This window comes from Sorghum bicolor, chromosome 5 (assembly GCF_000003195.3).
Source record: "Sorghum bicolor cultivar BTx623 chromosome 5, Sorghum_bicolor_NCBIv3, whole genome shotgun sequence".
Taxonomy (NCBI): Eukaryota; Viridiplantae; Streptophyta; class Magnoliopsida; order Poales; family Poaceae; genus Sorghum; species Sorghum bicolor.
In genome coordinates, this window is record NC_012874.2 from 61,580,787 (window position 1) to 61,652,875 (window position 72,089).

Sequence of the window (72,089 nt, forward strand, 5' to 3'; positions counted from 1 at the left end):
AATTTCATTTTATTTGTATGTTTATCTATCTATCTAGAGACAAGGAACAATCTATCTATAGCCGATGCACTCTTAGCACTTGTGCTTGAGCCACATCATTAAAAATTCTATGCAACAAACCATCATGTAAACATAGACCACTACAAGATTTATGATACACAACACTCAGAGTCTATCACAGTATCCCTAAATTCTATCATAAAAGGCCATCTTTGGTGGAATTGCAAAGTAGCATGTATCAAGCGTTATATGTCAACTTCAAGCTATCCATGACAAATTATGACCATCATGGAATCCCTAGATGTCCACTTAGCCCAAGCTAGGCCCTATGGTCTATGACATGTAGGATGCCATGTTGGATGTTTGTCAATGACATATTTGAGTTGCCATTTAAGCGCCATGTGTTCCTCAGCACGGATGTTGTCGTGTTGTCAACGTGAATGCAGTCCAAATATACTTCATTCCAATTATGTCTTCCTAGAACTTTCGGCCATTTTTTAGGCAAAACTGAACCTACAGCACATGCAGCCTGGTAATGTGGATTGCTCAATTTAGCCTGTTATTAGATTTGAGCTCAACTCAAAATTACTGATAGATTCAAAAAAATATTTCCATTGTACCTTTTCATCCAAGTTCTATCATATCATCATTTCATCAACACAAGTTCTGATCATCAGCACATAATATTTAGGGGATACACACTCAACACCGCTGATTGTGACTAGATCTTTAGGAAACACAAACATGAGTTAGAAAGAAGCTCACACCTCATACAACATAATTAAAACTTGTCCAAAAGCACATCACAGTACCCAGCAGCTACCATGGCACTTTGGCCACTCTAGCATCAATGTTTGCCACACAACAAAAGAAGCTCAATAACTCAGTAGCAGCACCACCAGAAATGGCACTTTGCCCAAACATCAAAGTTTACCACACAACCAAAGGGGCTCAATAGCTCAGTGCAACAGCAGAAATGATGCAACAAAAAGGCAACAATGCTGCCATGAGACCCAGCGCATCTTACCTAGTATGCTAAGTGTCGCAGGGTCAAAACTGCGGTAAGCATTGTTTGTTGGATGTCACTGAGTTTGGGTCTGTGGTGTCTCGGTTGGACTCAAGAACACAAAAAATACATAAAGGACACAAACTTTAATCCTAGTTCAGGCTCTCGGGGCCCTACAACCAGTAGTTTGATGATCCTTATCCAAGAGCACCCAAATCTAGGGGTTACAACAGAAGTAGTTTGATGACCGTTGTATCCAAGAGCACCCAAATCTAGGGGTTACAACAGAGTGTAAGAGAGATTTGGCAAGGGATCGCTCGATGATTATCCTGGGCTCATCGGGGGTGAGGTTCCTTCCTTGCCATAGAGGAACTAGAAAATGGAACCAGAGGATCTCTTGGTACTCCCCTCAGGGTGGCCTTGCTCTTGATGCAAAGCTCGAGATTGTCTTAAGGACTCTGGTTTGCTTTTGTTCGGCTTGGATCATCCTCTATCTCTCTCTCTGTAGGATCTGACCTTCTCTTATATATTGAGGTAGGTCAGGTACATGGCGGTTTTGAGGAGCTTAGTCTATGGTCTACATGCGTCGGAGTCCATGAGCGCTCATCTATGGTCTAGATAGACCTCGACGTTGTTGTGGACTTAGAGATGCCCCGGGCCTCATCCAACTGCTATGCTTTGACACTCTAACCATTAGGTTTAGTTGAGTTGAACTAGCCTCCACTAGTTGCACCTTCTAGAGGCTTCCTTGGTGGCGAAGGCGCCTGGCCATAGGGTTTCACGAGCAGGCCCATAAGCCTATAAGCCCCTAGAGCCAACGGAGGGAGTTTTCCCTTTGTGTTAGGTGATAGGTTGGTGCCCGTTGTGTGGTCTCAAGGAGCCCCTAATCCCTGAGTGCTTGAGATGCATGGTTCTACCCCAACACTTGACTCAGATTAGTTGGGATTGAGGATCAATATCAGACTACCATAGATCAAGAGCTCGATGCTTGAGTGGGCACCTAAGTCTAGAGAAGAGGCCTAGGGCATGCTCAGGTTTTGCTCAATCCTTTGGTAGATGGCGTGCATGTGTGGACCCGATGGATGTAGCCCCCAAGCGATCATATAGGGTTTGGTCAAGGGGTCCTTTGATTAGAAACCTCTTACCCTAATACTTCACATACCCCTATGTTTGAGTCTTGTTAGGAGCCCTAGAGCCCATCATGACCTTGCTGGTGTAGTCCACGATGGTGACAAGGGGTCCTTCAGAGATTTGACTAGCCATGATGAGGTTGGCTTCCACTAGCAAGAGTTGGGTCCCCCTTGAGGGGTTTCCATGCATGATCACAGTTGGTATAAATTAAATGCAAATAAGAAAATATAGATATCTACAAACACATAGATATTATACTATGTAGCACTTCATCGAGAATAACCCAGTTTTAATATTGAACCTAGATGAACAATAGGTGAGAATACTAAGTTTCTAACATAACCCAGGTCACAGAATAGGGGAGGTATACAAGAGACTACTAAGCCCTGTCTAGTTCCAATCTCGATAAACCTTGCCTTCTATTGTTATATTGTAGGAGATATCTTATAAGGAACAAAATCAAAGTTTCTTCCCAACACGCGATCAAGTACTTGCCAATCCTATCAATGGGAGTTGTCAATCCTATCAATGGTAGGTGGACTACAAAGGATTTAATGAAGCTATAAGAGTCACCTTCACGAGCTACCACTGATATGAAAAATAGGGGACATTCACAAGTAACCCTAGTCTAAGCACCATGCTTACACTAAGAATACTACTTCAATCAAAGAGCTATCAACACCAAAGCACTCAAAGAGAGTTGTAAACTTGAAGAACAATATGAACAAACTACTTACTTGAATCAAAAGTACTTGAACTCGTAGAGTACAAGCCATAGAGGTAGCATCGATAGGCCAAAACTCCTCCAAAACTCTTCTCTCTCACTCTATCTCTCTATCTCTACTACAAGACTAGATCCTATAGAGGACTAATCTTCTCTCGATTGCTGGCCTAGATCCTAGTGGAAATATGAATTAGGGTTTCTGGGTCTTTAGCTCTAAAGATTTAACTTGGCTCCCGAGGAGGTGCAGGCATGTATATATAGCCCTAGGGGTTGAATGTGAATCCTCAGATCAAACCTACTTTAAGGGATGGTATAGATGCAATCCTAGGAGGCGGTGGACGAACATTCTACAAGATGACCAACATCAGGGCCCATAGGAGGTCGAGCTACCTAGGGTGGGGCCAGTCAGCCCCACCTAGCAGGGACTAAGGGTCCCCCTCTGTGGGGTACGTCCTGGAATCTTCTAGAGTCTTCTTACGCATGTGCCATGAAATTATCCTATGATATCTTTTGATAGTTAAGTCCTTCTTGCCGGTTTTCTGATTAAATCCTGTTGAAAACAAAAATGCACCAAACCGCATGAAAATTGTCAGTTTAAACCTCCTATTGTATGATATTGATCCATTTGAATTATTTATGCAAGGAAGATTGATGATTCTTGATGTATGTTAACTACCATCAACAATCATTGCGCTCAACTATTAGGACCAAGCACTGGTGGTGTGCCATGCTACATAAGTCTAGGGCCTAAGTGAGGTCCCATGCGGGCTTTTCTGGTAGCCACTAGACTTTGGCCTTAGGGTGCCCTCCTTTCTGACTTTGGCCTATCATGGATTTAGCTTAGGGACATCTGATCGCTTGGTGTGCCACACCCTTTTGGGGCTTGGTAATAGGCCTCAGTGGCTTGGGCCAACTTTAGCAACGTTGGTCGGGGTGGGGAGCATGCACTCAGCATTGATGGGTCCTTCATTGGGCATGCTGTTTAGTGGCCCCTGCCCCAACTCTAGGAAAATGTTTGGGGTGTGCCAACAGGCCCATCGGTTGAGAGCCCAAGATTTCTATCTGAAGTGTTGGCATAGCCCCCCTCCACCACAAGTTTGGGGTTTTTTGTGGTCTAAAGGAGGACGATGGGAAGATGAAATGACAATGATGGTGGTTCTAAGACGACAATGTCTACCATTGTATCCTTTTGTCTAGCAATAACAAAGTGGCCCTTGATAGACTATATGTTGAACCACATAATCGATTTAGTATCCTTAATGGGACCAAGTGATTGGATTGCTTAATCTAGCCCAATCATCACATGTAGTGACAAGTATCCTAAAACTATGATACACATGTGTCTAGAAAAAGGCCATGGTACCTGAGAAAGCTTCTAATTGATCCTGTCAACATGCCAAGAACCTGAAAAGCGATCGATCAATTTAGACTAATATGTTGTTTGATAATTGACTTTAGGTTGATGGTGAGCCCTAGCTGGGACTCTTGAGCTAGATACTCGATGTTGAGTATCCAAGCGCCAATCGTTCATTAGGTCCATAAATTGACCAGTAGTAGGCATCGCTACATGTTTCACAAAATTCCTATTGCTCAACTGATGGTGCCTCTAAGGATACCATCCGACCCATATTGATATGAGGTATAGCCTAAATCGATAAAGATCTTAAGGCCCATTTGTAAGATAATTGTATTGATGAGCCCTAACCCTACTCTAGAAGGTACTCGATGCACCTGACAAAAAGGTATCCTCGATGTGTGTTACTTGGACAAAGTTATACTCGATGGATGGCAGTTTGACTATGCCACTCTGTGACTGATCTGCAACCCAGGTGATGGTATTGACTAACTGTGCTTTTACTTGAGCTACTATAGAGGAAAGTACTTGATCTACTCAAAGAAAATACTTGACTAATTGAAGGAAACATTAGAGCCATTCAGATAAAGGTCCACCAAGTAGAAGTTCAATTATTTGAGATAAATTATTATGCTCGATGTACAATAACAAAGACTTTGGATGGGTCACAAGGTGTACAAGAACAAAGACCTTCCATGTATAGGGATGCCTAACAATCGGTTTCATTCCAAACATGTGTTCCACCTACACCTATGGCGGTCAAGGCTTGAGGGGCTGGTCAATCCTGGGAATATGGGGTAGAATTTTCCTATATGCAAGCACACCTAGATCACCACTAGGTCATTGACAAGGGGCGCTTCCGGTTCTGTGCGTGCTTCAAACAATTTTGTCTTCTCCATATTACCATATCTCTAGAGTCAATAATTTTCTATGAGGAACTACTGAACTCAATCACTTGCTGCCGTTACTCAACAGTTTTCTGTTGAGGTCTATCCCGTAGAGGTAGTCAAATTGGACCATGACCGGCAAGAAAGAACAATGGGTCATGCACGACATGCATGGTTGTCACACCCCAATTTTTTTTGATTTTGGGTTGTGCATAGAAAACACTAATTAAAATAAATTTTTTTGATATTTGGATAAAACTTCTAATGTGAGTTTAAAATAGCATCAATTAGTTATAGGAAATATATCATTCTTTAAAATTTTCTAAATTAATTTGATGGGCTTTTGTTGATGTGCTGTGATGCTTGCTTGCTGCTTGGCTTTGTGTTTGGCTAAAATTTAGACTGCGTTAGTAAGTCGTTGTTTTTTTATCCGACATGTCTCTGTCCTTTTCTAGAATCAAGTTTCCTCTTTCTTGATCTTAACCTTTTTATTTAGAGTTTTTCATATCCCTTTATTCTTCTCTAAATCAATCTTTTGGGTATATCTTCCATCAATCAATCTATTAAAATTTCTTGGGAGTTTTCCAGCTTTTTCTGAAATTCTTTTCCACTTTTCTATGAGCATAATCTAATTTTTAGATTCTCCAAATTATCTTATCATGAGCTCCAAATACTTTATTTAGACTCCTCATATTCTAAAGTGTCTCTAAAAATTTTTCCCAAACTTTTGGAGCCTTCGAAGTATTTTTCAGACCCTAAATATCAATTCTGGACTTGCTGGGCACACATATAGTTAGCCTGGTTTTGTTCTTTAAAACCGGGTGTGACAATGGTGGATGCTCGATATATCTATTCAACACATGAACTTTAAGGAGGAAGAGTATTTTTCAGACCCTAAATATCAATTCTGGACTTCCTGGGCACACATATAGTTAGCCCTGGTTTTGTTCTTTAAAACCAGATGTGACAATGGTGGATGCTCGATATATCTATTCAACACATGAACTTTAAGGAGGAAGATGGATTTGTGTGTTCAGCGAAGAACTCCAGCTCGTTTGATTTTATAGGTGAACCATGAAGATCAACTAGGTGCACGACATGTTGATCCACACATCCTGCCATCTTAGCAGAACTAATGGTGATGAACCCATGGCTCCTCAAGTCAATTTTTCAGCTTCAACTGATTTATCACCACGATGATTTACCTCGTAAGAATATGAAACATCTTTTTTTTTATAAAAGTTTGGCGCATTTTCATCTGATGTGCGGCAGAACCTGAAGAAGGAATCGGATTTACTTTGCACCACTATTATATCTACTAAACTACTTTTTTATGGAATCAATCTACTCAAGAAGCATGAAAGGAAACTAAATATAATTCAGTTTGGTTCCATGCCTGCCATGGAGATAATGTGAAGATGCATCACGTGCTTTTACATAGGGGCCACATTATTTAATTATTTTCTATTACAAGAGTAACAGTCATGTCAGGTTAGCTAGTTAATAATTATTGATTTTGGTTGAGGCCTTGTTTAGTTCCAAAAAATTTTGCAAAATTTTTCAGATTCCTCGTCACATCAAAATCTTGCAGCACATACATGAAGCATTAAAAATATAGGTAAAAAGTTAACTAATTACACAGTTTGTATGTAATTTGCGAGACAAATCTTTTGAGCCTACTTAGCTTATGATTGGACAATATTTGTCAAATACAAACGAAAGTGCTACTGTTCACATTTTACAAATTTTTTTGCAAGATGTTGGTCTAGTTTAGGTGGGTCCAGTCATCCAGTGCCTGCATGCGTGTAAAGGGCCTAACTGATCGTGTAGGAGATTAGATTAGATTTTATTTGGAGAGTGTTTCGTCTAGGGTTCTCCCTAAGAACAGGAGTGGGTGTCTCCTCACATCTACCCGACCAATTCGTCCTGATTGAGAATTGAGTGCGATCAAGTTTCGTCTTGGGCACGGATTTCAGTGCAATCCCCATCTTCTAATCGTGGCTCATCGTGACTGCTGGTGGAAGAACATTGCTAGAGTTTGGATTATAATTATTTGTAAGCCAAGCTCTTATTTGTCTTAGTTCAACACATGTTGAATTATCTACTGCTCTTTGGTCTTGACTACGGTTAACACTGGGACAATTCTCGGGCATCGTAGGCATGTCCAAACCAGATGGACCCATTCATCACCCCCGCCCACGAGCCGAATGCCTTCATCAATAAGGAAGCCTTAAGAAGGCTCACCTAGTGGAGGCTGGTCCATAGAGACAGCCCCTGGCGATCAGATGCGAAGACTCCATGACAAGATGAGGTCCATCCACGCCGTAGCATTACATCCCTAGACCCTGGTGCACCAAGGCTATGGATTGTAGCTTACAAGCCACCTTGTACCTGTCCTTCGTCGGAATAAAAGAGCAAAATATGCTCCCATCGATGTAGGATTCGTTTGCAAACAGGCTCAGCGAGTGAGAGCTCGGCTGAGAGCTCAGCAACCGAGAGTGTTCCACCACCGGCAACCCAGTGAGAGTAAGGAGCATTTCTCTTACTTGCCACGAAACTCGACCTCACCGTCCATGAGCCATAGGATAACACCAAGCGATCTCCTGCCAAACTCTATATGTCTCTTTAGTTGTAACCCCCCGATTTGGATGCTCTAGAATACAGAGAACAACCCACACCTCGTCGTAGGGGCTCGATAGCCCAAAGCAACATACGTCATTGTATTCTTGTTCGTGTTTCCGAGTACCCAAGCTATTGGATGCCCACACTCAGTGACACCCACAAACGACGACCAGTACGAGAAATGTGTGGTTTTTTCACGTATTTAGTATGACAATAGGTCATAATATGCCATTCTATTTTAGGCACTTCAACTTCGTGACAATAAATGTTGTATGTCATAAAAATCATCTTGCAACTAGTCCAACTCCATGCAGCTATGATATTTTGTACGTCACAGTGGCATTTTTATGTCGCAAAGGCTAATTTACAAATGCATCAACCTATAATAGTGTAACATTTCTGTACTTCTGTGTAATACACTACTACAGAATGAGGCATTGGTCGATGCCCAAAATGGCCAAAAACCTCGGCCTTTTTGCGGCCCGGGGTTAAAGACCCCTTTAACACCGGTTCGTAACACGAACCGGTGCTAAAGGGTCCTGCCCAACGGCTACTGACAAGTGCTGTCGGGGCAGAGACCCTTTAGCACCGGTTCGTGTTACCAACCGGTGCTAAAGGGTCCCCTTTAGCACCGGCCAGCGCCACGGGCCGAGGCAAAGCCTTTAGCACCGGTTTTGTCCCTGAACCGGTTCTAAAGATCCGATTTATAGGCTTATAGGCCGGATCACTCCTCCTCTCTGCCCATTTGAAACCGAGAGCACCATTCACCATTGTTGTTCTTGGAGCTTCTTCTTCCTCATTTGTTCTTCATCTCCGACGCCCATTGTTGATCTTCTTCGTCTCTGTCATCGTTTCTTCGTGTTTGGAGGTGACTAACTTTTGTCTTTCTTGTCTTTTTCATGTTGTTTTTGGCTTGTGATGTTCCCATTATTTTTAGCTCAAATCCACGTTGTTATTTTGAATCATTCACATGAATTAGTATCCATATATATATATATCATATTTCATGGTTGACCTAGTATTAATGTAGTTTGCAAGAATGAATTATAGTATCTTTTTATGATCTTAGAAAGTAGGATAGTTCAAATTAATTGGTTTGTTAATATCACTTGATTTATTTTTATTACTACATAATGTCCATTGTATAATTTAGAAGATTTGTTGAAGTAACTAGACAAATAAAGGATATTATTAGGTTCTTCTTTAATCATACATGTTTACTAGTAAATGTGGAATTTATAATTGTTTAAAAATTGAGTATGGATAGTAGATGGCAACCGTGACCGGGTCTTCGGTCTCTCAACGGGTTCAAAAGCGATACCGTCCGGAACTCCCTCTCATTACTTGTGGCAAGTGTGGGCAGAAGATTTTGATGGAGTACAAAGTGTCGAAAGAGAGAGTAAACAAGGGTCGTATATTCTACAAGTGTCCGGATCGTAATGTGAGTTATTTCCAGACATTTGCTTATATATGTGCATATTTTTTTTAAATGATATTAATTAAATTTTTTATTCTCTCTTTTAATTTCAGTGGGACGGTACCGGCGGATGTACAGGTTGGTACTGGAAGGAAGAATACATTGAACACATTAAGAAATCTTTTGCACAGATGGTTGAGGCTGAAGGTGGTGAGGCAGTGAGCCGACGAAAGGAGTTCAATGATGTTGATCAAGCGAATGATCTATCTATTATAGTTGGGATCGGACGCGAACTAATTATGTTGCTTAAGTGCATTTTAGTTTTGGTTTTTTTAGTTCTAGTTGCGATTGTATTTGTTGTAGCCAAGCTTTCCTAAATTAATCAACTATGTATCTTAGACATGTTGTGCAATAAGATGAGAAACTATATGTGTGCATGGTTTTCATAATATATATGTTATATTTAATGCAGATAGTAACACGTAATTGGATGTATAATGCCGATCGGCGCTCCGAAGAGTTCATTAATGGTGTGCACTATTTCTTAAGTGTGGCCGAGACAAATAAGAGGGACGGTTTCATGTGCTGTCCATGTGCCGTGTGCAAGAATTTGACGGAATATTCTAACTTAAGAACTCTTCATTCACACTTATTAAAGTCTGGTTTCGTACCAAACTATATTTGTTGGACCAAACATGGAGAAAGCAGGATTATAATGGATGAAGGTGAAGAAGAAGAAGAAGAAGAAGAATTGGACCATGCCAATATTATTGCTCAGTACGGTGGCTTCAATGATGTTGCAATGGGGGGAGATAATGAAGAAGAGGTAGCGGCAGAAGATGATCGGGGCGATGATGCTTTTGGTGATGCCATCCGTGATGCACAAAGAGAATGTGAAAGTGATAAAGAGAAAGCCAAGTTCGAGCGCATGCTAGAGGACCACAGGAAATCGCTATATCCCACCGCTGAAGAGGGGCAAAAAAAGCTGGGTACGACACTAGAATTGCTGCAATGGAAGGCAAAGAATGGTACATCTGACAAGGCATTTGGGCAGTTATTGAAGATTATAAAAAAGATGCTTCCGAAAGGCAACGAATTGCCCACCACTACGTATGAAGCAAAACAGGTTGTCTGCCCTTTGGGATTAGAAATCCAGAAGATACACGCATGTCCTAATGACTGCATCCTCTACCGTGGGGAGGAATACGAGAATTTGGATGCATATCCAGTATGTAAGGCATCACGGTATAAGATTAGACGAGATGATCCTAGCGATGTTGAGGGTGAAGAATGTCATAGAAAGAAAATTCCTGCCAAGGTTATGTGGTATGCTCCTATAATACCACGATTAAAACGTCTGTTCAGAAATAAGGACAATGCAAAGTTGTTGCGGTGGCATAAAGAAGACCGTAAGATAGACAATATGCTGAGACACCCTGCCGATGGATCCCAGTGGAGAGCGATAGACAGAGAATTCCCAGATTTTGCAGATGATGCTAGAAACTTGCGGTTCGCCTTAAGTACAGATGGTATGAATCCTTTCGGTGAGCAGAGCAGTAGTCACAGCACTTGGCCAGTTACTCTATGTATCTACAACCTTCCTCCATGGCTATGCATGAAGCGGAAGTTTATTATGATGCCGGTGCTTATCCAAGGACCGAAGCAACCTGGCAATGACATAGATGTCTACCTAAGGCCATTAGTTGAGGAACTTCAACTTTTATGGAGCAAACCAGGAGTTCGCGTGTGGGATGAGTACAAACAAGAGCACTTTGACCTGCGAGCATTGCTGTTTGTAACAATCAATGATTGGCCAGCTCTGAGTAATCTTTTAGGCCAGTCAAACAAGGGATATAATGCATGCACACATTGTTATGAAGACCTTGACTGTGTATTTTTGAAAAAATGTCGAAAGGTCGTGTACCTTGGCCACCGTCGGTTTCTTCCTGTGAACCACCCCGTACGAAAGAAAGGCAAGAATTTTAAAGGCAAGGCAGACCACCGGACCAAACCTCTCAATCGAACCGAGGATGATGTACTCGAAATGGTCAAGGATATAAAAGTGGTATTTGGAAAGGGACGAGGCAGCGAACCTATTCCCAAGGATGCTAAGGGATACGTACCCATGTGGATGAAGAAATCAATATTTTGGGAGCTACCTTACTGGAATGTCCTAGAGGTCCGCAACGCGATCGACGTGATGCACCTGACAAAGAATCTTTGTGTGAACTTGCTCGGATTCATGGGTGTCTACGGGAAGTCTAAGGATTCACTTGAAGCACGACAAGACTTGCAGCGCATGAAAGAACGAGACAACCTGCATCCAGAAAAGACAGATGATGGACGTCATTACTTAAGCCCTGCTAGCTACACTCTGAGCAAAGAAGAGAAGGAAAGCATGTTTGAATGTCTTAGCAGCATGAAGGTCCCATCTGGATTCTCCTCCAATATCAAGGGAATAATTAATGTGCGAGAGAAGAAATTCCTGAACTTGAAGTCCCATGACTGTCACGTTCTAATGACGCAATTGCTGCCGGTCGTTTTAAGAGGAATTTTACCTCCACACGTACGTCTAGCCACCGTAAATCTATGTGCATTCCTCAATGCAATTTCTCAGAAGGCAATCAATCCAAAGCAACTAGCTACTCTGCAGAATGATGTCGTTCAATGTCTCATCAGCTTTGAGTTGGTGTTCCCTCCATCCTTCTTCGATATCATGACACACCTCCTAGTTCATCTCGTCAAAGAGATTCGTATTTTCGGTCCTGTGTTCCTACACAACATGTTCCCCTTCGAGAGATTCATGGGTGTCCAAAAGAAATATGTCCATAGTCGTTCCCGGCCAGAAGGAAGCATTGCCAAGGGCTACGGAACAGAGGAGGTCATAGAGTTCTGTGTTGACTTTATTCCAGACCTTGACCCAATTGGCATTCCTGAATCTCGACACGAGGGCAGACTCAGCGAAAAGGGAACACTTGGGAAGAAAACATACATTGGTACGAGAGACGATTACTTCAATAAAGCACACTACACAGTTCTCCAGAACTCCTCATTAGTGGAACTATATGTTGAGGTACACAAAGATTTCCTACGGTCCCAGTGGCCCGGGAAGAATGAAGCTTGGATAATGCGTCAGCACATGGAAACTTTTGGCGATTGGTTGCGCAAAAAATGTCAAGGTGATGAAAACATTGATGAGCAGCTTTATTTGTTGGCCAGGCAACCATCATGGCATGTCCTCACGTACAAAGGGTACGAGATAAATTGTAACACATTTTACACAGTTGGCCAAGATAAAAGGAGCACCAACCAAAATAGTGGTGTACGCGTGGATGCCACAGATCCAAATGGGAACAGACAAACATATTATGGACGCAGAGAAGACATATGGGAACTAGTCTATGCAGCTAATTTTAAAGTTCCTTTGTTTCGGTGTCAATGGGTGAAGATGACCGGAGGTGGGGTAACAGTCGACAAGGAGTATGGGATGACAACCGTGGACCTTAACAATAGTGGGTTCAAAGACGAACCATTCGTCCTTGCTGTAGACGTGAGTCAGGTGTTCTATGTCAAAGATATGTCTACGAAATCAAAGAGAGGAAAAAATAATGACCACTCAATCATCAATGAGCCAAAGCGCCACATTGTCCTTTCTGGGAAAAGAAACATTGTCGGAATTGAGGACAAGTCAGACTTGTCAGGCGATTACGAAAGGGATGATCGAATTCCGCCCTTCATAGTCAACAAAGACCCAAGCATTCTGTTAAACAATGAGGATACTCCATGGTTACGGCAGGACCATATTTTTTTTTATTATACTTCTAACTTCTTTAATTACATGTATATAATCCTTACACACTTAGGATTTGTATGTATATATGCAGGCACCAAATGAGAGAGCTCAGAATGAGAAATGACAATAGTATTGGGTTCGTTGACCCTTATATTATTTTCAAGGCTCCGCGGGCAGTGTGGACAGCAGCTCATGAGACAGAAATCTGCACCAATCTTATGAGGTTCTTTGTGAACCAAAAAGAAAAACAAAAAATACTCTTCCCCTTCAACTTTGAGTGAGTTATATAGTTATTAAGTGCATGCATATTTTATTTTACATTATAGGACTTACTATATATATATGTGTAAACAGTTTTCACTGGATACTCATAGTCATTGAAATTCCCAAGAACCGGTTGATAATCTTTCACTCCATGAGAAAACCACAAGAAAATTATCAACAAATGGTAAACATTATTCAAAGGTACGTAATGTCGATCTCCGCTAGAAGAATATCATAATATGACTCTGTAATTATTAGTTCACGATCCACAATGGCTGTGTGTAGGGTTTGGGAAAGATTCATTGACCGTGAACATCTCAGTGGATGTAAAGCGCCGCTTAACATAATACATCCACAAGTAAGTTCTACTAGCTAGCAAACTTTCGCTAACTTTTAGCCTTCTTATTGTCGTGGTCGTGAATATTTTTTATATATATATCGTATAGTGGTGTTTAAGACAAGAAGGGGGGAACAATCTATGTGCATATTACGTGTGCAAATTCATGATGGCACAAGTCAATCAAACACCCACAGAGACGCTCAGAGTACGTTACATGTCTCTTTTCATTATCTCTGAATTATATTGAATAACTTAGATAACTAATACCTTTTTTATGTTGAGGGAAAAGGTCCTACAACAAGACCGAATCAAAGCTATCCAAGAGACGATAGCAGGATTTCTCCGCGATCAAGTGATCAATCCAAACGGCGAGTTTCACTTCAACGGCAACGAAACTCTTATTCCAAACAACGATGATCATTTGTATCGTTTGTAGACATCATTGGGAGAAAAAACTCTATGTATATATGTGTTACGAATTTTGTACATATAAAACTATATATATAAAGCTTTTTACTTATCTATTTAATTTTTGATGTGGCCTATTCATTTTATTATAGGCAAAGCTTAATTATTAAGCTAAGCCTATAATTTTCATTTATATATGCTTAATATGCGTGTAATATAAGTATATTATTGTATCAGAAAAACATGTATTGAAAAACCTATTATTATATATTATATACAAACAATAAACAGAACCGAAGAAGTGAAAAAAAAAAAGAAATCCTTTAACACCGGTTGGTAATACCAACTGGTGTTAAAGGGTCCTACAACGTGGCAGTCCTGGCAGGACCCTTTAACACCGGTAGCCCCGGTTCCCCGAACCGGGACTAAAGGGTGGGCCTTTAGTCCCGGAAGGGCAGCACCGGCTCAGGAACCGAGGCAACAGACCCTTCCCGACCGGTGCTAATGCCCGAACGTGTGGCAGTGATAGTAAAATTCCAACTTTTTAAAAACTCTTGTTTGAATGTGTGTTGCCTGTAAATATTAGGTCAAACTCAAGTCAAATGTGTTCCCTTTCTGCCCCAAATTCAAAATCCGAGCTTCAAAAACTTTTTACAACGAACCACTTGCCGTGACGTTGGCCAGGACAAGTCAACAACATAGCAAGGGGAGTTTTGAAATAATATATTTTCTAGATAAATTAAAACCACACTCGAATTCAACATGCAACCCAGACTCATCATTCATTATTTTCCTAAAACAAAACCCCCCCACAACTCTCACCCATCTCCTTCAAATCGAGCTTACAATGAAACAAGCACCATGTCTAGTTAAGCTTTCACGAGTGTTTGGTTCTTTTGTCGTGCTTGGAGCCCTCTCCCAAAAAAAAATAATAATAAAATCCCTTGACCAATATAGGAAAACCTTTTCCTTAGCCTGATTCCATCATGGCCCAAGTCGCTCCCTCCTAGACCTGCCCTGGCCTTCCATTGCCACCAGACCCAGCCGGCCTGCTTCCCCGGTGCAGCCCAACCCGGCGCCTCTCCTTCCTCACCATCCGGCCCAAGCCGCGCCACGGCCCAGCAGCTAACCAGGCCCGCCTCCATCACCAGCCCAGCTCCTCTCCGCCTCACGAGCGCGGCACGTGCACGGAGCAACCCGTGCATGCTTTTGCTCCTGCACGGTTTCTCGCCTCTGGGACCCGCGCGTCAGCCTCATGTGGAGAAAAAGACAAGCCGTGGATGTCGTTTCATTCCGTCGGGGCGCCGTCTTCTCCTTTTTCCGTCGGGGTTAATTTTATTCTTCTACCTTTTTAGCGAACTTTGCTTCGAGGTCTATAAATTAAAAAAATATACAGGTGAGAGGTTTTCATCTCATTTCTCCGAAGGAAGTTGGTGACAAAAGATTAGATAATAAATATCTCTGAACAATCATACTTGTTTTGTATTGATTATAATTAATTCACTGGTGGATCGGTTCTCTTTGGATTCTACGTATGCAAGTTCGAGAGAGAACAGATGATACATCAGTAACCCTTCTATAGTAATATATAGTACATCAATTGTAATAAATATATGATGTTTATAATCTTTCTTTCTAGAAATATGATGTAAAAAAAGCGAAGCACATGACCCGCGGTGCTTTATACAACAAAGTGAAGGACCTGTGCATATTCATCTTGAAAGAAGTCATTCTATAAAAAGGGAAATATCACGATGCTACTAACGTTTTAGCAGAGCCAAACTATAGAGTGCTAACAGATATTAGTAGGCTAAACCTTATCAAGATGATTATTAGAGCAGAGGTGGAAACTTTGATGTATATATGTTAACTTTAAGTTTGCGAGCACAAACTTTGATGTGCATAAATATGATATAATTAAATTGTATGTTGCTATAGTTGACATGATCCAATAGACTTTACTAGTTTTAATATCAATATATATATATAATAGGGTTTGGTGGAAAATTTTAAAAAAAATGCGGGAAAATTTGAAAAAATTATTTAGTGGAAATCGATGTCCTCTAACAATTAGCTTAAGAGAAGTGCCTAAAATCTATTTCCACTGGCGATTGTCTTAGCAAACCCCTAGCACCAGTGGAAATAGATTTTTCATAAGCGGTTCTCAGTTAACCGCGAGTGGAAAGATCCATTTCCACTGGGCCGCTAGCTCTTGCGGTTTAAGAAATACGTGTAGAAATGACTTACGAACCGCTTGTACAAAGCTTCATTATACTAGAACCCACCACAAATAATTTCTACGATGCTACTGCACACCAGACAAACATGTCTAGGCTGTCTCCAACAGGAGACTCATTTGGGAACCCAAACCTAAAATGGGTCTCCAACACAATACCTATAGTACCCATACAGAAGACCTATTTTGGGTATCAGGAGAGGCATAACCTAAATTTGAGTATCCTCTCTCCTCGAGACCCATTTGCAGATAGTGTTGTCTTTTAGGTCTTGTTGTTGGAGAAGACTAAAAATAGGTATGGAACCTTTTACCTGTAGTACTACCCAAAAGAACAAATGGATCTTGTATTTTGGGTAATAATTGTTGGAGATAGTAAATAGGACGGATCCCCACTAATGGATTCTCCTAGCTTCTCAGCCGACCACGTCACGAACCACCACAAATGATTTCCACGATGCAGCTGCACACCAGATGAATTATAAATGCATGCAGTTACTAAAATAATTATCTAGTGGTAATCAATTTTCACTAGCAGTTGCCTTAAGAGAATCGCTTATGAAAATCTATTTTCACTAACGGTTAATTATCTTACCAAACCGCCAGTGGAAATCGATTTCCACAGACGGTTCTCAGTTAATTGCTAGTGGAAAGATCTATTTCCACTGGCCACTAGCGCTGGTGGTTTAGAGAAATACATGTAGAAATGACTTACGAACAGCCTGTACAGAGCTTTATTGTACTAGAGCCCACCATAAACTGTTTCCACAATGTAGCCTAATTAATTTGTCATTAGCAACATATTATCGTAACACCATATTATCAAATCATAGATTAATTAGACTTAAAAATTTTATCTTGCAAATTATTCGTAATATGTGTAATTAATTATTTTTTAGTCTATATATTTAATGTGTCTAAATATCCGATATGATAAAAAAACGAATGGTTCAGTACTGCGTCTTTGGTTCCTCCGCCACCAGCCCACGACAAATGTAGAAACTGAACCATCCCTGCCTTCATTTTAAATGTGTACTGCTATGTGCTATCGTCGTCTTGGCAGCACGTCCACCAGGAGAACCACTTCTTCCTCTTCGCAGATCGCAATGGTGGTCACTGTGGCAGCAGCCCTGGCGTGGCAGAGAAGGATGAGACGCTCACGGAGGCCCCTCGCGTCTGGTCATGTTCGCGGAGTCAGCGGCTTAAGGCAACTTGCTGCCAGCGATCGATGCTCGCGGTTTGTGGAGCTTGCAGAGGCCCCTCGCTGCCGGCGGCGCTCCTGTGCTCTTCTCCAATAGGTCTGCGTCATCCTTCTTAACTCAGTTTCGACCTCGGTTTCTTCCATCCAACTCTCTCTCATACCTATGAAAGCTTTTCTAACTCTCAGATTCACAAGAGCGCTGTGCTGAATCCATGGCTGGGGCAGCCTACTAGGACAGATCATCCATGGTGGACACAATAGATCCATGGCGGGGTGAGCTAGACTACGACGCGCATGTGGATGAGGCAGTGAAGACAAATGTATCCATGTTCTGTAAAAAAAGTTTCTGTGTACTGTACAATAAATCTATACTCCCTCACTCTCTTTTTAATTGTCAGTTACGCTTTCAAAAAACAACTACCGACAATTATATATTAAAAAATATTAATATTTATAATACATAATTAGTATCATTAGAAAGATTTTGAATCTAGTTTTTTAACAAATTTATTTGAAGATACAAATGTTACATGTATTTATACAAATCGAGTCAAACTTGTGGCACGCACACCAACGACGACAATTAAAAAGAGACAGAGAGAGTATGTACGGCCTTATTTCCAAAAAAATTTTGGAAAACGACACTTTAACACTTTTGTTTTTATTTGACAAACATTGTCCAATCACGGAGTAACTAGTCTTAAAAGATTCGTCACACGATAGGCAAACTGTACAACTAGTTTTTATTTTTATCTATATTTAATGCTCCATGCATGTGCCGCAAGATTCGATGTGACGAAGAATTTTGAAAAGTTTTTGGTTTTTTGGGTGAACTAAACAAGGCCTAACTTATGGATGTCAAGTCAATGATGGTGTTTTCTTTTTCTCCTGCTTACAAGAATCCAGTACAAGAATTTATTCTATTTTTTTAGTTTAGCGCATTTCGTTTTTCTCCTGCTTCCTAGAATCCTATATTTTTGTATTTTCAATAGCAGTATCTAGTTTTAGTTGTCTGTTTGCGATCTATTACAAATCAAAGTATTATTAATTAATACTCATAATTATTTTCATATGTCTAAAGTAACTAGATAGATGTTCAGTCATATTATTCCTCATAAGGCTGTCTTCATATCCTGGTTTAAGAAGTGTTTACTATCTACCATTTTATAACTTTCATATTTCCTTCTGAACTTTGTATATGTATGTAATACCCGATTTTAAGGACAAAACCAGATATACACTATATATGAGTTTTGGAAATCAATTCTCATATATAGCTACAAATAAGGGGTAATATCAAAAGACAATGCATAAATATATAACGTACTTAGTATAAAAGAGATAACCTTTGATAACAAACAGCGGATAGACAACTCCAAACTTCGGGTATTAACTTCTCTCTACAGGATCCAACTGACTGGTTGATCACAAGCCTAAACTTCTCCTGAGGTTTGGGGGAAATAGCAAGAGTGAGTCCATGTCGAACTCCACAAGTATAGCAACTAGATTGTATAGCTCCCACAATCTCATGATCAATGTGACATAAATAATGTAAAGCATTAAATAATAAATAATGAGCATATTAACACACAAGAATCATCATCGTCGCAGCAAGAATCCTCAAGGCCGCTCCTGACCGTGAGCTCGGCTAGTATACTAGTTTTTAACCCTCTGCAGAGGTTGCACATCTTTACCCATGAGTCATGATTTACCCTTTCGCCCGAGGTGATCAGCCTCTTAACCCACTTCCAAGGAAGGTCGGCAGGGATCACTATGAAGCCTTTCAAAAGTTCGTCTAACATGTTAGGGCCGCAAGGTTTCCTTTGCGAGCAGATATAGATACCCCCCTTCCGAATGGCACAATGACGCGCAGCCTATACACATAGGGACAGGGGCTCGCACTATACCCGTGTCGGTTCAGCCCCTCCGCCCTTTCGGGTAACCTCTAACAAGCTAGAAAAGTTCTTCATACTGAGCTAAAGCCAGAGCCATTATAGCCCTCATGGTTGCACTGTTGTCCCGGTTATCACTTACAGATAAATCATCAAGTGGCTAAAAAGTCATTTTTATCATTTATTACTTAACATTAATCTAGTCACACGATCATGGTCACAGAATATAAAATCCAAATGCTATACTTGCCTTAATCCAATTGCTCTTGTTGTTCTTGCTAGTTGTCCAAATGCTGATCTTGATCACTGAAGCACTCTTATTCACCACGAATTGTTCACCATCTATTCTCGATCATCGATCATCAACACACAAACAATCGAAACCAAACATACATGAAGCAAACAAAGCTACAATTAGAACAGACACCAAACAATAGCAAAATAGTAAGAAACGTTTATAAAATGGTTTTACGCGTCACTACGATCACAAAAACGTGAGAAGCACTCTAATTGGAGCTACGACGAAAGAGAAATGACTATTTTAAAATTTACATGCTTCGTTGATTTCAATAGTTATATAAAATATCTATAAGATACTTTAGAGAAATACCTAGATTAAATTAAATTAAATTAAATTAAATTATATTTGAATTAGAAAATCAAGTTAAAACTAATAATATTTTATTTATAAATGTGGTTGTATAAATTAAGCAAATTAATCTCTAATTTTATAAAAAGAAGTAACGTGTGGAAATCTATTGGAATTGTGTATGATCATGTTCAAGCTAAGTAATTAAGGTTGAGAAACATGATTATGTTAGTAACTAATTATATTAATGATTACCAAAGTTCGACACCTATATGGCTTTTAGTTATAAAACTATAGTTGTATGCATATTAATCAAATTAATATTTAATTATAAGTATTCGGCATGGGAACCTTTGCTTCTAGATAGAAGATTACATTACTAAGCTTACAAACTTATCATCCTTGGCACTTGCTAACGTGTATTATTGGCATTCATGCACGTACGGTGCTATTCGCTTGAAGGTTTGCATCTGTTGTAGGAGGAAAATAAAAGACGAAAAGCAAAGCAGGCGGCTTGCCAGAAACAGCAGGTCAGCTGCAGCTATGGCCAACTGTCACACAAACACGGTCAGCGGTTCTATCCACGGCAGAAGGCATCGTAGGGAGGGAGGAGTAGGCAGCCTATGACGTATTGGAGAGAGCTGGCTGCTGGAGGTTGGGTCGTCTAACAACAAGATCAGTGATAACGCCGAGCTAGAACTAAGAAACGGAATTACGAAGACAGAAAGTTCCTCACCGGGCAGGGATAGAAGGGGTGGATCGCTGGTGACGGCGAGAGAAAAAAAAAACAACGACGTCGGGTCTTCACGTGGAGAAAAGTAGATTAGGCTTTCTGTAGCCACGGAAGCGCCGGTTGATTCCGAGAAGACGAACAATGGCAACTCGTACCGCACGGCCATCAACGCCATATATGAAGACTTCTTATACGAGGACTTCTCCAGGGTAGTTTTGGTATGCTTAACTCAAGGAATTGGTACGTATATATAGGGAGAAAAACTCCTCACCTCCATGTCACTAGCGATATGGTACTAATCAATGTTACACACTTCATCTTTATTAGTAGGCCTAGTTAATTATTAAAGCCCTCTAGTAAATAAATATATGGGCCTATGAGATCATGGGTTGAGCGTTGGGGTAAAATGAAAGATTTATTAATTTCGAAATTAATTATTTTTGTAAATAAAATATTTCTAGAAATGTCTAGAATTATTATTTAAGTCATGAAAAATATTTCGAAAGCTCTGAAAATTCGAAGAAAATTCTCAGAGACACTATGAAACATGAGACACTCAAATAAAGTATTTGAAACTCATGATAAGATTATTTGGAGCATCTCAAAATTAGATTATGCTCACAGTCAAATGGGAACAAGTTCCAGAAAAGTGCTGAAATAATTCCTGGTAAGTTTTTAGAGATTGATTGATGGACGAGGAACTAAAAGAAGTGCTTTGAGTGATAAAGAAAATATTTTAGGAAGGTCCTAATAAAAATTTGAGCTTAGAAACAAGGAATTTGGTTGTAGATAAAAGATAAATATGTGCCGAATAAGGAAGATCGATCTACTAAACGTATTTTAAATATTTTTCTTACTATCAACACATAAAGGAGCAACAAGCATCACATCAAAACATATGCACCAGCATGTATGCATAATAATATTGCTAAGCCTTATGATAATTTTTAATTTAATGAAAAATATTATTTTTCCTATATTTTCATGAGCACAAAAATACAAATTAAATAATTTTATCTATATTTCAAAAGGAGTAAATTTTAGGGTGTTACAAATCTACCCCCCTTAAGATGAATCTCGTCCTCGAGATTCGGAAGACGGTTATCAAAGAGACGTAGATTTTGAATCTTGTTCACTTTCTTGAGTAATTATATCTTCATAGCATTGATTCCACTCTCTTACTCCAAGTAGCCTCTCAAGTATTCCTAAAATATTGACGAGACACCTAGTGTAGCAGGTACGATCCTTCTTTAAACTTATTTCTCCTATCCTTTTTAGACGCTACACATCATATAGTCTTTTAAATTAGCTGTACCGAGTCTCTTGATCCAAGGTTAGTTTCATCACTAAGTTCCAATTATCGGTACCTTTATTACAGTTAAGTTGCTTCACTCTCACACTATACATACAACTCTGTAGACTTTGGTGTCATCTGATCCTCATACACAACTCTTAATCCATGAGTATCAGTAATGACATAAACCTCCATTGGTATTAGCACACTCCAAATAGAATGATATCTTGAAACAAACCAACATACCAAGCACTTGATGTCCTTGTAGATGTTCGAGTTATTAACCACTTCTTCTCCTTGTAGTTCTTTAATTGGGCTACCCCCTTAAAAAAAAGTCAACTAAGGGACCAAGAAAGGTAGCTTCCATACTTTCCAGACAGGTTAACTAACATTGAGAACCTCTGACATTCCAAAGAACTTATGTGCAATAGAGCAAACAGGTATCCTGAAATTTTCTCGCGATATGAAAAACACCAGCGTAGTAAAATGGACATAACTCTTATTCTGTGAATCCAATAGAGTTGTGGTTTATACCGTTAGAAAACTTATGAAATTCCCAGCAACTTTCCTGTAGAAGACCTCCTTAGGTTCTGTCTTTAAGCTCAGGTAAAAAACAACCAAACTTAATATCCATCCTGAAAATGTCTCAGCAAAGGTGCAGCAGCTTCCAGAAGTTATATCCCGAGCTACTTAACTCATCTGGAGATGATCCTTACATATTTGAAAAGCTTAGAAAATCCTCTACAACTTTCGTATACAACTTTTTCCTAGATTCTGATGTTAAGGTATCTGAAAATAGGGAATACCAGATCTGTCTAGATTTTGAAACGGAACAGAAACATCCAGGTGTAAATATCATATCTCAGGTTCTACTTATCCAAATAAGTTCCAGCTTATACCGTTGGAAAGCTTAGCAAATTCTCTACAACTTTTCTATAGAACACTTTTCCAAATTCTATAGTTATATATGTCTAAACAGTAAGCAACCGAAACTGGTCCAGATTCTTGACAGCATATTTGTATCATCTTGTGATTTTTGTAACTTCTAAACCATAATAGCTATGAGGGTGCTTCTTGCGGTCAGGGAAAGATCTTGAAGTCTAGTTGTTACCAGAAAAAGTTGATAGACTTTGCACGATCAAAACTTGAGATACTCCAGAATCATCGTAGACTGCTCCAGAAATCAGCAGGGGATAGAAACAAGATATAACCAAACCCAACTACTTATTTCATTAATCCTTACGCCTTAGGCCTATAAACTAATGAAATTGTGAAGAAATCCCACAAGATCATTGCACTCATTACAAAGATCCAAATCAAGCATAAGCATAATGACAAACCAACAAGGCATTAAAGTTTCATACTTCAAACATTGACTCAACTTGCGATACTATCGTTCTCTTCCTGTTAAGGGTAAAGATCCTAAAACTTATATTTCAAAGACGCAAGAAGGTGGTAAGAAAAGGTTCTAAAAGCATACCAAATCAAGGAGTGAAGGTGAGAACAAGTACTTTTAAAACAAGCAACAAGGTAGAGACAAATAGCAAGGATAGAGATATAGTATGGATGAAAATACCAAGGTTTATAGAGCAAGGATTTTATGACAATTCCAAAACTTTAAGACGACCAATTTCTAACTAGGCTTGCGTCCTACAGTCAGCATTGCTTTGATACCACTTTGTAATACCCGATTTTAAGGACAAAACCAGATATACACTATATATGAGTTTTGGAAATCAATTCTCATATATAGCTACAAATAAGGGGTAATATCAAAAGACAATGCATAAATGTATAACGTACTTAGTATAAAAGAGATAACCTTTGATAACAAACAGCGGATAGACAACTCCAAACTTCGGGTATTAACTTCTCTCTACAGGATCCAACTGACTGGTTGATCACAAGCCTAAACTTCTCCTGAGGTTTGGGGGAAATAGCAAGAGTGAGTCCATGTCGAACTCCACAAGTATAGCAACTAGATTGTATAGCTCCCACAATCTCATGATCAATGTGACATAAATAATGTAAAGCATTAAATAATAAATAATGAGCATATTAACACACAAGAATCATCATCGTCGCAGCAAGAATCCCCAAGGCCGCTCCTGACCGTGAGCTCGGCTAGTATACTAGTTTTTAACCCTCTGCAGAGGTTGCACATCTTTACCCATGAGTCATGATTTACCCTTTCGCCCGAGGTGATCAGCCTCTTAACCCACTTCCAAGGAAGGTCGGCAGGGATCACTATGAAGCCTTTCAAAAGTTCGTCTAACATGTTAGGGCCGCAAGGTTTCCTTTGCGAGCAGATATAGATACCCCCCTTCCGAATGGCACAATGACGCGCAGCCTATACACATAGGGACAGGGGCTCGCACTATACCCGTGTCGGTTCAGCCCCTCCGCCCTTTCGGGTAACCTCTAACAAGCTAGAAAAGTTCTTCATACTGAGCTAAAGCCAGAGCCATTATAGCCCTCATGGTTGCACTGTTGTCCCGGTTATCACTTACAGATAAATCATCAAGTGGCTAAAAAGTCATTTTTATCATTTATTACTTAACATTAATCTAGTCACACGATCATGGTCACAGAATATAAAATCCAAATGCTATACTTGCCTTAATCCAATTGCTCTTGTTGTTCTTGCTAGTTGTCCAAATGCTGATCTTGATCACTGAAGCACTCTTATTCACCACGAATTGTTCACCATCTATTCTCGATCATCGATCATCAACACACAAACAATCGAAACCAAACATACATGAAGCAAACAAAGCTACAATTAGAACAGACACCAAACAATAGCAAAATAGTAAGAAACGTTTATAAAATGGTTTTACGCGTCACTACGATCACAAAAACGTGAGAAGCACTCTAATTGGAGCTACGACGAAAGAGAAATGACTATTTTAAAATTTACATGCTTCGTTGATTTCAATAGTTATATAAAATATCTATAAGATACTTTAGAGAAATACCTAGATTAAATTAAATTAAATTAAATTAAATTATATTTGAATTAGAAAATCAAGTTAAAACTAATAATATTTTATTTATAAATGTGGTTGTATAAATTAAGCAAATTAATCTCTAATTTTATAAAAAGAAGTAACGTGTGGAAATCTATTGGAATTGTGTATGATCATGTTCAAGCTAAGTAATTAAGGTTGAGAAACATGATTATGTTAGTAACTAATTATATTAATGATTACCAAAGTTCGACACCTATATGGCTTTTAGTTATAAAACTATAGTTGTATGCATATTAATCAAATTAATATTTAATTATAAGTATTCGGCATGGGAACCTTTGCTTCTAGATAGAAGATTACATTACTAAGCTTACAAACTTATCATCCTTGGCACTTGCTAACGTGTATTATTGGCATTCATGCACGTACGGTGCTATTCGCTTGAAGGTTTGCATCTGTTGTAGGAGGAAAATAAAAGACGAAAAGCAAAGCAGGCGGCTTGCCAGAAACAGCAGGTCAGCTGCAGCTATGGCCAACTGTCACACAAACACGGTCAGCGGTTCTATCCACGGCAGAAGGCATCGTAGGGAGGGAGGAGTAGGCAGCCTATGACGTATTGGAGAGAGCTGGCTGCTGGAGGTTGGGTCGTCTAACAACAAGATCAGTGATAACGCCGAGCTAGAACTAAGAAACGGAATTACGAAGACAGAAAGTTCCTCACCGGGCAGGGATAGAAGGGGTGGATCGCTGGTGACGGCGAGAGAAAAAAAAAACAACGACGTCGGGTCTTCACGTGGAGAAAAGTAGATTAGGCTTTCTGTAGCCACGGAAGCGCCGGTTGATTCCGAGAAGACGAACAATGGCAACTCGTACCGCACGGCCATCAACGCCATATATGAAGACTTCTTATACGAGGACTTCTCCAGGGTAGTTTTGGTATGCTTAACTCAAGGAATTGGTACGTATATATAGGGAGAAAAACTCCTCACCTCCATGTCACTAGCGATATGGTACTAATCAATGTTACACACTTCATCTTTATTAGTAGGCCTAGTTAATTATTAAAGCCCTCTAGTAAATAAATATATGGGCCTATGAGATCATGGGTTGAGCGTTGGGGTAAAATGAAAGATTTATTAATTTCGAAATTAATTATTTTTGTAAATAAAATATTTCTAGAAATGTCTAGAATTATTATTTAAGTCATGAAAAATATTTCGAAAGCTCTGAAAATTCGAAGAAAATTCTCAGAGACACTATGAAACATGAGACACTCAAATAAAGTATTTGAAACTCATGATAAGATTATTTGGAGCATCTCAAAATTAGATTATGCTCACAGTCAAATGGGAACAAGTTCCAGAAAAGTGCTGAAATAATTCCTGGTAAGTTTTTAGAGATTGATTGATGGACGAGGAACTAAAAGAAGTGCTTTGAGTGATAAAGAAAATATTTTAGGAAGGTCCTAATAAAAATTTGAGCTTAGAAACAAGGAATTTGGTTGTAGATAAAAGATAAATATGTGCCGAATAAGGAAGATCGATCTACTAAACGTATTTTAAATATTTTTCTTACTATCAACACATAAAGGAGCAACAAGCATCACATCAAAACATATGCACCAGCATGTATGCATAATAATATTGCTAAGCCTTATGATAATTTTTAATTTAATGAAAAATATTATTTTTCCTATATTTTCATGAGCACAAAAATACAAATTAAATAATTTTATCTATATTTCAAAAGGAGTAAATTTTAGGGTGTTACAATGTATCATGAAATGCGTTATGTTTCATCAAATGTTCAAATATAGATACGACCATGCATAGCCATGGTTTTAATTAATATAAGAATTGTTTACTATTTGCAATTTTATAAGTTCCATATATTTCCTTCTGGCCTTTGTATATGTATCATTATCAATGCACTATTGTTTCATCAAATGTTCAGATAGATATACGACGATACAAAACTCTGTAGCAACGCACTAGGTATTATCTAGTTGTTTTTAATTTACTACTACTGTGGAATCTTGAAAGCAACTTCTTGTAGTTGCGTGTTGCATGCCGGCCAGTTTCCAGCACCATTGCCAGTTCAGTTTTGGAAATTGGCCAGTCCACAGTCTTATATATACCTATGGGGACGCTATTGGTTACTGTATGTTTTCTTTTTCTGGCTTGTCACTTTTTCCTGATAAGAAAAAACCTTGACTCTTAACCAGACTACTAACTCGACTACCTGGGGATCAAAAGGAAACAACCCTCAACCTTCCAAGCAACAACAGAGTTTTAGAAAGGACAAAACATTGCCGAGATCAGATTGATCATCTAGTCACGACGCTTTCTTGCTAGTCACTCGGTACACACATTATGTTTGTGTAGAGTAATACAGTATACTGGAACAAAATACATAAGCATGTAACCAACAAAAAGAATCATCTTATTGAGTTCGAATCAAACAGTTGCTTGGGTTACACTGCTTAATTTTTGCAGCAGCATTCCCATTTAGCATCCGGTCTCTCGATACAGTAGCTTTTCTTGCGTTTAAAGCCGTTTGCCTCGCACATGTTCTCGCAGTCATAAGTCAGACAGAATCTGTTATTGTAAGGGTAGCACGTATCGGGCTTTCCCTTTGCCATTGGAGACGACAACTCAGACAAACTACATGGTTGAGATGACAGTGCCGGCGGTGGCGGTTCCGGTGACCAATGGTGATGATGGTGTGACATCTCAGACAAACGGCGTGGTGGTGACAACGGCACAGATGGTGGAGGTGGTAACCCGTGGTGATGATGGTGGTGCGTTGTCTCAAACAAGCCGCGTGGTGGTGATGATGGCGCTGGTGGTGTTGGTGGCGACTTGTGGTGATGATGGTGCGACATCTCAGACAAACTGCGTGTTGGTGACAACGACACTGCCGGCGGTGGTGGTGACTTATGGTGATGCTGGTGTGGCACCTCAAGCAAACTGCGTGGTGGGGATAATGGCACTGGCGGAGGCGGAGGTGACGCGTGATGATGATGGTGGGACTTCTCTGACAAACTGCGTGGTGGTGATGTACGTGGTGGTGGCGGTGTCATAGGCCTGTGGGGATGATGAGGCGGCCTTCGTGGGCCTGGTCTTGGCCTACACATGCAAACAAACATTATAGAATAGTCAAAACAAGTTGATTTGTATTCCCTCTAGTTCAAATTTGTTTCCTCAAATTAGTCTATTTTTTTTACAAAAAATGTACCAACATCTAATATATCAAATCGGTTTTCAAAATTTCAATGGACATGTGTTGATAGTGTTAATGTTTTTTTGCCAAAAATATGGTCAAAATTATAGTAATTTGACTTAGCTCAAAGCCAAAGCAAGCTATTATTATTTTGAACTGAGGGAGTAATATCTAACATTGCGAAGTAAAAGTAATGATCTCTATCTACATAGACATATACCTTGGCATGATGGAGAGGTTGAACAAATGATCAGAAGTATCAAGAGAAAAGTACTTGTCAGGTGTGCATTCCTCGTTGTCTTGCATTTTGTGAATGCCATGAGATGAGAGGACTATATTACTCTCTCCTTTCTCCCTATATGTTTTTCTTGTTTTGCTTTCTTCAGTGACGAGGAGAGGTGCACTTTGCATCTGTATTTGTCTTTCTATGTCACTTTGCAAGTGCTTATATAGAAAACACAAAACCTTAACAAGCAATCATTGTGAAAATATATCTATTTCTACATTAATGCTTCCATCTATCTATGTGTATGTCTCTTTGTCTATCTATCTATCTATCTATCTATCTATCTATCTATCTATCTATCTATCTATCTTCTGCATTCATAATATGACCTGAGCCAAATTTGAGTGTCAACATATCTATCTATCTATCTATCTATCTATCTATCTATCTATCTATCTATCTATCTATCTATCTATCTATCTATCTATCTATCGTCTATCTATCTATCTATATGTTTGTATACCTAATTAAATGGTAATCTATCTATCTATCTATCTATCTATCTATCTATCTATCTATCTATCTATCTATCTATCTATCTATTGTATAATCGGTCGTGGTCGTGGCCATGCCTAATTGTATTGCCTCCCCACAGCCTGACACGGCCTTGAAGACACCCGGCAACCCAAGGGAAGAGAGCGACGGGAGAAAGGGAACATGTTCTCTGGCCGGTGTAGATTTTTACCGTAAAAATAATATGCCAAGAAACATTTGGATATTGTATGACACACTTTTAATATTGCAAGCAAACATGACTTGTACATAATAAGAGACACCATCGGAATGGTTTCAGCACGAACGTATGATGTTTATCGTTAACTTGTTATAGTTATATTATGGCTCTATTTGACACAGCTTAACTTCACTAGTAAAGCTGTTTTTTTAAAAAATAGCTTGATAAGCACCTTTCTAAATGAAGCTAAGCTATTTTAGAAAAAGTGTTTGGTAAAATAGCTTCACCAACTACTTCTTGTATAGATGGGAGAAAAAAATGAGGAAGAAAGCTGCAATAAGCTACTTTTTTCAGCTTTATTTCATTTATGTTTTTGTGAGAGGATAAGAAAAACAGCTTCATTCATAAAGCTGTTTTAGAAACAAGTATTTAGAAAAAAAAAACAGCTCACAACAGTTCATGAAGTGTTGTAATCTGTACCCTATATCCCATCAGGCTCTTCGGTGGAGCTTCTCAAGCTTTCAGCTTCGCCTCTTAATACACTGTTCATATAAGTATTCGTAGAGTTTTTTTGTTTCTCTCACGTTCTCAGCAAGCCAGTGAAACCACTATCTTTTTTGCTAGACCGACTTTGGCTAGCTTCTCTAGATACTATAACACTAAGCCAAAGCTAGATGAAGCTCCACCAAAGAGGCCCTAAAACAATCCGATGGCTTTACAAGACCCAAACATAAGTGCCACTGTAAAAGTATCAGCACACACCAACTCCAGCTAGTAAACTTTCCAATAACTTGTTTCCCAATTTATTACACAAAACATGAGATTTTATCTTGCAGGTTGAACATATTTTGGACACCCTCACATGTGCACACAACGATAGCAATAGTTGCTTCCTTCTCACGAAAGACAACAACAATTGCTGCCATTTGAGATTTGACAAAACCAAATAACTGTATCTGACTGAATGATCAACTCATCGTACTGCTTCCAGATAGCAATATTAATTATGTCGGAACCAGCTAATGAGCTAGGGCCCAGCTGCTGTAGCAGTAGTCTTGGCGAGGCTCCAGCAGTGCAGGACGCTGCCAGCGACGTCAAAGAAGGCGAGGTGGGCCTCCGTCTTGCTCAGCCGCATCGACATAAACCCTTGCCCATCATAGAGGAACTCCACTTTGTCCGGGGTGGTCTTGAACTTGCCAGCCCATGCCCTCGACCCACCGCCGCTCGTCAGAAGCTGAAGAGGACTGCAAATATTTTCGTTGTTTTAGAACATAACAACAACAACGAAGCAAAAGTTGCTGTGGACATGGAAAAGAACAGACTCTGGTTCTGGTTTTCTTTTGTTATTACTGGTTCCAATGGCAAATGGCCAAGTTCAGGGTGTTCAGTGAACAAGAAAGCTTTGCATGACATGTGAATTAATTCTGAACTTAATTTGATATTTAATATATTGTCTAAGTCATCTTTTTCCCGTGGAACTGATGATTAGATGGATGAGATGATTATATGCGTGCATGTGAAACTTCAATGCTAGTTATCATTGCTGGCTCTCTGATAGAGAACCGGCACCTATAGTCAACTATCAGTCCTGACTAATAAAAGCCGGTTTAGAAACTGACACTGACAGATACCGTTTTTGGGGACCGGCACAGATGAACCTTTCACGTAGTATACTGGGGAAACTCTGTTTACTCTTCTCGCCCACTTAGGCTAGCTTGAGTTTAGAAGCATTACATACCCGTTTCATTACTCAATGGACAGTGATCTAGCTACTGAGAGATGATGGGTACCTGTCTCTGCTGCTGACGCGCTGCAGACAGTGGTCATGGCCATTCACGTACATGTCAACACCGTGTGTCTGCAAGCGTTGTAGTAGTGGCATGGGGAAACAAGAATATGATGCAGTTTCACAGTTCATGTTAATGGCTAAGCACTACTATAAGTAGTCAAGATTATAATATAATAAAGCTGAGAAGATAACGCCATTGTGAAAATACCTGGAGGACCGGGAGAAGTATCTCCTTGAGTTCAGTGTTGTTGCCATGGCCGCAGGCGCTGCTGATAGGGTGGTGACCGACGACGATCTTCCACGCAGCCTTGGATGTGGTCAGTCCATACTTCAAGTCCTGACAACAGACGTCATTATATATTAGTTGGATCAAGAAATCAGAACATTCTGCTTATAATACCACCATAATCACAAGTAGACGATCGACATGAGTTATCATCTGATCCATGTAATTGACATATAGTTCACTTGGTATATACATTGAGGAGATTTGCGATGTAGGTGTCGCGAGGAGCGACACCTCTCCAGTCGAACTTGGAGTTGTTCCAGTAGTGGAGGATGAACGGCGTCGTGTCAATGAGGAAGAAATCCGCAATTCCTTTGTTGAAAATAAAAGTACACCCACAAATGAAAATTTTGCTTTAGAATAAGTGAGAGTAGAATATCTGTATTTCTTTGCTATTGTAGATACGTGTGTATTTCGTGGTCATTCATTTGCTGACCTGAGTTGACAATGAAGGACTTTGCGATGACGGTGTATCGGCTATCCACCTTGCGAATGGCAGGGTCGAGCTGCGCGAGCGCATTTCCCGTGTAGTCATGGTTGCCAAGGACTGAAACCATTTCATGGAAAATTGATTAGTGTCACTTATTATTCAGCTCCTTAATTGGCATCCATTTGTGTGTGAGTCGGATGTATATAATACTGTTGCATTACCGAGGTACCAAGGCTTCTGAAGGCTCTTGGCAGTGTAGATGTTGGAGAAAGACTCCTTGAAGAGTGGGTCGCTCGTGTTGGCAATGCCGTCGTCGTAGATGTTGTCGCCAGTGGAGATAACGAAGTCGATGTCCAGCTTCTCCCCCGCCACTCCCATCTACGTACAGCAAGAACAAAAAAGGAGTAGTTTAAAGCATCCACCTACTTAATTGGGATGATTATTGTAGCACTGTTGTGTTACTTGTAAGTTTGAAACAATAATTGGGGTTTTGCATGCTCCTGTCTTATATATAGGGCCGACATAACTGCTTCAACCGAAGAACAGTATGATCCTATTCCTAGCTACCGTACAAACTGTCGATAATGAGGAGATATTGTATGCAATGTTTGCACACTTTCGGCTACTTATGACCGACGTGCATGCATGCAATTAAGCACCTCAAAAGAAATGTCTTTGTCTAGTAGGTTCAGCGTTTAATTACGCAAGAACGATGATATGATATACAGGAATGGTCTCCATGTGATGATTATGCAGTCTAGGACGTTGTAACCGACGAGATGCAACAACCAATATTCTTTCAATGTTTTAAATGTGTTTTGGACAAGTTCTGAAGCATTGGATCTTTCACCATATCCAATATTTTGGGGTTCGTCGTTGGATTCGGCATAAGGACAGTATTTTGCCTCTGGCATTCAAGGGAAGTCATTTGGAAATATGACCATGGAAGAATCTGGATAGGACATTATGTATTTTTTTCTATTTTAGATTTTTTTCATGTGTAATGTGGGGATGTATTGTACCAAGATTTAATATAAATCCCCCTTCCCTTCACAAAAAATAGAAATTAAGTTTGCATTATTGAACCTATGACACGAACCCTAGTAAGCTAGCTGGCTGCCCATGTGTACAATTATTATTCTAACTAATCATTCGGACAATTATCAATCTATACTGCATTTATCCGGCTACCAAAATCAAATACAGCTTACTGTAGACAACACGTTAGTTGCGTAAGGTGATGTGTAACTAATTCAATTGCGCGCGGGTGCTAGCTCTAACAACTTTTCCGTAATTCATACGAAGATACACATATATAGCAAATGAATGTGTAGCAAGTAGAAAAAAATCTAAATAGATGTCAAATTAACATTGTGTATTAATAGAGAAATTATTTGTAAATATGAATCTCAAGCTGCAACCACTTTTTGTTTATAGCATAGACATTTAATATCTGTGAGAGGGAGAGTATTGTTATTTCTTATGTCGTCACTGAAGGTAATTTGTGAGAGGGGGAGTATTGTTATTTCTTATGTCTCTGAAGATAATTAATTGATTTTTGTTAAGTGTCTACGAGAGCCAGCATAAAATAGTATAGAAGGGCTTCATGCGTATAGTGACAAAAAGACGAGGGGTTTGAGTCCCATGCAAACCCATGGGTGTCTCACCAGAAAAAATGGCATGACTTGCAGCGGTAGGATCCTCTAGGTAGTGTTTCATTTTCTCTCATCCACGACGATCACTACTGGAAACGTGTATTGCCCTGTCGGTGCAAAAACCGACATGACAAATTTTCATGTTTGTACAAAAACCGCACAGAAATATTTGTCACTCACAGGGCAATTCATGTTTCCAGTAGATCCCAATATCTTTTAGAAGTATATGTAGTCAGCTCAAATAAATGTGCGAGTTGGCCGGGCAAATTTCACTTTTCAGTCCAAAACCGACTTGACATCAGATCATGGGCCAACCATTAACAATCATGACGAAAGGATCATAGGAGATACGTCTAAATTGTAAGTCACACTCACTACAGCACCTTTACCGAATGCCTATTGGTTTAGCGAGTGCTAAAAATCGGGCACTCACCAAAGGACTTCTTTGCCGAGTGCCTGGCCACGTGGCATTCGTCAAAGAAATGCACTTGGTAAAATCGTATTTGCCGAGTGCCTGACACTTGGCAAAGAAAAGCACTCGACAAACCGGCCTCTTTGCCGAGTGCCAAACACTCGACAAAGAACGACACTCGGCAAAGAAGGCCCGAGCCTAACGGTATCTATGGCCGTCACCTTTGTCGAGTGCCCGCCGCCTGGCACTCGGCAAAAAACCAATCTTTGCCCAGTGCTAGGGCTAGCACTCAGCCAAGATTTTTTTTTATTTTGGCCACCAAAATTTTTTGCAGCTTTCACATATCACCATGGTCAACATGTTCAAATTTGTCACTTTTTCATAACTTTTTGTTATATTTTTTTGACTTTATTTTGTTTTCTTGATTTTTCCCATAAGAGGCAAGTTTGAACTGTGGATACATCGAATAACGGATTTCAATGATTCAAAAAATATTATTCTTGTTCTTGAATGTTTGTTTAGGCCAAATCCAAAAACTGACATGAAGTTTCGATCAACGCGCTCTTGGCCTCCAAATTACTTGTGGGCGGTTTTTTTAATTTTACAAAATGCAAACGAATTCTGAAAATCATGAAACTTAGCGAGATGTCGTTACATCTAATGCATATGCCATGGAAAAAATTTGAAAAAGTTTTGAGCACGTTATTACGTACGATGCTCACAAACCAGTACATCTCCATATGTGATACTTTGCCGAGTGCTGCTTGCACTCGGCAAAGCCAGTGTATCTAGTAGTGACTAGCTTTCTAGATAAATAACTTTTTTTATGTAACTAGATATAACATATATAATATCTAGGTGCATAACAAATTAAAAGCGATGCACCAATAAGAACAACTGAAAGAACTTACAATTTAGAACTTGAGAGAGAGTATATAAAAGCAGATCCTATATATAGGTTTCATAGAAGCTGAATCGATCATTGGCATTTTTGTCGTGTGTTCCAATAATGAGTGCAGTGCAGGTAGAGTCGTTAGTGGTACGTGGTGCACACGTACGTACCCGAGCAACAAATTAACTGAAGCAGGTTTCTATGCAAGACCATGTCTTACCACGCATCAGTGGACCACGACGACGACATGCATTGCATGCATGCATGAGAGAGAGTTCCATTAACGGTTTTGTAACTACTGTACCTGCTGGGCAACCAAGGTCTGGTTGAACTGTCCACGGCGGCCCCAGTCGCCGACGGCGAGGATGGCGAGTGACCCGTCAGCCTTGGTGGGCGCGTGCTCCACCCGTGGCAGCGCGGCGTCCGCCGGCGACGCCAGAAGCAACGCCGACGCCGCCGCGCCGGCAACGACGACGAGGAAACTCAGTCGGAGCTGATGATCAGCATGAGCTGGAGCCATGGCTACTAGAGGAATGCAGCAGAGAGAGAAGCACTGCATGCAAGAGCCGTGGTAGTACGAGTGTATGTATGTGCCTGTCGTCTCCCGGCCCAATCGTGACGAGCTAGCTCTCATGCATTTATAGGCACGTTTGTTGGCGCGAGACCTATAATATAATTGGAGCAGCTGGTCCGTTGCATTGCATGGTGTGTGTGCGAGCGTGGTCGCTGTTGTGTACTGCTCACGGCATTGAATCACGGTTGGTGAGGAGCAACCGATCCACGTACGGAAAACCATGCATGGCTTTGATTTTCTTTGAATTGCAATTAACGTTGCTAGTTCGGGTGAAGCCTTTGCTACAATCAATCATTGGTGAGATTATCACTGTGGAGGTTTTTCCAGAGAGAGTGCAGTACGGAAAGTAACCATCGCAGCTAGTTGAAGGAAAAAGCGTGATGGCGCCAGAACAACGTGATTCTTTTCGTGCAATTTAACGTACATCTAGTGATGATCGAGGGCACGCATTATTGTATTCTATCAACCCTATTAATTCACCAACATAAACATTACTACACCTACACGATATAACCTCTCCCACTGAGATGGTTCACCTTCACTCACCTTAAAAATTGTACCTAGAAAAATAACATCATACAAATCAACGATCCAGATTGCTTCTCAGCCTTCTCTCTCCTTAGGAAAGCCAAGATCAACGATTCCAGAATCGGTAATGCTCTAATTAAGACGTCCGGAACGGACGGACACCTCATTAGCTCTCGCCCGCACCTGCCTGTTCCTTGCGGCCCCTTCCCGCACCCGCTTGTTCCTTCTGCCACCTTCATGCGCCGCGGCATCTTCACACCCGCGTGCCACGATGCTCCTCTATTGTGCTGCACCTCCGCCCTCCCCCCCTCCTCCGGCTCCAGTGTGGAGGTGGCCCCGGCGTGAGCGTGAGCTGTGATGCACACGGTCAACCCCAGCGACCCTTTCCTCTTCTCCGAGCGGTCACCCCTGGCCTCAACATTACGCGGGGATGGGCGCAACTCCGACGTGGCCGCAGATCCGGTGGCTCCTTCACCCACATCGGCGTCCTACTCCAACCACCTCGGGCGGTTCCTTCACCCACCCCGGTGGCGCCCCTTCCCTCACACCGGCATCCTCCCCCACCGGTAGCCTCCAATACCCACAGATTTGATGGCCATGGCACTACCCGCGCTAGGGATTTCTCTCCCACCTTATGCTGCAATTGTATGTTTTAGTTGTTTCAGAAGGTTCATAGGTATTGCAGTTGAATTATATGGATGTTGTAAAAGTAGATCGGGGGATGTGGTATGTTGCAATTGTTTTCTGAGACATGTCGCAATAGTATGTTTGAGTGTTCCAAATGTCCAAGCGTTTTTTATATGGATATTGTATATGTTCCACATATCTGTTGCAACATTATGTTCCAAAATATTTTTTCTGTTCCAGTTTTCTGTTGCAGCAAGTGTTTTCAAGTTGAAAGTGTCCTTTTTTTTAGATGTTGCATATGTGTTTCACATATGTTGCAACTACATGTTCTAGATGTTTCATCCGTTTAAGATGTTTGTTGCACTCAGGTTTCATATTGCACAAGTTTCAAGTTGTTTTGAGAGTTAGGGGCCATCGAGGATTAGGGAGCGGCGAGCCGGTGGACGTGGCACGTGGCATGCTTAGAGGCCATCGTCAGGGGACACGACGGGGTAGGGGTGCTCCTGCAGGGATGGGGAATGGGATGAGGTGCGGGGGCATGGGGGGCAACGTGCGAGCGTGTTGAGCGTGCAAGTGGTGTCTCGATGGAAGCTAAGCTCATGTGCATGTGTGTGGGGAGCGGAGGGGTTACCGGTGAGCGCACAGGCAAGGTAGCAGCACGAGCGTCCGGACGCTAGCGCTCGGAACGGACGTCCGGGCGCTAGCACTTTTATTCCAAAATACATGAATCCCGGTACATAAATGTACTGTTGGATTTATTTTAGGCTAGGCTTAATTTAGATTTAATAAATCAATAAACTCTATGGTATGTAATTGTGGATAATATGAGTTGTATCGGATTGGAATTCCAAGAGTCCTTGACGCTGCTGCCGCTGACCAGAGCCTGGCGTGGGCGTGGCGAGGCGAGGTGGGCCAGGCAGGTAGGCATGCGGTGTGGTGGTGTGATGTGTTAATTTTTAGCACTCACTAATTATAGGATTTTCAACTCCTGCTTGTCTCTTCAATTGCCATCCCTTTCTCTCCTCCCTCTCCTGCCGCAAGGCTATAAAGAGGACATGAGCCTCTGGTCTTGGACACACAACACACAACTTAGAACACAATCCTACTGTAAAGAAGGAATCCTCATCTCGTAACTCCACGCGCACGAAGGAGCGAGAGGGCAGGTGCCTCCGAAAGCCCTTGCCGTTCAAAACCTTGCACGAGGGATCAACAATTAGGTTTTTGGGGAGCGTCTACGCGACTGCCCAATTCACCGCTGCTGTTCGTCTTCCTCAAGCTGGTTCGGGCGGATTTCTCCTTCCGAGTGGAAAGATCGTCTTCATCCTCTACATCATGGAAGTTGGTCAAGGATCGGGATCATCGTAGCGCATGGGAGGGTATGATCCATTCATCTTCATGTTGTGTTTTGTCTTCCTGTCCGTACATGTTGCAGTAGTGTATTCATGTTGTTGCGTATACTATCCTCGATATGTTTCGTATGTTCTACCATGTCTTTTCCGTTTCTATCTTATATATGTTTTTGCTGTAAGATCTATGTCATGTCTGCTTGTTTCGTTGGTTAAGTCGAGACGTTTCATATGCTATTCTTTTTGTGTTTCAGTAGTGGTTCAGTCACGTCTTATGATATACTGTTTTTCAAATGTTTTAGTAGTTCTGTTTCGTCGTTTCACATGCAATCTTTTGTTTATTGCTGTCTTGAGATATATGTCTTGCCTTGTTATTATGTTTCATATATTGTGTTTTTATATTTTTAATAATCTCATGTTCTACATGTTCATAGATCACATATGTTCCATATTGCTATGAACATGTTTAAAATCATGATTTCTATGATTAATTATATTATATATGTCATCATCATAATGTTGATTTATGGAATTATAAAATGATATAGAAATTGTCTAATTATCTAACATGTACATGAATCACGACCCACCTTGACACCCGCCGGCTCTTGGAGTGCCTCTAGGCGCGCGTTCACGCCGCCACTAGCACCGCCGGTCGCGCTCACGTGTGGCCAGCCCGATCGGAGGATGCCGTGGGCGCGTTCGACAACGGTGGCGTCGCGTGCAGGGTGGCCGCCATATACAGGAGCTCCTTCTCCTTTGCGTCCGTGCCTTGCCTCGATTTGTTCCTCCTTCCTCTTCTCTGGTCCATCTTGTTTTTTCCTCCTCCTAGAAACTGTCAAAGGAGAGATTTGTTTTCCTGCTAGGCCTGGAAAAACAAGTGACGAACGTCTACTGTGGCTTCATTGCCTGCGATGATGCCGTGCAGCGCAAATTTGCCGCTGCCGCCACCGCCATTATCCTCGTCGTCGACACCATCGTGCTGGTGAAGATTAATAACCTTTCAGTTTTCAACATGATCAAAGCACCGTCTACCAACAAAGCACGGATGTTCTATCTTTTTGTCAAGGAGCAGCACAGGAGGGATGTGTCCTCATTTGTAGTTTTGATTCAGATTGTGTTGCTCTCTTTCTAGGGTTTGTGAGTTGGCTAGATTTGGAAAAGTCGAAGAAAACATAACGGTTAACCAAGAACACTTGTGGCATATATGATACTATATATGGCCAATTCTTTTAGAGTTAGCTTTGAGGATTTACCTAAATTAAGTGAAGTTGATGCTATTTTTTTTTAAAAAAATATAGTCAAATGATGCTTGCTTTTTTTCAAATACGTAGGATAACTGATTCTATATGGTTTGCTCTCGTTTTCTTAATTTCCATGTGGACTTCGGGCTTGCAAGATAGTAGCTGGACAGCAATACCGGAAGAAGTTGGATGGCCACCAGGTCTCTAAACTGATGGACTCAACATGCCAGCGTCCATCTGTCTGTGAGGACAACATTCGTCAGGTGCTTGCTATTTCTCCATAATTTTTCTGTTTTATTTGATCTAAATTGTGGGCAAATACAAATAATTTGCAACAAATGTCTGTATATAATTAATTAAATGGTGAACTCTAAAGTGTAATTCAAAATTGGACCAGCAACTGCATTTTTTTCTATAGGTCGGTGGATGACTCGACAAAGAAAGCAACAAGTTGATTTTGATGCGCGGAACATTTTTTGACTGCGCAAGGTGTCTAATTTCTGGGGAAAGGTATATGGCTTGTGACGATTTCTTGTGCGTTTGGAAACCTCTAGCTGTTTGATGCACAACAAATTAAACCCCTTATTCATTTGGCAGATAAATCATGACAGAAAGTACTGTTGACTGATTTTTTATGAGAGAAAAATATTACTGAATGACTACCAGATTTGGTTGGTAAGCTCAAGCGAAATTAATTATCATTCATGTCCATTTAGTAGAAATAGGAATATTACACCAATCAATGTGCATAGACGAAGAAAGGCTTGCTAAGTATTTTGTTGGTCCACGTGGATGGAGATAAGGTTGGAAAACAAGTATTGATCGTTTTAGTTTCGCTTGGAGACAAAAAAGAAAGGTACATCTAGATATAAAGGCATAAGGTGTTCCCGATCGAGGTTTGTAAAATTAGCGGAGTTACAAAGTAATAATTGTTCAAATAAGATAATATCAAAATATAATTCCAGAAAGTATCCTTTGTGAAATACTTTTTTTAGCTAGACATAATATTCTTCTTTTTATTTTTTAAGATATTTAAGTCAAAGTTACTAAAAAGGATTTCCCAAATGTAATGTGTTGAGCTGTAATGGCTAAGTCTTAGGGAAGGTTATTTTAGCTTGCATATATTTTAATTTTAATTTGCATAGACTCCAACGTTATCATAGCGTTAGCACGTGCAGTGTATTGCTGATAATGCATATTGTGGAAAGGAAAAAAAAGGGATTAGCTAAAGTTGGCAGTACAAAAGGTGCACTTGAATATTGTGGAATTAAATAATAGCAAAAAAATGAGACAATTTGAACTAGATTGACTGAAAATATTTAAAAAAACAGACCAAGGCCTGTTCGAAAAACAGGTTGGCTGGTTTGGGCTGTCCTTGTGCATGTGCTAAAGAAGGCAGCGTAGGCAAGTTTTAACCACTGGATTGTCATTGCACTCCCTCTGTCTACAAATAAATGTACGTCTCGATTTGGAGGAGTCAAACCTTTTTAAATTTAACCAAATATATATAAAAATATATCAATATTTATTATATGTAACATGTATCATTAGAATGAGCATGAATATACTTTCATAATATACTTATTCGCAGATACAAATATTGATTTTCTTTGATATATTTCTAGTCAAACTTAAAAAAGTTTAACTCCTTGAAAAACGAGATGTGCATTTATTTGTAGACAACGGGAGTACCATGCATTGTAGTATTAAGGCCTTGTTTAGTTGTGAATTTTTTTTGGATTTTGACAATATAGCATTTTCCTTTGTTTGTGGCAAATATTGTCTAATCATGGACTAATTAGAGTCAAAAGATTCGTCTCGCGATTTGCAGACAAACTGTTCAATTAGTTTTTATTTTCATCTATATTTAGTGCTTCATGCATATGTCGCAAGACTCGATGTGACGGGAAATCTTGAAAACTTTTTAGTTTTTAGGGTGAACTAAACAAAGCCGTATATAAAAAAAGTATATCACAGACACACGTTTAGGCATATCACGGATCGGATGCGCCTGAATTGCAATTAACGTTGCTAGTTTCGGTGAAGCCTTTAATTTGCTACAATCAATCATTGGTGAGATTATCACTGTGGAGGTTTCCAGAGAATGCAGTATGGGAAGTAACCATCGCAGCTAGTTGAAGGAAAAGCGTGATGGCGCTAGAACAACGTGACTCTTTTCGTGCAATTTAACGTACATCTAGTGATGAGGGCACGGGTTATTATCTTTGCTGATAATGCATATTGTGGAAAGGAAAAAACCGGATTTGCTAATTCTTGGCAGAACAAAAGGTGCACTTGAATATTGTGGAATTAAATACGAGCAAAAAAAAATTCAGACAATTTGAGCTAGATTGACTGAAAATAAAGAAAAAACAGAGGCCTGTTCGAAAAACAGGTTGGCTGGTTTGGGCTGTCCTTGTGCACGTGCCGCTAAAGAAGGCAGCGTAGGCATGTTTTAAACATTGGATTGTAAATATACCATGGAGTGGATTAGTTTGCTTCATACAACTATTTAAAAAAACACACATCACATAGGCACATTTAGGCACACAGATGCGTCTGCACGCGTCTGCCGTAATGCGTCTGTAATAGTAAAACACATGTCTGTAATAAGTGGATACTACATACGTGTGTTAACAACACGAGACTACGATCAAGACAAACACACGTCTATAATAAACCCTTAACAAAGATTGGTGAGTATTTACACACATCTGGAGTAAGCTCTTATTGGTGACGCATGTTGCGAACACGCGTCCACGATAAGATTATGGCGCTTTTGTGTGAAGAACCATAGTTCACACACATGTACTGTACAAGCGTCTATAGTAGACGATGTTTATAAAATGCATCTGCAGTAGTTAGCATACTACCGACTCATAGACTCTACATGCATCTATAGTATTTTACTTACTACCATTGACTACTACAAATTTATTATTTTCTAAACTTTGAAATTAAAATGATCTATATAAAAAACCTTATATTTCTATATTTCTAAACCATGAAATGAGCAATGTATACTAGCAATGAAAGGTGGATACTAGTTTTGATGAACTACTTTCAGCTTTCTTCATCTAAATATGCAAACTAGCTATCAAGTGATTTTGAGTTTAAGTGGTGTATAAATCACAAAAATCCACCATTATTCTAAATAGAATAAACCACATTTTTTTCTATTTCTAGACCACAAATGAGCCTAGTGATAAAACATAAGAGGACAAAGTTGGTAACCTTCAGAACCGAAGATTGGATGAAGGAATCAAATGAAATCTTGAAATGACTAGAGACGAGCAAGAAGGAGATGGACACGAGCAAGAGCAGAGGGCTTCAAATGGCTTGGGCTTGGGAAGAAAGACAGAGAAAGTACAAAGCCCAGAACCTATAGTCCTAGATTGTGGTTTAAACACAGACTACTTATTGTCCTAGTTGGAGATTCCAACCGGTATTAAAGGTTTAGTCATGGCTAGTAGTTCCAACTATGGCTAGAGTTTGACCTTTAGTCCCGATTTGAATCACTAGCTGAGACTAGAGGTGCTCTCCTGCAAAAGAGGTGCTCTCCTGCAAAAGTTTGTGGTTCTAGCCATTGGGCAGGAGACTTAAGTCCCGGTTGGTTACTCCACCTAAGAATAATACTCTCTTTAGTCTTGGGCTAAAAATGGCCAAAACTAAAAACAAATTTCAATCCAAATGGAAAGTCTATTCTCCACTAGTATTTTAACCTTGGCAGGCCATGTTGAAAGACCAAAAACGGCGACCAGAGGGAGGGTGAATGGCCTCAAATTTCTTTCAAAATATTTGGCCACAGTCCCAAAATCACTCCCGAGCACAAGTAAATTATCGAATTTAAAATACCCAAGCCAACTGGTATCGAAAGTACCTAGATCGATTACTTACAACGATAGAAAAACAGCATAACAAACGGATCACAAAACGAAGCTCAAACGATCAAGCTACGAGCAAAATAATAAATCGGAGCTAGAAAAGAAAAAGAAGCCGATGAAGGGTCTGCTCTTCATGGTGTAGCTACAAAAGAACATGGTAGAGCTACCGAGAGCACAAACTCAAGCAAGGATTATCTCTGAGAAAGAATTAAAAAAATCCAAACACTATTGCTGCACTGAGACAGCTTCCAAAGGTTGAGATAACAATTCACGTGAACCGCTATTGCTGCTCTTTGAGCTGAGCATGCAGGGGGGTGCTGTTTGAGCACGCAGAGATACTACAGAGAGAGACGCTGGGCACCAACACTACTTGGGCGTGTCCCCTTCCTGCTGGAACGGTGCGGATGGCCAAGAAGCCTCTCGAGCGCCCGTTCGGTGCTCGGTACGGCACTGGACCTCCCTGACTTTGCCTGCGATGGAGCCGAAAGAGAGACTCGATCAGTGGCAGAGCAAAAGTGAGCAGCTCGAGGGCCTGGCGGGGCGAGCGCCGCTCGATTGAGCAGACACAGCACCTAAGCGCTCGGTGTTGGCAGCGCACTGCCGCTGAAAAAGCACGCACGACTAGACCCCAGAAGCACAGGAACTTGACGAACCCGACGAACTCGATGAACACAGAAAGCGAGAGGCGGTTAAGAAAATCTCGGTAAAATTCGACTCAAAATTTCAAGAAACGCTCCTAAAATTTGCACGGACCAAATTCACCTAGCAACGAAGCTATTCGCCAAAAATCATTGCCTGGAATTGACCCAAACTCTAAGAAATTCAGATCACAGCCAAGAACGAAAAACACACCACAAGTGCAGAACGAAAATCACAGGCTCAAAATTGGAATCCCCGAGGACATTTAGAATTTGGAAGTCCATTCCTAATTGAAATCACACAAAATACACCATGAATTTTTAGTTCACATGACCTCTCTCATGAACAGGAAACTAACCCTAGGTAGAGAAAGGGGAAATAAGAGTGGGGAGAGAGGTGGGGGAGACAAGGGACTCCCCCTTCTTATTTATCAGACATATTACATATTTTCTAATTGTCTATAGATATTTTTAAGCGATCTAATTAGCCACAGGGACATTCTAGTCTAACTCGACATAACCTAGATCTGACGGCCACGGCGCCTTTCATGAGGTAACTTAGCCTTGACGCCAACTCCTTAATGCCACCACGTGGTGTCCGTTCCTCGAAACCTCCGCCCGGGTTCTGAGGTCCAAATCCGTGAAACCCACTGCGGCTAGTCATCCAGCCTTCTGGTCCGTCAGTCCAAGCCTCACATCCGTCCTTCACCGCTCCAGATCCATCGACACGGCATGTCTCTACTTGACCTTCTCCTCGCCGTCGACCACCGTCTCCGAACTCCACACCTACACACCACAAACCAAGAGACATGTCGCACGACTCAACTCATGCCAATAGTTAGTCACTAACTCAATATTTAGCCAAAACCAAATCCAAAAGACTTCACATCGGTGGTTTGTTTATTGATTTACATGAATCGGTACCGGCGGGACAGCTAATTCGCAAATTGACATGGTTGGGCCCCATAGGCTTGAATGTTAGTGACTAACTGGGCCCCAATGACGAATTGACGCTTGCTAGCGGGGCAAACTGTCCGGGCTCAAATATTGGTCGTTTCAGCAAAACTGAGCTATGAAATCTGCATCGAGTATGGCCTTACTTGTGGGCCCGCAAAGCAAAGCAAAGAGCCGGTCCATGAATAATATTCATTGCCGGCCAACCCCATTTGGATGTTCATGTGATCGCTTCTTGATGCTAGTATTGACGTTTTCTTGATGTTAGTAATGACGTAATAAGGTGCTGGTCGTAGCGAGTTTAAATAATTCGCATGCATTCCACTTCGTGTGTGGATTGTGGACGTCTCTTTCCCTCTTGATGCTAACGGCACTATAAGAAATGCATGATTTTTTGACATATTTAGTATGACAATAGACCGTGATGTCATTATATCATCTAGATTATGACATTTTGTAATAAGTATTTTGACCTAGTGACATAAAAAAGCTGGATGTCATAATAAATGTCATAGAACTATTCTAATTTCATACTATAAAAATATTCACTATGTCATGAGACCTAATTTATAAATATCAAAAAAAATTGACATAGATTGGGTGTCAAAAAATATTTTTAGAAATATTTATCAGCGTGATTACTCAAATGTTTGCCGTGGCAAGGCTTTGAACCCATGACCTTCCGTTGGAACTAAAAGAGCAAACCAAATGGACCAACGTTTGCCTGTGCTTGTTTGAGCATTGTGGCTTTCTTTTGTTCTCAGGAGTCTGATGGAGGGGAAAACAAGGGTTTTAAACATGGGACCAATTGCCAACAAGTAAACGAGCTAAGGCCAGTCTCAATGGAGAGTTTCATATCATTGTTTTCAAGGTTGCCATGTCATGTGAAATGAAATAAAACTTGGATGAAACACCCACTCTCAATAGAGAGTTCCATTCTACGGTTTCATAGACATTTAATTTTAAGACTCATAGAGAGTTGGTAATTGTGTCAAGAGAGTTTTATCTAGATGAAACCCATTTCTTCTCTCTCTTCTTAAATACAGTGTCATATCATCCAAAATGCCTATGTGACAGCCTATTTAGTGTGAATAAAACTCAAGATGAAACTCCCACTAAGACTGGCCTCACCACTAGGTCCATTATTTGATAGTTACGTTTTAGGCGTTCTGAACTTTTTTTCTTCTTCGCATATGGGGTTCGAACCTGTCCCCCTCCTAAACAGTGTGAGCTATCTGCCTTCTTTTCACATCATCTAATATCCGCACACACAAATTACTCTTCCACTTTATTTTTCATCCCTACTATTTTGTTTTTGTTTCCATTATTTAGGAATTAAAATATCACACACGTAGAAATTACTCTTCTATTTTATTTTACATTCCATCAAGGCTGTCAACAATCTCAAAGGTGCAAATCTTAGAACAAGCAATAAGTTCCACTCTCTTGATGAGAGATTCTGCCAACCCATTTTGAGTATGGATATATGGGACCGAGTGGTGAACGTGAATTCCTAAAGCCATGCAATAGTCATTGAAGGCATGTGAAGAAAATTCAGCAGCATTATCCATTTGGATGGATTGGATTTGATGTTCAGGATGTTGTGCCTTAAGTTTAATAACTTTGGCAATGATTTTAGCAAATGCATGGTTCCTTGTGGAGAGGAGACTCACATTAGACCATAGTGTAGATGCATCTATGAGAACCATGAAATACCTGAATGGCCCAAACGACGGTTGAATGGGACCACATATGTCTCCTTGAATGCGTTCAAGGAACTTTAAAGGTTCGGCATGAATTTTGAGATAAGAGGGTCTCAAAATTAATTTCCCCGTGGCACACGCAGTGCACACAAAATCTGATGATTGAGGAAATTTTGCATCACTTAAAGTGTGACCAACAGAATTGCTTATAATTTTCCGCATCATCCCAATGCCAGGATGGCCAAGGCGTTCATGCCAAGTTTGGAATGTGTTAACATTCTGGAAAATAATTTTATAAGCAACATATAGTACGGGTTTTATGTATGTGTAGTACAATCCAGACTGGAGTGAGGGAACTTTTTCAAGTGTCTCTTTGCCATATCCGTTATCTTTGGTAATGAGAAGAAATTCCTCTTTATTGTCCATGTGAGTTTCAACATGGAAACCATTCTTATGGATATCTTTATAACTCAATAGGGTACGCATTGAATCAGGATACAATAATGCATCCTCAATTGTTAGCGATGTACCCATAGGGAGCATAATAGTGGCTCTACTGGTGCCAACTATTACTACATCACGTCCAGCGATTGTTAAAACATTTTCTTTATTCTTCGTGAGAGTTTGGAAATATTTTATCTCCCTGAGTATAGAGTTAGTGGTACCACTGTCCACTAAGCACATTTCCTCTTCCATCTTGATTGACTCCCGTACAATCTATACAAATGGAGAAATTTGAAACATGTAATTCTCAACCAATATGTATAGAATACATACTATATATATAGGTACTAATTGTGCATAATACAATTACAATACCCAATGTGCTTAAACAAGTATAGTTCAAGGACTAACTTATTACATCCATCCACAATTTAACAACATCATCCACAAATACTATATAAGGTAGCAAGGTATCTCGAAGTGCAGGAGCCTAGTTGAAGTCTCCAAAGATGTCGCCAGAGGTGTACTCCATGATCATGTTCTCCGTATCAGCGTCGTTTCTCCATCAGGTGGTGGCAGGGCCTTGGTGTTGCTCGGTCCCGCAGGAGCGGTGTTGGAGCACCCAGGGGCATCTAGCATCGGTAGGTCAAGCTGGAATGCTTGTTCCATGTTGACACCGGCTTGAAAGTTGAAGTGTGCTTCAAATTGTCCACCTTGATTGGAACGTCCTTGATCAGAGCGTCCTCATCCCACGGATTTCAAGTACAATTCCACAAGTTGCTTGGGAGTGCGGCATTTCTGAGTCGGATGGCTATAATAGCCACATTTGTCACAAGTGCTAGACTTGTAGGCTTCTTTTTGTCTAACTTGGAACATCCTTTCCCTTGTTAGCACCCCGAGACTTACGCTGTCTCTGTCTCTTATGCATGTTCTTTCCTTTGAAGTTTCCAGGATCACTAGAGTTAGTGGTATTCCTTTGCTGTTTTGTCTGAGTGTTAGTATGTACTTCTGGCAGAGGCTTGGTTCCCACAGGACGTAGGTTGGAGTTCCACATAAGGACCTCACCATGCTCTTCTTCCTGAAGTAATGTCTTAATTAACTCAGAATAAACAGTGAAACCTCTTTCACAGTATTGTTGCTGAAGGATCATCTGAGCAGGAAGTAAGGTAGATAGAGTCTTCTCAATTTTCTCTACATCAGATGGTTCCTTTTTGCAAAATTTTAGTTTAGCACTGAGTTTATGAACAACATGGTTGAACACTCCCACAGATTTAAAATCTTGTATGCGGAGATGGTTCCACTCATTTAGAGCTTCTCGTAGGATGATTGCCTTTTGTTGTTCATATCGTGTTTGAAGAGCAAGCCATAGAGCGCGTGGGTCTTCTTCCAATATGTACTCAGCTTTGAGATCCTGGTGGATGTGGTTCCTTATGATGAATAAGGCATTGTACTTGTGAGGATCAGTCAATGCATCAACTCCCTGTTGGGGTGGTGCAATTGCCTGATACAACCCGCGCAACGATAGACTCACTTTGTGATCCATCGCCCATGTGGTGAAGTTGTGGCCATCAAGAGCGAGTACCTCAAACTCTATGGTGGCCATTGTGCCTACATGAGTAGGGCCATAGATTTGTTAAAAATCCTTGACAATGTTGAAAAGTAGTGCGGAATGCAATTAATCAAGGTAAACTTGAAATAGAGGGACATTCTCCATTTATGGAATAACATAGTCAATCACCGATGGTGTTAACTTTAGTTTAATTTAATTCTCAACATTGGGTATGCACGGTTAGGATAAAATCCCGCAGTAGTACTATAGTACTATCATGTGTATGGCCAATGTGAGAAGAATTATATGGTAATCACTTCGGTGTAGACCTTGTTTTATAATCAAATTGGGTACGCACGTTGAGGATAAAAATCCTGCAGTAGTACTATGTTACTACCTTGTGTATGGCCAATTTGAAAATAAAAGATAGTCACCAAAAAGTGTAGACCAATTTGTTTCAAAACTTGATATTGGGTATACACGTTGAGGAATAAATCCCGCAGCAGTACTAGGGTACTACCTTGTGTATGGCCAATATAAAAAATTAAGAAAACTTAGTGTTATTCCAGAAATGAGAGAAAATCAACTGAAAGCATTTGCATAAAATATTAAGTGCTTGTATGGGAAGCTAGAAACTTAATATATAAATTGCATAAAATAAATTGCAATAATTTTGTGGAGTATGTTGTTATTGGGAATGCCGGAGGCAACACTGTGAACAATATACTCAACACAAAAATATTCATGTTATTGGGAATTGCATGAAGCAAACACTTTGAACATGAACAAACCATGTATATTATATTGCATTTAAAGAAACACACATATATATATATACATGGATACATCATCAGGGGTCTAAAAACATTAAAACAATTTAGACTAACACACTGATGAACAGTACTGCAAAATTAGCAATTAACAAGATAGTTAACAAACTAAATATAACAGAAATAAGTAGATAAATATTGGGAACAAACAAGCTAGCTATCCATCGACAAAGGTAAAACAACAGATAGTAGATGCAAGCCCATCCAGCATGTGTGCTGTACGAGCATACTCCTAGCCATAAAGAAAGGCCACTTCTAGCTCTCTCCAACCAGAAAGCAAACGATGGACCGCACACTTGCATGTGTGCTGTACAAGCCCATCCAGCATATGCCGTAAGCAGAAGCAAGCAGGTAGTGCTCTCTCATCCCACGCTCGCATCCAAAGCCATGCTCCTCCCTCATGGTGTGCTCAAGATGGCGGGGAAGCAAGACCCCCATCCTCATCGGAGGAGGACCGTGTGCCACCGTTTCCGCTCGGCCCGGCATGGCCGTTCGGGAGGCTACGCGCCGAGTCACCGTGGGGAACGCAAATCCATGTCCGACGGAGCCCCAGGTGGCGGTTGGCGGCCTGTCCGGCATGCACGTGGTGACGGGACGCTTCAGCAAGCTGTGGAGGAGGACGCGGTGCAGCAAGCTCTGTGTCGGTGATGATGCGGCGTGCCGGGGCATATTGACGGGCCGCAATGGTCAAAGGAGAACGGCTCTGGTGCCTCCTCAATCCAGCCACGGTGAAGGACGGAGTCGGTGCACTTAGCGCCGGCTCAATCTCCATCGCTGCGGGGCCGGCCCAGTTAGAGGGGCCAACGACGTCCGGCGCTGGAGGAGGAGGGGCGCAGGGGCCGTGGCCATGGTCGGGGCAGAACCTCGGCAACCACAATGGGCATGGCCCCGGCGCGTGCTCGGCGCAAACCGGCGCAGGGGCCACAGGCGCATCGCCCACGCGACAACAACCACCATGACCGCCGACCCGCATCCGGAGTCCGTGGCCCCTATCCCTTCCCCGGCGTTCACCAGCCTTTCACCGAGAAAGGAAGCAGAACATGTCGAGCAGTTCATCGCGGATGTAGTGGTGGTTGAACGACACCCCCAAGTTGAGGGCACGGTGGAGGATGAAAAAGACGAGATCGGCGACAAGGATCGCTGAAGGTACGTAGCGCGGCATGGTACCTTTGGATCGGCTTCTTCGCAAACTTGAATGGCCTTCAACTCCTTGCAGGCCTGCTCACCAGCGTTCTTCTTCCTGGACTCCCTCTCGAGAGCACATAGACTCAAGCAATTGTTGATAACGTGTTTGCGTTGGAATGTAAATGAGAATGTAAATGGGTGAATGAACAGTCTTTCATTGATCTAGTGATGTATATTTATACACCCGTACGAACACCATGGCGGAGTGCTTGCAGGCAACCGCTCATGGCGCCGACGGTTCGACAGAACGTGGTGAGTGGGATCGGGAGCGGGAGCGAGTGCGGGAGCAGTTCCCGTTCTCTGATGAGATCAACCCAGTCAATAGTTGTAACATTATTGAATTTGGAACATCCAGCGTGGCTTTCTCCTAGTCGTCGCTCCTCGGTCTTTAACTGCATCTATCTAATCTCCCTGGTGGACAAACAATATAAGTAATTTAGTAGATTTTTTATAGCAAAAATAGATTAGTGCACCCTAATCTCACCCTGCCCCTGTCCCAACCGCTGCATGAGGCGGTGCATTGCCAGCATGAGCATCTTGAAGCAACGCTGCTACCCCCGATCGATGCTCTGCATGAGGCGGTGCATTGCCAGCGTGAGCATCTCGAAGCGGCGCTGCTGCCCCTGCCCCTCGAGCAGTGGTGGACCTAGCTAGAATTTTGGCATAGGGTATGCCGCGACAACATTTTCACGCGTGATTCTGCCAATCCTATTTTGCAATTGGGTATATACAGTAACAAAAGTTATCCCACGATTCAGTATATAAATATGAATAATTCATAAATCAAAAGTACCTAAATTCCTAATATTTGACTACTATATGAAGAAAACCTATTTGATTTTACACGCTACCTCAATGCGTAAATTTAATGTACATAAACAAATTGTATTAGTTAAACGGAAAGAAGGTATATCATGCTATTGGACTTGAGCATAAAAGGATGGCTTGGTTTTGAAATGTTGTACAGTGTATAGGTGTTTGGAGCTTTTGTGCCTGATGAACGAAGTAGTACCTCTACTGCTCAACGCTGGCTACCTGCCCTAGATCTTATATTAATTATTATAAGCAAACGAAATGAGTAGACCCTGGAGCAGCTACTTCCTAGCTTGCACTAGCCTAGGGTATGTCGTGCCATACTGGTGCCACCCACACTGGCTCTGCCAATGCCCTCGAGGCCTCGACTGCCCCTCGATGCTTACCGCCAGCCGGCCGCACTCTGGATGCCCGGCCAGGGGGGCAGGCGGTCCGACGGTTACTGCAGTGCACCGGTACGTCACTGCGCACCCAGCCAGTATCTCTCTCGTGCTGTCCTCATGAAACGAATGGAAGGCTGCCCCGGAATCTCTCGTGCTGTCCTCATGGCTGCCAAACCCTTTTCTTTTGCTGTGCATGACGACAGAGTGAAGGAGGAGAGAGATGATGGGTAGTGATAGGTCCCACGCTATTTTTGGAATATGTGGGAGGTTTAGTTGTTGTACAACTTAGCTGCAAGAGTATCTGACATGGCTTGGCTATTGGCAAGTTTATTGGAGCATGGTCAATAAGCTTGGCTAATAGCCAAGACATGTCATCTTGAGACTAGCTTAAGAGCCAACTCATACAACAATGAGAGTAGGTACAATAAGCCATGTCAACTTGGCTAATAGCCAAGACAACTTAGCAAAGTCTGATGTGGGAGAGAGAGAAAATAGGAGAAAGAGAGAGAGAGGGAGAGAGAGACTAGTGGGAGACGCGCTCCTAGGCATGTGTAGGACCAACTGAGAATCAATGTGAGGTTGCATGTGCTGGTTCTATTCTGTCCGCGAATGAGAGGAAGGAGGTAGGATGTAGTGGCGGGTTCCACATAATTAAAACTATTTTTGGAATCCATTAAGAGCCAAGCTTACTGTAGATATTGGCTTTAAGACTAGTTCACCTATGACATGGCTTGGCTATTAGCCAAGCTTATTGTTCTTGGTGGGCTGGGATGAATGCAGCTAGACTACGGAAGAAGTAAAAAATATACAGTTGCCCTACAGCCCTGCATCCTTGTTTCGGTGGTCCCACGTCTAAACTTGCCTCTTTCCCGTAGGCCCTGCATCCTTGTTTCGGTGGTCCCAAGTTCTAAGCTAGCATCTTTCTGATAAACTCTAAAACGACTGTGAGGGAGACAGGCCAGCCCTCATACATAGTGTACACACTACATACACCATGCAGCTGCCTTACAGCTGCACCATGTGTGGCAGAGGGCTATTGCAAGGCATGCCTGAATATACATGTGGCCTGATATTTGTGGACCAAATCGTTGTGTTCTTCCGCCTGCAAAGGATCCATGTTCCCCTGCTTCCCACACCACCGGATCGCCTCACTACTTCCCTCACTACTTTTATTTATAGTATAGTAGCCACGTTCTCTCGGCACTACAAGTAGAAGTAGTGTACACACTACATACACCATGCAGCTGCCTTACAGCTGCACCCTGTGCGGCAGAGAGCTATTGCAAGGTATGCATGAATACACGTGACTTGACATTTGTGGACCAAATCGTTGTGTTCTTCCGCCTACAGAGGATCCATGTTCCCCTGCTTCCCACACCACCTGATCGCCTCACTACTTCCCTCACTACTTTTATTTATAGTATAGTAGCCACGTTCTCTCAGCACTACAAGTACAAGTAGTTCTCTCGGCACTATAAGTAGAAGCCCCACGTTCTCTCGCCTCAATACTTCCCTCACAAAGCATCATCGTTCTCTCGGCACACTCACCAATCAAAATCCACCCGTCCTCGTCTCTCTCCTCATCATGGTCGGACAATACCCATACTACCTCTACGCCGGCAGCTCCAGCTCACAGCCGCCCAATCCCTTCGAGCAGCAGCCGATCCAATACCCATACCACCCCTACGCCGGCAGCTCCAGCTCACAGCCGCCCAATCCCTTCGAGCAGCAGTCTATCTAGGACCCAAACCAGTAGCAGCAGCCGATCCAGGACAGTATGAGCAGCAGTCGCTGTCGATCCCGCAACCGATCCAGCAGCAACAGCCGCCGATCGCGAACCCAAAACCAGCAGCAGCACCAGGTACTGAACCTGAACCAGCAGCAGCCCAACAATAAGCTTACAACCGAGCAGACACAGTTCTTCCTGCAAAACGGGGTTAATCCCGAGAACATAGTGTTCTACTTCGCACAGGGGTTTGGCGCCGAAGAGATAGCCGGCCTCTACAACCTGAACTTGTCGGAGCAGCTCCGGACCATCAACAACCAACCTCTCCCTCAGGTAGACAATGAACCAGCGTCGAACATCAACAACCAACCTCTCCCTCATGCACAAAATGAACCCCCTCAGGCAGCCAGAGCCGGCCGAGGACTTCAACATGCAACCTCCCCCTCAGGTACACTTGTAACATATGTAAATACATAATTAAAATATTAATTATGTGCTATAATAAACATAATTATTGAGCATCATGGAATTAATACATTCATGTTTTAATAATGTCTTGTATGCAATGTTGGGTCATGTTTTGTAAATCTTAGGTGTGTTGAGCATCTCCAACAACTTTGTAAAACAACTTGCTATCTAAAAGATTTGGCAAAACCACAAAATTTCATCTCCAACAACTTTGTAAATCAACTTGCTATTTATTGGAACTTGCCATCCAGCCGAGCCGCACGCGTATGTATACGCGCGCGTTGCCGAGTTCCTATCGCGAAAATTCTCCGTCGCTGGCTCCGTCCCGGGCGAGCTGTCCTCTCCCGCGCGTGCGAAACTCTTCCCCCTCCTATCCCTCGCGATAAAGACCGATCCACTTCCATCTGCAAATTAGATCGGCGACCTCTCTTTCGGGCGCTGCTCTGTTCGACCTGAAGCCGCCTCGACGTGAAGCCGCCAGGGCGTCGTAGCTCTCCTCGACGTGAAGCCGCCAGGGCCTCGATATGAAGCCGTCGGGTACGTGCTCGTACTCGTCATCTGGTTCAACTTGGAAATGGAACTGGATTATTGTTGTATTCTCGCCATAGGGCTTGTGCTCGTGTACTCGCCGTAGGGCTAGGGTAGGTCGCCGCCAGACAGCACGGCTTCAGTTTTATAAATATATATGCTATTCTCAATCTTGCAACTGGATTGTCATATACTGTTCGTGTGACGGGATTAATCTCCTGTCGGCTGGATTACCCAACAGATATGGGGGCAATGGCTGGGTGAAACTGAAACTGAACAATTGGTTTAGCCTGTACGTAATCCTGCCAGTGCTAAGTTCAGTTAGTTTCAGATCAATGTCCGGGGAATTCTTTTGCAATTGCTTGACCATAACCTTGTTCATGGAAGTATAGTACTCATGTTCAGGAAGTGCTATGTTCCCTGTCATGATCGGATTCTTGTCACTTATATTTTTCTGTAAATTATTTTGCAATTATATTTTAGATTTCTTTGTTCATGGTATTCTGCTAGTACTCATTGCTTGACCATAATCTTGTCATTTATAGTATTCTGTCATTCCAATTAGGATGGAAGGAGAAGATGCAGATTTCTTGTCCGACATTCTCAATGTAGATGGGGCTCATGTTGCTGGTTTGGATGAGATGCAAATTCCAAACACTCAAGACAGTACTCGTGTTGAGGAAGTGCAGGGCAGCCGCAGTGGTACGAAGGGAGGAAGGAGGTCCAAAAATTTTCATTGGAAGGAGGATGAAGTTGTTTGCTTGGGATGGTTGGCTGTTAGCAAGGATCCCCTGAATGGGGCTTATCAATCGCGTACCACATTTTGGGGAAGAGTTCACGCTTACTATGAGGAAAAAAATGAATCTGGAGTTCCTCGTACAGAGAGTTCCATTATGCATAGGTGGCTAACAATCCAGTTGCAAGTGAACAAGTTTTGTTCGTGCTATGAGGTCATTCTACGCAGGAATCAAAGTGGCAAAACTATCCAATACAAGGTATGAAATATGTATTCAATGTTTTAGTTGAACTTTTTTTTGATAATGTATATATACATTGACAATATCTGTGTACAGCTTAATGAAGCAAAAAAGATGCACACGGACTTGGACAAGGAGAAAAACTTTTACTCTTGATCATTGCTGGACCATACTGAAGGAAGAGGACAAGTGGAAAGCCAAGATGGTAGAACTTGCAGAGTTGGAGAAGCTAGCAGCAAGCAAGAACAAAAAGAAGGCTGCAAAGGTGTCAAGGCCAAGGAATGAAGAAGCCATTAATAATGATGAAGTCATAGCTGTTGATGCTTCACCAACAGCACCAAGGAAGAGGTCAGATGGGATAAAGAAGGTACAAACTTAATGTGCATGATAGCATATATATATTATTTCTTTATGTATTTGGTTAGAATTGATTCTTGAATTCATGTACAGGTAAAAGAAAATCTAAGGTGAGGAGGTGGTGAGGCTTGCATGGCCGCTTTGGAAAAGATGTGGTCAAAGAAGGAGGCATTTGACAAGGAAAAGGAGAAGGCCAAAGAGGAAAGGTTCATGGCTACACTAGAGATAGAGAAGGCTACACTAGAGCTAGAGAAGAAGCGGGTGGAAAATGAGGCAAAAAAAGCTGAAGCCGACTTGATGAAAGAAGCAAAAGAAATTATGTTAGCGGACACGACTACCCTCAACCCGATGCAGCGTGACTGGATTGAGATTATGCAGAACAAGATTTTTGCGAGGCATGCTGAAAATTAAGTTTAGTTTATGTCATCTCTTATTTATCCTAGTTTAAGTTCATGCTACTGTCCAGATTTATTTGAGATCAACGTGAAGCTACTGGTTTGCATGCTACTGTCCAGATTTATTTGAGATTTATGTATGAGATTTATTTGAAATCAACGTGAAGCTGCTGCTTAGGATGGCTGCTGCTGACGGTACTGCGTGACGCTGCAAACTGATGATGGCCTGGTACATGCCTGAAGCTGCTGCTTGAGAACAGGAGGTGAATCGTCGTTGCCGAGTGGAATTTGCTCCCTGGTGGGCCTCCTTTTTTAAGATTACCAAGTTGGAATAGTAAATTGTTGGAGAGATAGCTTTTTTACACTTGCTAAATTAAATAGCAACTTGCCAGACCACAAGATTTAGCAACTCAATTTTACAAAGTTATTGGAGATGCTCTTAAGTCAATCTTGTTATGCAGTAACTAAAATAATTCCAAAACATGTTGAAAACATATTGAAATACTTGGGACTAACTCTTACTTGTTCTTGAGCTTGTCACTTACAAGCTTCATAACCCATCAAATGTTGACATCTCCCTAAAATGCTTCAGAAAGAGCAAACGAAAAATCAGTTTAACATTTTTACAAAGTGACTGGAATAGTTTCAATTAAACATATATGCAACAATATTAACTATTCCCTCTGTCCCTGAAAGCTTCAATTCCTAGAATCTGTGTCGCTCAAACTTGTTTAACTTTAATCAACTTTATAGAAAAGAGCATCAATATGTATAACATAAAATAAGTATCTTATGAAAATATATTCAATGATAAATCTAATGGTATTAATTTGGTACTATAAATCTTAGCGTTTTTTCTATAAATTTGGTCAAAGTTTTAAAAGTTTGACTTAGGACAACTCTAGAAGTTGCAGCTTTCAGGGACAGAGGGAGTACAAAACAACAATTTCATATTGGTCGTTGGACATAAGAAGATATACTCACTCTGAATTGGGTGTATTGGTGATTCATTGTTCATTCAGCTGGGTACATCCCTACGTCCCTAAAGAAACAGAAAATTTTGAATTTTATAAGAACAGCAGGACAAAGAAATTGTATGGTGGTAATAACAACAGGCCATATGTATCCAGACTTGGTACTAGATTCAGGCTAGCACAGCAACCTTAAGATTTCAAGATATACATGATGGGACTTAAAACAGCACAAACATTGACAACATACTACATTCTGGAAATACTTTGGCTTCTGAGTAACAGACAGATTTGAAACAACTGATCGATTAGCCTGGACATTCAAAGAACCAACTCGAAGGTAAAGCATGCAGTTGCATAGCTTGGTCATTGCAGGTACTAAGTAGCGCTGTATTCCCACAATTATACCAATCCATCCGCCACTTGAATGGATTGAAGTAGGCTTTGCTCTTAGCTGGGAGCCTGGGACTTGTCATGCAGCCAGAAACATCATGACAAAGCTAGTGGATACTGTGAAAGTATGCAGATTTAATTTGATGGACAGAAACCAGGGAATATACAGATCTGCTTTCTACATTGGAAGCCTGTTTCAGTTCAACAGAACAAACACTGATTCGAATCATCTCCAATCATGCAGCACTTTGGAGTCCTCTGTCACAGTGTAAGACATAGTTGGTGACTTGTACTAGACACTGAAAACTGGGAAAATTTTACAACAAAGCTATATACATGTCTAAAGTAGAAGATTCTGACACAAAGTTGAACGAAAGAATAAAATGCAGACTTTCAGTTTATCGTCTCTCTGAAGTCAACCACCACAAGAAAATTCAACAACGAACTAGAGAAGATGGTGTGCTTATTTATCCCAATTCCCAAGTACGAACCTGCTACATGATACTTAATAATATCATGATAATCATAAAAGGAGAATGGGATTTGCTACTGAGTTAATTGGACACAGTTCTTGGATTCATAGAAGGAGAGATAAAATAATAATTTTCTACTAAATTCCACATCAGGCGAGACTACACTGTACCTACTACTAGATAGATAAAATCGATCTGCTTTTGTGGACGACCAGTCACCAGGTTCGATAGATCAAAGTATCCAACCCTATTAGTACCAGTTCCAAATCGGATCACCACCCAATTAACACCCAGATGAGGAAAATGAAACCACATGAAAACTAAAGCGGATCAATGACACAAAATAATAAGGGCTTCTGAATTATTACCAATACAGGCACCACAACCGGAGCTGATCTACCCAGCCGGGCCCCTCCTCGATCGCCTTGAAGCACTCTAGCGCTGGCGTGGCATACTCGTATACAAAAAGAAATATAATAGAATAATAAAGGCCCACTGAGAAGACGATGCAGCAAGACGAGAGATCAGATCGTTTTATATGCCAACAAATATATGATAAATATAAGTACAACAAGAAAGAAGAGATCCTAAACCGGCGTTCCGCACAGCTGAGCAGATCGATCGAGGGCACCCGCTCGCGGCCTAGTGCGAGCCGTGGCTGGCTGGGTGCAGCGATGCCCGCACTGGTTGCATCCAGCATTCCAGGGCTGGGTGGCAACGACGGCGGTTGAGAGCCAGAAATATTTTGGTAGGGTTAGGGATGACTTGGAGTAACCATCATTATATATGGGTCATAGACTCATGGTTGCTCGATGGGCCACCGGGCCTTTAAAGACCCATGCAAATGAACGTGGAGACAATATCAGAACACAAGACCCAATTGAGGCGTTAAATAGATTGTAAATGTAAGTTAGATGGTTGAGGTGAGACATAACTTTACAATGTCTTGTTTTGCACAAGTGTTTCTTGGATTATATATATGGTCATATACATTTGTGTGAAACTACTATGGAAAAAATATCATCGTTTGATTGTTTTCAGGACGTTAGCACGGGCATTATACTAGCTTACGATGATGCGCCAAAACTAATATATATTTATATTACAAAGTGTTGCTAAAAAAATTATAGTGTAAATTTTGTGTCGCCGTGGACACCCGCAGGGGAAAATAAAAACCTGTCCTGAACCCACTCTGTTTCGGGTCCCCAAACCGACAGACCTCCGGGGGCAAAAATACACCCGCCACCGCAACAGCCGGCTCCAAAACCCACAGGGAACCACCACGCTTGGACCCGATTGCCATTAGTGCCAGCCCTAAGGGTAGGTCATGAGGTGTGACGACCGAGGGCCCAGGATGGGGTCCAAGCCCAAGTATATAATACCTCATACATTTTAGCTATAGTCCACTAGATTTAGGATTAATAAGAACTAGGTGAATTCCCCACATGTTGTTGCAGGATTTTCTTTAAATTAAATCATTGTATACATAGCATTACTATATGATATTCAGTATATGATGTATATATATCATTATTTACAATCGAGTGTAAGGGAGAAAGAGAGATTTGATAGGAGATCGCTCAGTGCTGATCCTGCGGGCGCCTCAATGCCAGTGGAGCCACCCCCCTCGTTATAGAGAACGACGTTGAAGCGGTGGAGGAGCTCTTAGTGCCCCTCTCTGAGTTGCTCCGCTCTCGGTGCAAAGCGTGAGCTAGATGATGAGGACTTGAATGATCTATATCGAATCATCCCCCTCTCTTAGGATCCAACTTCCCCTTATATATCGAGGTAGGTCGGGTACATGGTGGTTTGGGGGAGTTGAGCCTATGGTCTACAAGCACCGGAGTCTGGGAGGGTCTTGTAGCGGCATCGTGTGGACCGTGGTGGTGTTGTTGAGCCAAAGAAGCCCTGGGCCTCGTTTGGCTACTCTATTCCGATTCGCTGAGTGTTAGGCTCTATCAGCTTGGACCAACCTTCACCAGGTGCGCCTTCCAGAGGCTTCTTGGTGGCAAAGGCAGCTGGCTTGGGGGTGGACGCGCGGGCTTGGAAGCCCCTGAACCCCTAATGGCAATGGAGGAGTTTGTCTTCTTGCATCACGCCTCATGCGTGACCCTATCGAAGGAGCGGTTTACTGCGCCACGTCTATTGGGCAGAGCTAGGTAGCCCCCAAGCATTGTTGGCTCAGGGGTTTATTTGCCTCGAGCTCGGGCCTTGGTTGGAACTAAAGGCCGAGAAGGAGCTAAGGTCGGGTCTAAACTCGCATCGATCGTGAGCCTAGGGCTCGGGTGAGCCCTCGAATCCGGAGCAGAGGTAGCGGACATGCTCGGGCTTGGTCCAATGCCTTAGGGGTGCGCGCGAGCATACCTGATGGGTATATAGCCCCCGAGCAATCCAAGAGGGGTCGATCGGGGGTCTTTTGTTCAGGAACCCTTGATCTCGAGGTTTAACATACCCCTATGTTCAGATCTCATCAGTCAGTAAGTTGTTTACACTGACTAAAAATCTAATGCTGGAGACAAGCATTTCTCTGAAGCCTGTCTCACCATTTTCAAAGATGGTGCCAAAAAAATACTCGCTTCCCTTAACCAGCGAGGCTATCTTGTCTTCTAAAATATATTTTGTAGTAGAGCAATCTAGTTGAGTTGAGGGAGTTGCTAGTGGGCCGAGATGGTCGGTAAAGGTAGGCAGTAGCGCAAATATTTTCACCAATGGTTTGTAATATAAATCATTCACAATATGGGACATGAAGTGACGTTGATACTATTTTCACCACCAATTCATGTCCTAAACTGACTGGAAATTACCACTAATGTTTTTTAATATCAAACAGGTGGTGAAAATGGTGTTGCTAATAAACAGGCCACACGCCTTCCTAGCTAGTTTATTTATTCAGTATGTTTTGCATCAGAAACAGATGGATGCATTACACAGTGCCTATTCTAGGCAGCAACACACAAACGGTGTGAAGGTTGTCTCGCAGTAGGAACCTAAGCCATAATGGTGGTGTCTGCAATAAATCTCGCACTGCACATCAAAGAGACAATGTTTGTCTGTGTGGCAATTCGGCAACGGCGTCTTCAGCGGTGATATGTCTGGTATGGGTGATGATACTATCCAAGAACGGCTCGCGCCTACAGATGCAACGCCATATATGACAATACACAAATCAAACAAGTTTGGTTCCATAAGTTATTTACATATATAGTATTAGGCCAGCCTCAATGGACAGTATCACTGCACGGTTTCACATACCAACACGTCATCGAGATTGAAATGAAACTATCTATGAAATAATACTAGCAATGGAGCATTTCACTTTGTTGTTTCCAAGGCTAAGCAAAGCATTTAATTACTGCAAAATGATTAGATCACATGCAAGATGGTGAAACGATTTGGTCCTCAGTGGGGATTTCATCCCGTTTCACCGCGTGGGAAACAACGCTCGTGGAGTTTCACCATGGTGAAACTACTTCCTTCTCTCTCCTCTTCGTTTCATGCAAAAAGTGCAGTTTTGCTAACATGACGCACTAATAAATGTGCATGACATCCTAGTGAAACCTCCACTGAGACTGGCCTTAGAACATCATACATCAGCAGGTATGTATAATTGCATATCTCACCTTGGCAGGGCGTGATGATTGAGGACAAGGTAGCAAGAACGAAGAACAAAGCAGCTGTCAAGGAAACCATCCTCCATGCATTGCCCTTGACAAATGACATGACGAGGAAAAGGGTGTACATACTAGTACAACCCTTTTGTTTTCTGTGAAGAGGAGAGCGGATGTACATAAGTATACAATTTATAGAACCGTGGAACCACTTCCGATCAATGCATAATTTATGGCACGATTAATATTGACCAAACAAACCACAAATGCATTGTCTAAGAAAGAATTTATTCCTTCTGTTGCAACAATGACCAACCTTAATTAGTCTCTTCTCTCTAATTATTTCTCCTTTAGTAAAACTCTAGTCTCAAAGATATTTTAGTAAGATAAAAATGATTAAACTATACAATTAGTATGTGGTTTGTTTATTGGGCACTTATGCATTCAATTCCTTTCATATTTTTAGTAAACCTAAGACTGAGAAGAGAGATTTTTCGGTCTAACCATGTCTTCTATACTTGCCACGGTGCGTCAGTGCCTGCATGTATCTCCATGTCCTGTATATGATCTGATATGACACTTGGTGATACGAGTTAGAATTACGTACATTCGTGCATCCAGCGATGGTACAGAGTCTGATTCCCAGACGTACTCAAACCAAAGGCACAATCCTTGAATAACTCCAAGCCACAAAATCATCTCGTGATAACACAATATGTTGTATGTGCTTCTCCAAATTTTTGCAACCATTCGAAAGTCGGTGTCTAATAACTGGCAACACATTACGGGGTTATCTAGAACAATGGTTGGTGGGCTTAGGCATAAGCCAAACTTAATGGTGAACACAAAGACAACGATTTATACTAGTTCAGGCCATTAGAATAGTGTAATACCCACGTCCAGTTAGACGTGTTGCCTTGTGTTGGATAGTTGTGTATGTTATACTAGGAGGATTCCCGCGCGTTGCCGCAGGTATGAAGGAGCAATCTATATATATGGTGTTGGTAATGCAGGGACATGATATAATATATGTATAGATTTTTTTAGTATAATCGTGGAAATTATATCCATAGTGGATGGTGTGCCTCACTGATGTGGATATCATAATTCTTATGCTAGTGAGCTTTAATTGCAAATAATAGTGGACTGCTGAGGTGTGGACATCTTGCATATCAAGAGAAATTGCTAGTCGCAAAATATAGTGGACTGCTAAGGTGGACGTCTTGCATATCAAAAGAAATAGCTAGTGGGGTTTTACTTATAAGAGTTATAGATTACAAGTGGGCTGCTCCCGCCTCTCTTTATATAGTGCAAAGGGCAGGCGCATAAGCAGAATCCTGTCGGATACTACATAAGAGTTCCAGTTCTATTACACAACTTTTCTAAGAACCGACTAGGTTGGTCGTTGATATTTTGGAGTACTCACCACCAAGTAAAATCAAGTAGCATCCGGGTACCTTTGGAGAGAAGCCACGAAGTGCTCTTTGAACTCTTCAAATGGTGTGCTCTTTCTAGCAAAGTGCACTCAGTGTAGCACCCAAGCCTCTTGCAATTTAGCATGAAGAGCTAGAGGGTCCTTTCTGCAATTATCCAATTCCTTTCAAAAAAAAGTTTGAATGCATCTGCTGAGGATATATCAATGTTTAAAATAGAGGGATTTAGCGTAATTGGTATTTGTAATGTCTGTCTTCTATGTTTATTATGTGTAAAATTACCTAATGCTTGATATATTTTTTGCTCTGCCGCTAAATGTCTTAGCCCGCTCACTATTAGAAACTGGGTCTTTGCCTAGTGTTTGAGGCTTTGCCAAGTGCTAAATATTGGGCACTCGGCAAAGCTTCTCGGCAAAGCTTGGCACCCTGCAAAGAATACCTGTGCACTTCTGGAAATAATCTATTTTTTCATGCATATATTCAGTCACATGCATGTTTCTATTTTTTTCATATTTTGTGCACTTCTGGAAATAATCTTGAGAATTACATGCACCTATGCTGGCTGAACATTTTGTCCATTGTAACTCACTCTATGTAAATTGCATTCTTCTTAGGTAGATTGGTGAGGAGACCAGATACTCAACTCAGGTGAACACACTCTGTAATTGAGCTGATAGCTTCTCTGTATTGCATACAAGTGTAATATATAGTCACCGGGATCGCGGGTCGACGTGGCGATCCTCGTTCCGGGAACGTCGTCCCAAATCGCGGAACGGGAACGCGCCGGGACTGCTGCCGGAACGCCGGCGGAACACGACCCCGCCGCCCGCGTGAACTTGACCGCGCCGCCGTGGGAACTCGACCGCGCCGCCGCGGGAACGGAAGGCCAAGCGCCGCATCGGGAAGAACAAGAAGTCACGCGGCGCATCTGCTGCATCGGGGCAAGGTGAAGGAGGCGAGCGCAAGCGGTCAGCAGCCCCCATTAATCAACATCGGGAAGGTGGAAGGCCAAGCGGTCAGTCGGTTGATATACTCCTGCACTTCTCCGTCTCCCTCGTCCCTCTTCTCTGCTCCAGTTTCCACTTTCCAGTACCCAGTCCCTAGTCCCTACACTTCTCCCTCTCATCTGTAACGGCGTTCGGATCGGGGTCTAGGAAGCGCAGGCGGTCCGAGGATGATGAAGACATACACGCCGAGGCCAATGGTGAAGACATAGACGCCGGTCCCTCGTTCCTTCTCGTCGTTCCGGGAACGTCGTCCCAAATTAACTTGGATCACGGTCCATGTTAATTTGGAACGTGCTGAAGCTGTATACTCGTCGTTCCGAACAGTATTGAAAATTGGCGTACCACGTTCCTCGTCCCCGTTCCTCGACCCGGTCGACCCGGGAACGCGGTGACTAAGGACCAGATACTCAACTGAGGTGAACACACTCTGTAATTGAGCTGATAGCTTCTCTGTATTGCATACAAGTGTAATATATTTAGTGAAATCTAAAACTGGATGTTACTGCTTTCATGTGGTGTAAGTAGGTTTAGCAAGTAGTGATGTATATAACAACCCCAACTGGATCTTTGATTTATTTTTCCAATTAGATCATCCATCTTGAGCAGAGTTGAGTCATTTTAGTGAAATTATGTTTCTTTGTGTATTGAAAAACCAAGATGCAATGGAAAAGCTCAAAGGAACCACTAATTGTTCGATTAGCAAACCACTCTGCTTAATGCCTTGATTCTAATTACTTAGCTTATTCTCCACTAGTTTCTTGGAAGCTGCTGCTTTTGGGTAGGAGATGCACCTATTGTTTTTTTAGATAAAGGATAGTTTATATCTGGCTTCATCTAACATATGGTAGAATCAGACCAATTATTACAAAGTTCGGTCAGATGACCAGTACATTTGAGATAACTCAGTTTAAGGAAACAAAATGGAAAGAAAGTTTTTGACTATGAAAGACCAAAAAACCTAGTTGACAGCCATCCATTGGATCTAAAGAAATGCAGAGCTGAAGTTTCCAAAAACTGTCCAGCAAGCAAAAGCTAGTCCTTTAGCACCTCACACCGCTGCAGTCTTGCCCACTGTCGAAGCCAATGGGTTCCCCTGAATAATACCTGCAAAAAAGTTTTCGGTCTGCATTTGTCAAAAACCATTTCATTTCTTGTTATCCAAATTGTCCAAACTAGGGCTGTTGCTGCCGTTAATAATAAGAAATTATGAGTGTTACTACCCCTCTTAGACCAATTAACAAAAAAATCATTTGTACTAAGAGGAGGTGCAATTCCAAACAGCAGGTGTACCGCACGCCACAAGAATTTAGCATAAAAACATTCGAAAAAGAGGTGGTGAATAGTTTCAGGAGAATCACAGAACACACATCTTGTGTCTCCAGCCAGTTACGTTTGGCAAGATTATCTTTGGTTAAAACAACACCTCTTTTTAAATACCACAAAAAGACTTTTATTCTTGTAGGTATTTTGATTTGCCAAATATCTTGTGACACCCTGACCCCATTATTTATTAGCGCCGCATACATTAATTTAACAGAAAAAATACCTAATGAATGTAATGCCCAAACAAAAGTATCTCTCTCCCCTTGTAAGTCCACGTCATGTAATGAAGCAACAATCTTATGCCAATCCCTTAAATTCGCGCCCACAAGATTACGGCGAAAGGAAATATTTAGCGGAGCTGATGCAAGTATTCTTGCCACCGAGTCTTGCGCTTTCTCCTCATAATGTTGAACAACAAGGGGAACTTATCCTTCAATGGTTGGTTCCCCAACCATGTATCTATCCAAAACCGGGTTTGTGAACCGTCTTTCACTTTGAATGAACCAAAGCTCATGAAGGTATCTTTAACATTCATCAGTCCTTTCTAGAAGTGAGAGTCTATTGGTTTTTTAGTACAATGTCCTAATGTTTTGTTTTTTAGATACTTATTTCTTAGCAGTTCTTGCCACAAACCATCCTCACTTAGTAGTTTGACAAGCCATTTGCTCAACAGGCATTTGTTTTGTACATCCAAATTATGTATGCCAAGCCCCCCTTGGATTTTTCGTTGACATAAAATTTTCCATTTAGCTAGTCTATATTTGCGTTTGTGGTGGTCGCTTTGCCAGAAAAAAACGTGATCTAAAGCAGTCAATCTTCTCGCTAACTCCTTTTGGAAGTTCAAAGAATGATATCATAAACATCGGTAAGCTGGTGAGCACCGAGTTTATTAAGACCAAGCGACCCCCAACTGAAAGCATCTTTCCTTTCCAACCACTAAGCTTCTTTTGTATCCTATCTTCAATTGTTTGCCATGTTGGTCAATCTCCTAGAATGCATGGGCAGGCCAAGGTAACGAAAGGGACACTTTCCCACCTTACATCCGAATAATTGCGAATAAAACTCTTCATGATCCTTCGCTTCTCTATAGCAAAAAATTTTACTTTTATGGAAATTAATTTTGAGGCCTGAGAGTTGTTCGAAAGTAGTTAGGATTAATTTCATATTAATCACTTTCTCCTCATCATTCCCCATAAAGATCACTGTGTCATCCGCGTATTGAAGGATAGATAGACCATCATGAACTAGATGGGGGATGACCCCTTCTATTTGGCCAGCTTCCTTTGCTCTAGCAATCAGTATGGCCAACATGCCCACCACTATATTAAATAGTATTGGAGACATTGGGTCACCTTGCCTTAAGACTTTTTTTGTTTGGAAGTAAGAGCCCAGTTGGTCATTCACCTTAATATTTACATTTCCTCCTTGAGTGAATTGTTGTACCCAAGCACACCATTTATTAGAGAAACCTTTCATTCTTAAGGTTTGTTGCAGAAAACTCCATTTCACCTTGTCATAAGCCTTTTCAAAGTCTATTTTAAGGATTAGACCATCCTGTTTTTTTTTAGTGAAGTTCGTGAATGGTCTCATGGAGGATTATTGCGCTCTCCATAATGTTTCTTCATGGGAGGAAGGCAGTTTGTGTAGGTCTAATGATCTTTTGGGCAATAGTAGAAAGTCTATTCGTCGCAACTTTAGTAAAGATTTTAAACGAGACATTCAACAAACATATTGGTCTGTATTGTTGAATCATTTTTGCCTCTTTATTTTTTGGTAATAAAATTATTGTTCCAAAGTTGAGACTATTCAAGGGTAAATTACCCTCATGAAATTCCAAAAACAAAGCCATCAGATCTTCCCTTAATAAATCCCAGAAGACCTGATAAAACTCTGCTGGAAAGCCATCCGGACCTGGTGCCTTATTATGTTCCATCTGAAAAATTGTTGCCCTTACTTCAGATTCTGAAAAGGTATCTGTGAGGTATTCATTTTCTAGTTCAGAAACTTGAGGAATGTCTTGAACATGGTGCTCGTTTAATTGGATATTAGAAATCTCTGGAGGACCAAATAAGTTCTTATAGTAGTTGGTAATATGCTGTTTTTGGATGCTAGCTAGGGATTTAAGAAACATTAGTAATGCTTGTGGTATTACCTCTGTTAGGATCTGCAGATGTTATGGTGTTATCTGTGTGCCGAAAGTGTTTACAGTATTGTTTGGTAGGCAAAGAATTTACAAAAAAAGTCCTTAATTACATAGAGTGAGTTCGATTAGTGGTTCCTTTTGCTCATATAAATCTAGAATTTCTTGTAAGTGTGTAGCGTCCTCCTTTGCACGAATGAGAATTAGGGAATCATTGGCAAAGAGTAAATGAGAGACAATAGGAGCACCCCAGCAGATTTTAACTCCTTAATTACAGCCTTCTTCCTCAGCATGATTAAAAGTAGAGCTGAAAAATCCTTCGGCACAAATCAATAATAAGTACGGGGATCGAGAGGGGATCTCCCTGCTTCAACCCACTCTCTGGTTTGAAATTTTCTAAGAACGCTCCATTTATCTTAATTCTATAAGAGACTGTAGTAAAACAATTCATAATCAGTTCCACCCATCTTCTATGAAACCCCATCTTCATCATCATATCCTCCAGAAACTTCCACTCGACGCGGTCAGAAGCTTTGCTCATATCAAGCTTCATGGCCACATAGCTAGAACCCCCCCCCCCCCCCCCTTTCTCTTATTTAGCAAATGATGTGCCATCTTGTAGGCTATCAGAATGTTACCTGAAATAAGACGGTCTGATACAAATGCATTCTGAGTGAAAGATATGATCTTTGGTAAAATACCTTTTGGGACTGGCTTTACCCAAGCGATGGCATGGAGATCACACATTCACATGGCACTGTGACTGCGTATAAGATTCAAGAAGCAGCACATGTACGGTCTGCCAATAGATAGATGGTGTTTGGTTCAGCAGATGGTAACGCAAAGGAAATCAAATCAGATACCACTGTAATGGGAGTGGTTCTATTTTTATCTTAAAATGGAAATGGGATCTTATAATATTGATTACATATGGCAGGAATCAAACAGGTGTAATGGTAATAAATAATGGACTGCGTTACATTTGAGGCAACCAAACGGCTCGGAGATGTCACTATGATCCTGCAATAAACAGGCCACGCCTTTCTCTAGTTTATTTAATTATTGAATATGTTTTGCATCAGACATAGATGGATGTATTACACAGTGCCTACTCTAGGCAGCAACACACAAACGGAAGGAAGGTTGTCTGGCAGTAGGAACCTAAGCCATAATGGTGGTGTCTGCAATAGATCCAGCACGTCTCATTGAAGAGACAATGTTTGTCCGTGTGGCACTGTGGCAACGGCCTCTTCACCGGTGATAAGTCTGCTATTGGTGATAGTATCCCAGAACGCCTCGCACCTACACGTACATGCAACGCCACGTATCACTACCGGAAATCAAGACTTTGCCAAGTGCTTGGATACTCGACAAAGAAGCCCTCTACCGAGTGCCAAATAAAAAACACTCAGCAAAAAAAAACACTCAGCAGAGCATAATAGTTGGTTAACTAATTTATATAATATAGTATTAAAAAACCTTAGAGCAGGTACATAATAGTTGCATCTCACCTTGGCAGGGCATGATGATTGAATTCATTGTAGCAAGAACTAAGAACAAAGCAGCTGCCAAGGACACGATCCTCCATGCGCCCTTGACAGCTGATGACATGATGAGGAAAAGGGTGTATATACTAGTACAACCCTTTTCTTTACGGTGAAGAAGAGAGAGCGAACGTAGGTAAGTATACAATTTATAGAACTGGAACCACCTCTGATCGATGCATGATTTATGGCATGATCAATATTTACCAAACACGTAACTACAAGCCAAATGTATAGTCTAAGAAATAATTTATTCCTTCTGTTGCAACAATGATCAACCTTAATTAGTCTCCTCTCTCTATTTATTTCTTCTTTTGTAAAACTTTAGTCTCAGCCTGTAGATATTTTGGTAAGATAAAAATGATTAGACTATTACAATTAGCCTATGGTTTGTTTGGACACATGCATTCCTTGCATAGTTTTAGTAAACCTAATATCAAATACAGAAGATTTTTCCAACCATGTCGTTTTTTACTTGCCACGGTGCCCTCACGTCTCTCTATGTCCTGTATATAATCCTGATTTATGACACATGCTCATATGAGTTAGACATGTGTACATCCATGCATCCGGTGATGGTAGAAAAGTCTGATTCCAAGATATATCGGAACAAATGGCACAATTGTTGAATCAAAACCGCCAAGCCACAAATCATCTTGTGATCATGCAATAAGTTGTGCGTGCTTCTCTAAATCTTTGCAGCCATTCGCATTCCTCACGTGCTCCACTCGACTATAAGGACAGAATAGCCCAAGAGGGGTGTGTGTTTTGGCCATTAAAAATCTAATGCGATGACCTTATCCTATGCAAATTCTAAACTCCCAAATCATCTTGGCTCAATTAAGTTCTTCTAGAAAGCAATCTACACTACTACACAAAATAATTTATGGATGCAGTGCCCAAATATTAACGAAGGCAGGCATAAAATCCAACTGCCTCCTAGAATACCAAGATATTAACGACGACGGTCATTCTCATTTACCGAGAAGGACACATTTTGCTCACCTCATAAAATCGATTTATGGAGACTGTTAAAAAATAACCACCTCCAAAAACCGATTTACGAGGTGGACGCCTTAAGACAACTGCGTCCAAAAACCATCTATTTTTGGAGGCGGTTGTCTTAAGGCAACCGCCTCCGTAAATCTATTTTTGGAGGTGGACAACTATAAGGCCATCCGTAAATACTGCCTAGCTCGCAAAGCTCATACATTTCCATGTACCGAGCTAACATATAAGTCAGACACTTAGTGTTTGTCAGTCATTTTTTTACCCTCACTCCAGAGCGGTAGGCGCCCCTTGTGCCTTCCTTGAGCCTGTGCCGCTCTTCCTCTCCCTCCCCCCCTCTCGACTACCTCCCTTCCCATAGTTAGCGCCCCTCTCCCCCACTCCCAAGCTCATCCCTAGCTCTTCGCTCAAGCTCCTCCCCCAGCGGCGGTTGTGCTCGCTGCTCCCCTGAGCAGATCCACCAAGGGAGGCGCTCTCCGGACGACTGGAGCTCGCTCCTCCCTAGAGCTACTCCACATGTGGTGTCGCTCACCCGGCGGCCAACGCTCCCTCCTCCTCCGAGCTGCTCCATCGGCAATGGTGCTCCCCTGGCAGTCGGCGTGCCCCTCCTCCCCCATCTCCTCCTCTGGCGACCATGGTGGCCAGATCCGTGACTGTAGTGGCCAGATCCGCACCAGTGGTGGCTGAAATCAGCTGCTGGTGGCAGGATCGAGCAACGGCGGCGGCGACACATCCGGATGCAGCTGCCCGGGCGATGGTTGCGCACAAATCAGATCTTGGCCTAGGCCCCGTTTGGGTTGAGGGCCTTTTTTAAATTTATTTTAAGAGGAGGGCAAAGCAACCGCTTCCATAACCATGGCTTGTCATTGGAGGCGATTGCAATGCTCACCACCATTAATCAAAAGTGTCTGCCTCTAATAAGCTTACTGTTGTTGTGCTATTCCCTACTAGACAAAGTTCATATATACAGATGGGTCTAAATCAATTTCAATGCCAATTTTGCCTTTTGGTGATGAAAGCGGGCGGTGATAATAATCTTCATCATCGCCGGCTAAGCATGCTTCCAGACTATTGCCACGGCCATGTCGTGGCGGTCGTTGTCCCCATTCAGTGGCATATTGAATCCGCATCGCGATCTCCTTGCCGTAACACATCACATCTCCTTTCCAGATGAAAGTGCACCCCGCAAGAGTACGCGTGCCACCGTAACAACGGTGAGTGCCGACCGTATTCTCCACATGGACTAGGGGACCAGCTAAACATGCTCAAATAAACCTAAGTTGAACGATTTGTCGGAAAGGAACTCCAAATTATTCCAATTAATAAAAATCAGTAGGATAAACCTTTTATAAAATTTCTTAGAACTTTGCGCAAATAAAATAGAATGCGACTAGTATCTATAAGTATCGAGATCCAACTAAGAGTAAGGCTAATAATACAACTAGCTGCAGGCGATAAGGTTTCTTTACAGCTTTCTTGCAACCCACTCATATGGTTAGCTATAACTTAATACACATAGCCCACTTGTCTCTCTTATAAACTTTCTTTAGCCCGTTTTTACTCTCTCTCCTCCACCTCAGCATTTAGCCACTTATACTATAATAATTGCTCTAATGCTACTACAATGATATATCACAGTCTCATTGCGGTATTAATGGTAGTTTCTATTTATCTTAATTACCTTGACAACTCAGCAATGTGCTGATGTGACAAAGGAATCTATAACTCTTATAAAGCTAAACCCCACTAGATGAATTCTCTCTTCATGCAAGGTTGTGAAAGTAGGTTGAACGTGACACCTTCTCAAGCTCACGGCTTCGTGTTTATATAGCTGAGAAAAGCCCTCAGCGTGGCATTATAACTTGCACAACAATTCCTGAGATCTAATCTAACTTACAACACAAGATTACAACAGAAGCTTAAGAGCTATCCTAACTACTTCTACACGAAGCCGTGGATATCTGAATATCTCCAGCCTGCCCGCACCCTTGGTGCCCTTGGCGTAACAACCTTCTGTCAGATATACTGTATAACAACCGTATATTCTAACACCCTCCCTCAATCACAACTTATCTGTAAGGTTGAGATTGTTCCGAAACATTACTGTTTGTTTCTCAGGAAGAGGCTTTGTGAATCCGTCAGCTATTTGATCAGTGGTGCTTATAAATCTGATATCCAGGCACTTTGCTGCAACTTGCTCACAAACAAAATGGTAATCTATCTCTATATGTTTAGTCCTAGCATGAAATACGGGATTAGCTGATAAGTATGTGGCTCCAATGTTGTCACACCATAACCGAGCAGCTTTAGGATGTGAGATGCCTAATTCATCAAGTAGTTTGTGCACCCACATTACCTCTGCTGTCGCATTTGCCAAGGACTTATACTCAGCTTCAGTACTGGATCTAGAGACAGTAGTCTGTTTCCTTGCACACTAGGAGACAAGGTTACAACCAATGAACACAGCAAATCCGCCTGTTGATCGCCTGTCATCAGGGCATCCTGTCCAATCTGCATCTGAGAATGCACTG

The 72,089-nt window shown here is 41.5% G+C and overlaps 3 protein-coding genes and 1 long non-coding RNA gene across 13 annotated transcripts; 1 reads left to right on the plus strand and 3 right to left on the minus strand.

Moving 5' to 3' along the window:
• LOC110435977 (extensin-2-like) lies at positions 27,282 to 28,485 on the minus strand. Its single transcript, XM_021462105.1, has 3 exons — positions 28,303 to 28,485; positions 27,968 to 27,988; positions 27,282 to 27,896 (listed from the first exon to the last, which is right to left on the minus strand). Exons 1-3 carry the CDS (start codon positions 28,400 to 28,402, stop codon positions 27,343 to 27,345), a joined length of 675 nt encoding a protein of 224 aa, XP_021317780.1. The 5' UTR covers positions 28,403 to 28,485; the 3' UTR covers positions 27,282 to 27,342.
• On the minus strand, positions 29,777 to 35,117 carry LOC8057025 (purple acid phosphatase 4). The gene is made up of 7 exons (XM_002450881.2): positions 34,810 to 35,117; positions 31,768 to 31,924; positions 31,553 to 31,663; positions 31,310 to 31,428; positions 31,039 to 31,167; positions 30,832 to 30,899; positions 29,777 to 30,285 (listed from the first exon to the last, which is right to left on the minus strand). The coding sequence occupies exons 1-7, from the start codon at positions 35,062 to 35,064 to the stop codon at positions 30,069 to 30,071; spliced, it is 1,056 nt and encodes a 351-aa protein (XP_002450926.1). The 5' UTR covers positions 35,065 to 35,117; the 3' UTR covers positions 29,777 to 30,068.
• LOC110435477 lies at positions 37,348 to 45,239 on the plus strand. 10 transcript variants are annotated; one of them, XR_002453175.1, is made up of 6 exons: positions 37,348 to 37,610; positions 38,204 to 38,343; positions 38,447 to 38,565; positions 38,980 to 39,087; positions 39,222 to 39,334; positions 39,422 to 39,792. XR_002453175.1 is itself a non-coding variant. In XM_021461042.1 (5 exons), exons 1-5 carry the CDS (start codon positions 37,603 to 37,605, stop codon positions 39,252 to 39,254), a joined length of 387 nt encoding a protein of 128 aa, XP_021316717.1. In that variant the 5' UTR covers positions 37,351 to 37,602; the 3' UTR covers positions 39,255 to 39,334. The 10 variants fall into 10 exon arrangements, 2 of the variants coding, with proteins under 2 accessions (XP_021316716.1, XP_021316717.1); XR_002453176.1 differs by having other exon boundaries at positions 37,352 to 37,610; positions 39,243 to 39,334; XM_021461042.1 differs by lacking the exon at positions 39,422 to 39,792 and having other exon boundaries at positions 37,351 to 37,610; positions 39,243 to 39,334.
• Positions 56,180 to 58,220, minus strand: LOC110435395. Its single transcript, XR_002453061.1, has 3 exons — positions 57,864 to 58,220; positions 56,643 to 56,700; positions 56,180 to 56,244 (listed from the first exon to the last, which is right to left on the minus strand). It is a non-coding gene; the product is annotated as an uncharacterized LOC110435395 (long non-coding RNA).

Coding starts and splice junctions, on each gene's coding strand:
- LOC8057025 (XM_002450881.2), bottom strand. CDS start 35,064: ATGCAGTGCTTCTCTCTCTGCTGCATTCCTCTAGTAGCCATGGCTCCA. Junction 31,429..31,552: donor GTCCTTCATTGTCAACTCAG/GTCAGCAAATGA, acceptor TTTTCAACAAAG/GAATTGCGGATTTCTTCCTC. Junction 30,900..31,038: donor TACTTCTCCCGGTCCTCCAG/GTATTTTCACAA, acceptor CAACGCTTGCAG/ACACACGGTGTTGACATGTA.
- LOC110435477 (XM_021461041.1), top strand. Junction 38,344..38,446: donor AGGAGCTCCTTCTCCTTTGC/GTCCGTGCCTTG, acceptor TTTTCCTGCTAG/GCCTGGAAAAACAAGTGACG.
- LOC110435977 (XM_021462105.1), bottom strand. CDS start 28,402: ATGGCATTCACAAAATGCAAGACAACGAGGAATGCACACCTGACAAGT. Junction 27,989..28,302: donor AACCTCTCCATCATGCCAAG/GTATATGTCTAT, acceptor TTGCATGTGTAG/GCCAAGACCAGGCCCACGAA. Junction 27,897..27,967: donor CCAAGACCAGGCCCACGAAG/GCCGCCTCATCA, acceptor GCAGTTTGTCAG/AGAAGTCCCACCATCATCAT.